General features: G+C 46.8%; 1 protein-coding gene across 1 annotated transcript; it reads right to left on the reverse strand.

Annotated features, from left to right (window-relative positions):
- Positions 1 to 33029: 33029 nt before the first annotated feature.
- Positions 33030 to 57925, reverse strand: LOC124664917 (probable RNA-dependent RNA polymerase 3). The gene is made up of 19 exons (XM_047202334.1): positions 57610 to 57925; positions 56104 to 56959; positions 55716 to 55845; positions 55272 to 55355; positions 54648 to 54819; positions 53873 to 54089; positions 53411 to 53498; positions 53220 to 53336; positions 52894 to 52959; positions 52705 to 52776; positions 52161 to 52267; positions 51241 to 51389; positions 50850 to 51072; positions 49704 to 49929; positions 48881 to 49026; positions 40338 to 40497; positions 39736 to 39874; positions 33435 to 33601; positions 33030 to 33352 (listed from the first exon to the last, which is right to left on the reverse strand). Exons 1-19 carry the CDS (start codon positions 57923 to 57925, stop codon positions 33101 to 33103), a joined length of 3687 nt encoding a protein of 1228 aa, XP_047058290.1. The 3' UTR covers positions 33030 to 33100.
- Between the last annotated feature and the right edge of the window lie 4770 nt (positions 57926 to 62695).

Raw genomic sequence — 62695 nt, forward strand, 5'->3', positions numbered from 1 at the left:
TTAAAGTTTCAAAAAAGAAATTGAAAATAAATCTTGATGTAGACAATCTTGTGTTCTACCTGCAAATTTGCAACTCGAAATACCTTATATTCAAGGCTATGAAACAATGACAAATTCTGAAATATATAATAGTGAACTGTAACATCTCAACCTTGTTAACATGAATAAAGGAGTGATCATGTGCATCTCATGCATGTAGTTTGCATTTGAGTAAAATTTTGCATCAAAGTTAAATCGTTTTTCAATTATGCAAATTCTTCTCTATTTCTTTCTCATTTAAATCTTGCAAGTTTTTCAAACTAAGCAACATGGCTTTGTTGTCATTCAATAACTCCATGTGTGTTTATTATTTCTCTGGCAAAATTGAGTTTCAAACAAAATTCAAACAGATTTGAAATTTGATTTTGAAAAGAGAAACAAAAACCAGAAAAAGAAAAGGAAAAAATTAGAGAGAGAGCCCCTCTCCTCTCTCTCCCTGGGCTCAGCCCACTTCCCTTCCCTCTCTCATCTCCCTGGCCGAAGCCCAGCATGGCCCAGTTGGCCCAGCCGCACCCCACCACAGCCTAGCAACTCCGGGGGGGGGGTTGCAAAAAATCCTTCTTCCCCGCGTAGCCAAGCTGCTCGGTGGTAGCCGACGGCCACCAAATGGTGTCGGCGGCCACGATGAGCCCCGCCGCCCCCCCGACGGCTATAAAAGCTCGCCGTCGCCGCCCCGAGGAACCCTAGCCCCGCATTCTCCCCTACCCGTGCTCTCCCGCACCCCCAGAGCAAACCCTAACCCTAGCATCTGCGGGACGGTCGCCATCGACTTGCCGCCGACGAGGCTCCCCGGCCGCCGTCGACCCCTCCGTCGTGCTCAGGGTGAGCACCCGAACCTCCATGTGCCCTCGCCTAGCCCCCTAACCCCCTCTAGCGCCGCCGCACAGTGGCACCTGTCCCGGCCGCCGCGTGAGCTTGCCGTCGGCCGAGCTCCGGCGACCAAACGCGGGCGGCGCCACCACCACCAATCGGTTCCCCGCGTTGAGGTGCCCCTTTTGCCCCTGCCAGCGCCCTATTGCATCCCGAATCGGGGGATTGAGCTCCACCCGAGCTCACTGTGGGCAATGGCCGCACTAACATCATGCTGACGTTAGTGTGACGTCATATTTCAGTTTCCTTATTTTTCTGTTTTATTTTCAGTAATTCATATTAATTCAGAAAAATACAAAATTATATATCAAAATGATCTGAAAAACAAATCCTATTTGTTTATACATGTTTCATACATGTTTGAACCAATTAAATATGGAGCCTTAGTAGAAACCCTAATCGACCCCTCTCATATGTCGGGATTCGATGCCGAACCCCCTCAATTTTCGTCGATCCACCTAGGGTTACCCAAACCCCTTTAATATGACATGTCATCATATTGTATGTGCATTGGATCGTACCATGTCTTGATCGTGCTATTCCTTTTCGGTGCTTGGTTCTTCACGATAGGGACCGAACGCGAGCCTGAGATCAACGCCACCGAAGAGCAGCACCCGAACAACGAGGGAAAAGGCAAGCCCTAACCTGGTTCATATATGGTTTCGAAATGCTTTACTTCTGGTTCTTACATATTGCATCCGCTTCAAATGTGTTTTATCGGTAGTTGTAGATATCCTATGTGTGCATATTCCATCCTTGTAGCCCAAAGTTCCTGATCCACCGCTCCCAGCAAAACTAGGTCTGAGCTTGTTCGCATCGCTAGAGCCGTATATGTGTTATGCTTAGCCATGCTTAGCTGTTGAAGTCTGATCCATCCGGTTGATGAATCAGAGCTACGACTGAACCTAGTTTGGCAGGATGACGTGGTAAGATCAGTGATGTTAATAAACATGTTTAAAGGCTTGGATGGACCGCCACATGGGGATGTGGTGATTTGACTCGTTCTCGCCGATACTAGGACCTGAGTTCTCGCCTTCGGAACCAAAACTGAGCGTATAGCCACACGGGGCCCATGGGAACCCCTTGGCCTGAACTTTCCTAGCTTACCCATGAGTCAATTTGTTTGTGAGTTCCATTTGCCATACGCATGGGGAAAGGTGGAAAAGGTTTTCAAAGTGCATCATACAGGCCGTGGCTAGGGTGAAGGATGTTGGAGGCATTGAACTGGATCCCCTGCACACAATGACCGGGACCGCCTCGAAGAATGGCTACCTACGATGACGAAGTTCCCCAGTTAGTTTGACTCATCGAATATGTGAAGTAAGGGAAAGGTTTTGGTCGACCACCCTCTGCCGGCACACCAAGGAAGTGTGTTAATCTAGTGGCACTAAGAGTCGGTCGGCGCGTGTGGGTAAAGTTGTACACCCCTGCAGGGTAAATCTTTTCGAAAAGCCGTGTCCACGGTTACGGACGACTTGGTGATGGATTCTGTGATCATAGACAACTTGAACCTAATTGTAAAACTTGATATCTATGTGTGAATAAGGATCCCTTCTCAAGGTGTCGAGGAGGTGATCCTAGGTAATAGGTTCAGGTGATGATGAAGATTCGGTGGATTCAACATGATGATATTAGAGCTAGAGTGGTTATCGCTCTCTTATCCCTTTTGAAAATGGTCTGAATAGACGATCTTCTGCTCCCTCCTGTTTACAAAGGAAAACTTGCTTTCCGCAAAATAAGCTCCACATAAAGCCTCGCATACCCGCTTTGCTAACAGGTTGTACTAAGTCTTGCTGAGTCCCTGTACTCAGCCTTGCATGCTTTGTTTCAGATGAAGTCCTTCCATCTGATGGTGGTTTCCACCTCAACGTCGACGAGTAGTTCGGAGTTCCCCAGGCGACAGCCTGAGACTTATGGGCTGGGACGTCGCCTTATGTTATGGCCTCTTAGGCCCTTTGCAGTCTTGTTATCTAGGATAACATAATTTGCTTTCCGTTGCTTGTTGAATTGTGGTCAGTGACCTCTGCGTGTAATAAATTTGGATCTTAACTCTGCTAAGAGTTGTAATATATTTGTTTTCAGTCGTAGAGTCACTTTTGTGTTACCAATTCTTACCCTGTAGGCAATAGAGATCTAGGTTAGGCTTATGCCAGATGTGATATCTGGGTTTGTCTAGCCCTGACCTCCGGGGTTCCCCACGGGTTTTGGTATCAGAGCAGGACTGCCTATAGGAAACACTTTCTGCTGGTCGATGTTGACTCTAACAGTTGTGAAAACTATTTGAAAGTTAAAAGTATTTGCAAAAACCTCTGAATATGATTCTTTTTACTCCTTACCTAGTGTCACTCTAATGCTGAGTCATCTTACCTTGTTTTGATTGAAAAAGGTTTTACCTCTACCCTGATGTTATTTCCAAACATCTAGGATCTACGTGTTTGGGTTGTTTTCTCTATAAGTACTCCGTACTTGGTTGCTTAACTCAGTCTTCCTAGGGTTACATTAGTTGACCCGAATTTTGTTCCTTCCATTCAGTGAATGTTATCATTCCATTGAATTCTTTCCAAGGAATCCGTTTCTCATGATCTCTGTCTTTCTCTTCAGGATGGCTGGTCGTGGTCGTGGTCGTGGTCGTAACCGACGTGGACAAAACAATGCTGAACAGGAACTGCCGCCACCTCCGACAATGGCGCATGTTCTTAACTACATTGAGACCAAACGCCTGAGGAATGAACAACTCCTGGATCATGTAGCTCAAAACACAGAACGTCGTCCTAACAACTGTGTCACACTTGGGGACTTCATCCGTGCACTGCCTCCTGTCTTCACCCACCCCAAGAAGCCTCTTGACGCTGATGATTGGCTTGGCACCATCGAACACAAGTTCAACGCTCTTCATGTTCCACCAGGTGAACGCGTGAACTTCGCCACCTACCAGTTAGAAGGTGCCGCTGGTTCTTGGTGGGAAGGTTTTCTGGCTCTTCAAGCGCCAAGACGTGATGTTACCTAGGAGGAGTTCGTCACAGCTTTCCGTGCAGCCTATATCCCCAATACTGTCATGGACATCAAAAGGAGGGAATTCCTAGACTTCACTCAGGGGAAGCTGGATGTGGAGACATATGGACGTGAGTTCACTCAGCTGTCTCGCTATGCACCCCGTGATGTGGTTGATGATGCTGACAAGCAAGATATCTTCCGCAAGGGACTTAACCCTGAGCTTCGCTATGAGATGTTGCCTTTCACCTTCCAGTCATTCCAAGACCTGCATAACCGTGCTCTTCTGATGGATAATGAAAGGAAGGATATGGAAAAATCCAAGAAGTGTGAAGAAGGTGATTCTCGTGCGTCTTCCTCTAACAACAAGAAGCGTCGTGTCTGGATCCCTTACAGTGTTGTACCTCGTGCCCTCTATGCACCAATGTCTTCTGGCAATAACTCTAAGCCACCATCTGGTGGTTCAAGCTATCGTCCTCCCATGGGTATTGTGCCTAGTGGTGCCTGCTACTCTTGTGGTCAGCCTGGCCATTGCTCAAAGGAGTGCCCCCAGAAGTCTGCTGATCGTGGATATTCTCAGCCCAAGAAGGATGACAAATATCCCTCTGGTCGTGCTCGTCTGACCCATGGCTCTGCTGATGAGGCTGAAGAGGATCCAAGCGTCCTAATGGGTAAGCTCTATATAAACTCAATCCTAGCTACACTTATGTTTGATTCCGGAGCATCGCATACATTCATATCTCAAGAGTTTGCAAGAAAGCATGATATACCCTTCGAGACAATGCCCGCCCCTCTAGAGATCACAACTCCTGGTTCTCATTGGCAAACTATCTGGATTACCCCTAAGGTTATAATCAGTATAGGGCATCTGTTGTTCCCCACCTCCCTCATTGCCCTCAAGTCAACTGACATTATATTGATGTCATCTTGGGCATGGATTGGCTAGTAAAGCATAAGGCTGTCATTGATTGTGCAGCCAGGTCCATTGTACTGACCGATCTTTACGGCAAAAGCAATCTGTACTGGGCTCCATCCGCAATACCTCCGTCGGTAAGGTTTACCCCTGAAGGCGAGTTGTATGCCATTGAAACCCTACCTAAACCAGAAATATCCGATATCTGGGTGGTCCGTGACTTCCCAGATGTCTTTCCTGAAGAGTTACCTGGCATGCCACCTGATCGAAGTGTGGACTTTGTCATTGAGTTGGTTCCCGAAACCGCCCATGTTTCCCGGAGACCATATCGTATGCCTACGGAAGAGTTGCTTGAACTGAAGAAGCAGTTAGAGGAGTTAGAAGAGAAGAACTTCATCCAACATAGTACTTCTTCCTGGGGTTGCCCTGCCCTCTTTGTCAAGAAGAGAGATACCAACATTTCGCGGCTGGTTGTTGATTATCGTCCGCTCAACGCAGTGACCATCAAGAACAAATACCCTCTTCCTATAATCAATGATTTTTTTGATCAGTTGTCCGGTGCCACAGTCTTCTCAAAGATGGATTTGAGATCAGGGTACCATCAAATCAAATCCGAAAGGAGGACATTCCAAAGACAGCGTTCACAACTCGTTATGGTCTTTACGAGTACATTGTCATGTCCTTTGGCCTCACAAATGCTCCAGCCACTTTTATGCGGCTCATGAACTCTGTTTTCATGGAGTATCTTGACAAGTTCGTCGTGGTCTACATCGACGATATTCTGATCTACTCCAAAACCGAAGATAAACATGTTGAACATCTTCGTCTGGTGCTAACCAAACTTCGTGAGCACCGTCTCTACGCCAAGTTCTCCAAATGTGAGTTCTGGTTAAAAGATCTCATATTCCTGGATCATGTTATTTCTGAAAAAGGTGTTGCAGTCATTCCAGATTAAGTTCAAGCCATTCTTGACTGGAAGACACCTAAGTCAGCTAAGGAGATTCGAAGTTTTCTCGGTCTGGCAGGTTATTACCACCGATTTATTGAAAATTTCTCCAAGATTGCCAAGCCAATGACCAATCTTCTCAAGAAAGATAAGAGGTTCGAATGGTCAGAAAAGGCTGAAGAAAGTTTCCAGGTTTTGAAAACCAAGCTGACTACTGCTCCTGTGCTCGTCCTTCCGGACACAAGCAAAGACTTCGTTGTATATTGTGATGCCTCTCTCCAAGGGCTCGGATGTGTGTTGATGCAAGATGGCCATGTGGTGGCCTATGCCTCTCGACAGTTGAAACCACATGAGGTCAATTATACTACTCATGATCTCGAGCTTGCAGCTGTGATCCATGCTCTTAAGCAATGGCGACCTTACCTTTATGGTAGTCGTTGCGAGTTGTACTCGGATCATCAAAGTCTGAAGTATCTTTTCACCCAGCCGGATCTGAATATCAGACAAAGAAGATGGCTGGAAGTCATCAAAGATTATGACTTGGGTCTCAACTATAAACCCGGCAAAGCCAATGTCGTTGCTGATGCGCCAAGTCGGAAGTCCTATTGCAACAATCTGATGGTTAAGAAAGCGCAACCTTCTCTCTATGAGGAACTTGCAAAACTCAGTCTTGAGATTTTTCCTAGTGGATTCCTTGCTAATCTAGAGGTGAAGCCCTCTCTTGAAGACTAGATCAATAAGGCTCAGAAGCAAGATTCTGGCATTACCAAGATCAAGAAGAACATTGCTAGCGGAGTTGCTAAATGTTTCTCCATTCATGATCAAGGTACAGTTTATTTTGGTAAACGCCTAGTCGTGCCACATAAATCGGATCTCAAGGAGCTGATCCTCAAAGAAGCTCATGAATCACCCCTCTCCATCCATCCTGGTAGTACCAAGATGTATCGGGATCTCCGCCAAAGATTCTGCTGGTCTGGGATGAAGCAAGAGATCGCTAAGTTTGTTGCTGAATGCGATGTTTGTCGTCGTGTGAAGGCTGAACATCAAAGACCTGCTGGCACTCTCCAACCTCTATCAATTCCATAGTGGAAATGGGATGAAATTGGCATGTATTTCATTACCGGTCTCCCCAAGACAAAAAAATGGAAGAGATGCTATATGGGTAGTCGTTGACCGTCTATCCAAGGTTGATCACTTCCTTCCTATCCGAGAAGACATTAAAGCTAGTCAACTAGCAGATCTGTATATCTCATGGATAGTCACTCTTCATGGTATTCCTAAGAAGATCGTCTCTGATCGTGGGAGTCTTTTTACCTCAAAGTTCTGGGTAGTTTTCAACAATCTATGGGAACTCGTCTTTCCTTCAGCACAACCTATCATCCTCCAACCGGTGGTCAAACCGAAAGAGTGAATCAAATTCTTGAAGACATGCTCAGGGCATGTGTTATATCCTTCGGTAAAGATTGGGAAAAGTGCCTTCCATTTGCCGAGTTCACCTATAACAACAGCTTCCAAGCTAGCCTGGGCATGGCACCTTTTGAAGCTTTGTATGGCAGAAGGTGTAGAACTCCTTTGAACTGCTCCAAAGCCGGAGAAAGAAAGTTCTTTAGACCAGATATAATCAATGAAGCATAAGATCAAGTTCACATCATTTGCGAGCGTCTAAAAACTGCTTAGTCCCATCAAAAGAGCTACTATGATCGCCAGCATCAAGAAGTGAAGTATGAAATTGGTGATCAAACTTATCTTCGGGTCACTCCACTCAAGGGTGTCCGTCGGTTCCGTATCAAAGGCAAACTAGCACCTCGCCATGTTGGTACTTTCCGCGTCCTTGCCAAGTGTGGCAATGTTTCTTACAAGTTGGAGTTACCTTCCAACTTTCCTGAAGTTCATGATGTCTTTCATGAGTCCCAACTCAAGCGTTGCTTCAAAGATCCTATCCGTGGTGTTGATCACGAGACTCTTGACCTTCAAGAGGATCTAACTTATCGAGAACATCTTGTTCGTATCCTTGATGAAACCGAGCGTAAAACTCGACGTCAGAGCATCAAGTTTCTGAAAGTTCAGTGGTCTAATTATTCTGAGCAAGAACCAACCTGGGAACAAGAAGATCGTTTACGATCTGAGTACCCTTCCTTCTTTTCCAAAATCTAGGAATCTCAAGGACGATATTCTTGTAAGGGGGGTAGAGTTGTAACATCCCAACCTTGTTAACATGAATAAAGGAGTGATCATGTGCATCTCATCCATGTAGTTTGCATTTGAGTAAAATTTTGCATCAAAGTTGAATTGTTTTTCAATTATGCAAATTCTTCTCAATTTCTTTCTCATTCAAATCTTGCAAGTTTTTCAAACTAAGCAACATGGCTTTGTTGTCATTCAATAAGTCCATGTGTGTTTATTATTTCTCTGGCAAAATTGTGTTTCAAACAAAATTCAAACAGATTTGAAATTTGATTTTGAACAGAGAAACAAAAACCAGAAAAAGAAAAGGAAAAAATAGAGAGAGAGCCCCTCTCCTCTCTCTCCCTGGGCTCAGCCCACTTCCCTTCCCTCTCTCCTCTCCCTGGCCGAAGCCTAGCACGGCCCAGGTGGCCCAGCTACACCCCACCACAGCCCAGCAACTCCCGTGGGGGGGGGGGGTTCGCAAAAAACCCTTCTTCCCGCAGAGCCAAGCTGCTCGGTGGCAGCCGCCTGGCTACCCGATGGTGCCGGGGGCCACGATGAGCCCCGCCGCCCCTCGGCGGCTATAAAAGCTCGCCGCCACCGCCCCGAGGAACCCTTGCACCGCATTCTCCCCTTCCCGCGCTCTCCCGTGCCCCCCAGAGCAAACCCTAGCCCTAGCATATGCGGGCCGGTCACCATCGATTTGCCGCCGGCGAGGCTCCCCGGCCGCCGTCGACCCCTCCGTCGTGCTCAGGGTGAGCACCCGAACCTCCCTGTGCCCTCGCCTCGCCCCTAACCCCCTCTAGCGCCGCCAAACCGTGGCACCTGTCCCGACCGCCGCGTGAGCTCGCCGTCGTCCGAGCTCCGGCGACCAAACGCGGGCGGCGCCACCACCACCAATCGGTTCCCCGCGTCGAGGTGCCCCTTTTGCCCCTGCCAGCGCCCTATTGCATCCCGAATCGGGGGATTGAGCTCCACCCGAGCTCACTGTGGGCAATGGCCGCACTAACGTCATGCTGACGTTAGTGTGACATCATATTTCAGTTTCCTTATTTTTCTGTTTTATTTTCAGTAATTCATATTAATTCAGAAAGATATAAAATTATATATCAAAATGATATGAAAAACAAATCCTATTTGTTTATACATGTTTCATACATGTTTGAACCAATTAAATATGGAGCCTGAGTAGAAACCCTAATCGACCCCTCTCATATGTCGGGATTCGATGCCGAACCCCCTCAATTTTCGTCGATCCACCTAGGGTTACCCAAACCCCTTTAATATGACATGTCACCATATTGTATGTGCATTGGATTGTACCATGTCTTGATCGTGCTATTCCTTTTCGGTGCTTGGTTCTTCACGATAGGGACCGAACGCGAGCCTGAGATCAACGCCACCAAAGAGCAGCACCCGAACAACGAGGGACAAGGCAAGCCCTAACCTAGTTCATATATGGTTTCGAAATGCTTTACTTCTGGTTCTTACATATTGCATCCGCTTCAAATGTGTTTTATCGGTAGTTGTAGATATCCTATGTGTGCATATTCCATCCTTGTAGCCCAAAGTTCCTGATCCACCGCTCCCAGCAAAACTAGGTCTGAGCTTGTTCGCATCGCTAGAGCCGTATATGTGTTATGCTTAGCCATGCTTAGTTGTTGAAGTCTGATCCATCCGGTTGATGAATCGAGCTACGGCTCGAACCTAGTTTGGCAGGATAATGTGGTAAGATCGGTGATGTTAATAAACATGTTTAAAGGCTTGGATGGACCGCCACATGGGGATGTGGTGATTTGACTCGTTCTCGCCGATACTAGGACCCGAGTTCTCGCCTTCGGAACCAAAACTGAGCGTATAGCCACACGGGGCCCATGGGAATCCCTTGGCCTGAACTTGCCTAGCTTACCCATGAGTCAATTAGTTTGTGAGTTCCATTTGCCATATGCATGGGGAAAAGGTGGAAAAGGTTTTCAAAGTGCATCATACAGGGCGTGGCTAGGGTGAAGGATGTTGGAGGCATTGAACTGGATCCCCTGCACACAATGACCGGGACCGCCTCGAAGAGTGGCTACCTACGATGACGGAGTTCCCCAGTTAGTTTGACTCATGGAATAGGCGGGGTAAGGGAAAGGTTTTGGTCGACCACCCTCTGCCGGCACACCAATGAAGTGTGTTAATCTAGTGGCACTAAGAGTCGGTCGACGCGTGTGTGTAAAGTTGTACACCCCTGCAGGGTAAATCTTTTCGAAAAGTCGTGTCCACGGTTACGGACAACTTGGTGACGGATTCTATGATCATAGACAACTTGAACCTAATCGTAAAACTTGATATCTATGTGTGAATAAGGATCCCTTCTCAAGGTGTCGAGGGGGTGATCCTAGGTAATAGGTTCAGGTGATGATGAAAATTCGGTGGATTCAACATGATGATATTAGAGCTAGAGTGGTTATCGCTCTCTTATCCCTTTTGAAAATGGTCTGAATAGACGATCTTCTGCTCCCTCCTGTTTACAAAGGAAGACTGACTTTCCGAAAAATAAGCTCCACATAAAGCCTCGCATACCCGCTTTGCTAAAAGGTTGTACTAAGTCTTGCTGAGTCCCTGTACTCAGCCTTGCATGCTTTGTTTCAGACGAAGTCCTTCCATCTGATGGTGGTTTCTACCTCGACGGCGACGAGTAGTTCGGAGTTCCCCAGGGGGCAGCCTGGGACTTATGGGATGTGACGTCGCCTTATGTTATGGCCTCTTAGGCCCTTTGCAGTCTTATTATCTAGGATAACATAATTTGCTTTCTGTTGCTTGTTGAATTGTGGTCAGTGATCTCTGCGTGTAATAAATTTGGATCTTAACTCTGCTAAGAGTTGTAATATATTTGTTTTTAGTCGTAGAGTCACTGTTGTGTTACCGATTCTCACTCTGTAGGCCCTAAAGATCTAGGTTACACTACTAGGGAAAAGCCTATAGGTGGAGGCAAGTGGTGCCGGCGCACCACCATAGGCATGCGCCGGTGGAACTTGTTGCCGGCGCACCAGAAAATCGCCGCGCCGGCGATGCCTTCCCACTGCCGGCGCACCAGCTGGCACGACGCGCCGGCGCTATTTCCTGGCAACACCTCCCCCTAACTCGGCCAGGCCCACGAAGCATTGCCGGCGCACCAGCCCAGGAGTGCGCCGGCGGTAATTCTCTATTGCCGGCGCGCTCTTGGGCTGGTGTGCCGGCAATGCTTCGTGGGCACAGTCCGGAGCGGATATAGCCGGATGGGCTATACACTGCCGGCGCACCCAGGTCCTGGTGCGCCGGAAGTAACCTGAGACTTATTACAGCCACCAACCAGCACTACCAAGCCACTACACTCACTCCTCATCCACACAACCCGACCCTTCTCCCAACCCACCTATTTTTTGCCCATTTCTACCCCAACTTTAGCCAATTTGACCAAACAAAATCATATTTTTTGAGCAAATCTTCCCTTCCTACATGCATCTCCCACATCCCTATGTAGATCTAGATCTATCTATCGTGCATTGACCGCTCAATCTAGATCTAGATCTAGAAAGTCGGCTTCCATACGTCGTGGTAGCGGCGCGACGTCTCGATCTCGTTGACGAATATATCAAACAAATAGGTGATTAAAGAACAAATTGAGGAATGAAATCGACTTATGTTGGACATTTGAAGCAAAGCTCTCGTGTGTGGCATATATATATGTTGTGCTTGTGCTTGTGTGTGTTGGCGTTGAAAATGAGTTGCCAACGTTGCGCCGAAATGTTGATTCTTTAAGTTTCCATTTCGGCACATTTTACGGCGCTCCTATGTCCTACCGTGTAGGAAGGTCATGCCGAAATTTTCCGTGAAAACTACCGACGGATGCATGGTTCTAATGAATTATGTAATCTTACCATGCGGGCGATAATGGTTATCGAGATGAGTGAAAGCATCGTGATGAGATATCTGAAACACGCGATCATCGACATGTATGAAAATAACCGCACGGAGGTATTGTGTCCGTGCCGGAGATGCAAACGAGGGAAATGGTTTGACCCGTATTCGGGCAAATTGCGGGGGCACCTGCTCACTAATGGTTTCATGCATGGACACACTCAATGGATGAGTGATGATGGCGCGGAGGTCAATGGGGGCGACGGCGGCAGGTGGTAAAAATGGCCGGCAAGAAGGAGGGCATCATGATATTGATGACGATGAAGAGTTTGTCGCACATGACGATAACCTTGACGACGACAATAACCTTGACGACGACAATAACCTTGACGACGACAATAACCTTGACGACGACGAAGAGGTGCCGCTAGCTTCAGTCGTGCGGGACCCTCATCTTCAAGATCTCGCTTCTCGAAAAGACGAAAGGCGCCAAGCGGAAATCAAAGCTTGAGCAACTCGAGATAGACTCGAATACTCCGTTGTACGACTCAGGTCGCGGGTTGGGGGAGTCTCGCTTGAGAGTAGCTCTCTATGTGCTGCAGATGAAGGCGAAACACGGATGGACGGACACAAGCGTCGACGACATCCTGAAATACGTGAAAGATGTCCTTCCTGCCGGGAACACGTGTCCTGGTAGTCTAGCCGAGGCCAAGAGAATCACGTGCCCTCTCGACTTACCCCACGAAAAGTATCACGCCTGCATCAACGACTGTATCATGTATCGCAAGGAGCACATGGACAAGACCAAATGTCCTGTGTGTGAAGCTGAACGGTACATGAAAGGGAAGAAGAAAGCTCCTCGGAAAGTTGTGTGGTACTTCCTCTCGCCCCCGGCTTCAACGGTTCTACGCGGACCGCAAGGAAGCAAAGCTCATGCGCCGGCACGCGAAAGAAAGGACGCGGTGTTGAATGATAAAGAGCGGATTGAGCACCCGGTCTTCGACGCACCCTTCGGATGCAAGCCGGTGGAAAGCATTAGACAATGAATTCGGAAGTTTTGGGGCAGATCCCGAAACATCGGGTTGGGTGCGAGCACGGACGGATTCAATCCGTTCGGAAACCGAGAGCAGCACACATAGCACATGGCCCGTGTTTGTATGGATCTACAACCTCCCGCCCGGCTGTGCATGAAGAGGAAGTACATACAGATGAGTATGCTAATTCAAGGGCCAACACAGCCAGGAAACGATATCAACATGTATCTCGAACTATTAAAGGAGGAGCTTGAAACGTTGTGGGCGGAGGAAGGGGTAGATACATGGGACGCCGTCGCGGAAGAATATTTCCCTTTGAGAGCCGCGTTGATCACGACGGTGCGAGGACTACCTCGGATACGGTTACATTTCGTGCCGGGTGTGCCATGGACACAAGGCATGTGTCGGGTGCATGGAAGAGACGATGTTTTTGCAGCTTGGTAAGGATCCCGGCTGTTCGAAAACAGTTTACATGGGGCATCGAAGGTGGCTACGAAGACCGACCCGTGGAGAAAGCGTGGAGATCTGTTCGATGGTACAAATGAACCCCGAGGACCTCCACGTAAGAAGAGCGGCGAAGAGATCGATACATTACCGAAAGGTTGGAAGGAGTGCCCTGCGCCGGGAAAGATTCGTCAAAAGCCCGGAGAGAAGAAGAAGAAAAAGGAAACGACGCCGCTCATTGGTGTATGGAAAAGGAGGTCCGTGTTTTGGGACTTGCCGTCATCGGAAAATTCTCGATACACCTCACCGCCTTGATGTCATGCATATTACAAAGAACGTGTGCGAGAGCTTGCTTGGCACTCTTCTCAACATGCCGGACCGGACCAAAGATGGGCCGAAAGCAAGACATGACCTGAAAGTTTTGGGCATCGGGGAAGAGCTTCGGATCCCGCCAGCCCAAGAGGGACAGTCGGAGGAGGAGGCGGACGGCGGTCAGAAGCGCAAAAGGATTAAGCAGCCATACTATTACTGTCCCCCCTGCTGCTTCACTTTTATTCCGGCCGAGGTCGATCAATTTTTCAATTGCCTTCTAGGAGTCAGAGTGCCCTTCGGTTACTGTCAACACCTGGATTTTTAAGTCCAGATGCCTATTATGCCATTCCTCGCAATCCCAGGAATATTGTTTTTGCGAGACATAATAGATTGATATCACAACACATCATTCATTACAACACATAGTCGTCTTACAAATAAAGGATCACATGATCCAGTCTCATTACAATAATAGAAGTTCTATTTATTCATTACATAACACGTAGCGGAAACGAAATAGCGTAGTCGTAGTCCATCTATTCCACAGGCAACTGTTGACGTCAGGAGTGATCCTAGTTGTCGTAGACGTCCTGCTGTCCTTCTTCCGGGTTCTGGTACTCCTCTTCATAGTCTGGCCATTTGAATAGCCAGGGACAAAGCCATGAGTACTTTTAAAGTACTCGCAAACTAATACTAGGGTAATTACTTATCAACTTTAGTAAGGGGGTACTAAGCTCTAGGTTTATTTGCATAAAGCCAAGTTTATTTCATAAACATTTAGAAAAGACTCTTCATTTGCTAAACTAACTCAAGTGGGAACATTAGTGTCATTCCCACAACTCTGTTGTGATTCAATTCAAAGTCACCATTCACCTTTCAAATTCAAGTCACAAGTCATATGTCACATTTTTGAAAATGATCTAATGACGGAACAGTATGGCCTTTCCAATCGTCCGTAACCGTGGACACGGCTATTCGAATAGTTCTACACTCTGCAGAGGTCGTACACTTGTGCCACAACATTTGCAATAATCCGTCGGGTTAATCGGCCTCGATTTATCATACTCCGTATGCGGACTACCAACCATAACCTTTCACTTACATACTCTAGTATAGTCACCTCTCCCCATGAGCTTGGCCTCCCAGTGAAGACCAACTGTCAGCCTGGGAACTGCACAGGGCTTGGGCCGGACATTCACCTCATACCACGTCATTTCTCATCAGTTCTTGTGTTGTAGAGGCAGCCTCCAGCCTAACCCCGATGACGCTTGTTCAGAGGGAACCCATACTAAAGCACATAAATTTCTAGTTAAGCCCTTACCCATGTTGGGTATTGTGGGGGTACTTTCAAATTGGAATGGTATCGCATCCGAACCCAACCATCAGTTTTCGTAAAATTCACCAAGTCATTCATAAGTCATATTCACCTTCAAACTCTTTCAATAGGATGAATCATCATTCCAAGGTTTTCAAAGTCATTGGTTTTCACAAGTTCCCATCTATAGTAGTCAATTTTAGTTTAGCACTAGCAACTAGGCATAAGGGGTGCTAACTAGCTTGTCTTGCTCTAGGCTAACTTGGATGCTCTTGTGCTACTCTATATCTAAACTAAGTGAATCATAAAGTAACTTTGATAAATAAAATTCAAGTAAAACTTGTAAAGTAAAAACTTGGGATAGGAGCATTAAGCATAAAATAAAAGTAATGGTGCCTTGCTCTTGTAGAGCTTTGCACATGGGAACCTTGCAAGAGTGTTAGCTTGCCTTGGTTGAGGTGGTGGTCAAAGTTCTCTTCTCCTTCCTCTTGGTAGAAGACCTCCTCCTCCTGATGGTCTCCGGTACTAGCGTCTAAAAACGAATACGAGGATACAATCACCAAACAACACTTAGGTAGTCTTAATTAGCCTTAATGGCTCACACAATTGATCTAGCATCACTACTTAATATTTATCCAGAAATTATTCTAGGGTTTCCTTATTTAATATTAGAAAAATAATTTCCTCTCATTGAAATTGGAATTAGGGTTTCTATTTAGTTCTTTGGAGAAATAATTTCCTCTCATTGAATCTTCTTAAGATTTAATCTCTCTTATGAATAATATATGACCTAGGTTGACCAAAGTCAACCTCTTCATACTCATCATTTGAGAAAATGATTTAAATGAGGTTTCATACCTCATGCAATTTACTACTAACAAGGTAGTGATTTAATGTCACCAAATAACTCAATATGAGATTATATAGACCCTGGTCACTACCTCATGTTGAATTACTTGAGAACAAGATTTGAATGAGAGGGATACCTCTCATATGATTTAACACATAGTTGTAACTAATTTAAAAACTACTATTGAGGTGATTTAATATTCTCAAATAACCAGGGATGATCCCATGTTGACCAAGGTCAACACTTCATACTTAGTATTTGAGAAAAGTGATTTATATGAGATTCATCATCTCATGTGATTTAAATAACTAGTGCAATTTAAATATTATGTTGATTTAAATTCTACAAGTGAGCAAGTATGAGCCTAAGCATTTAAAGGTCAACACATTACTTCATATCACTTGTGATAATGATTTAAATAAGGTGCTACACCTCATAGATTTAAATTCTAAATTTTTGGACATAGTTTAAATGGGCTAGTATTGACTACATAGCCAATATTTTGATTCTAGCCCATGATCATGTACAGAACCCATATCATAGTTTTACATAGTAAATTAGGGTTTGTTAAATGTGAATTAGTGCAATTGGATTCACTTCAAAATTCACATTGGTTGATTTTTGAGATTTATTTCAATCCAGAAAAGTATCTGTTTTGTTATTTTTGCTATTCAAAAACTACACAACATTTGGGGTTGAATCCAGTGGGGTTAGTTAGAGAATTTCGTGGGCTTTCCAAAACATTTTGAATCATAAATTTTGGATGGGTAGATTTGAAACTACTCAAATTATAGCAAAGGTTCAGTATTGAATTTCAACAGAATCGAATTGATTTGACAAAGGCTAGATGGGCTTAGGCGGGAAAAGAATTGGGCCCAATTGGTTTGAAACAGAGAAACCACAGCCCAGTAACGGTTCGGGCCAGCTGACAAGCGGTCCCACGCGTCAGCGACTTAAAATAGCCGAAGCGGTATCAACTAACCTGAGCCGCGCGATTAGAAGTGGATCCGACGGTCGAGGGTCGTCGTCACCGTCGGGGGAGGAGGCTTGCTGCGCCGGCGAGGTAGGGGGTCGGCGGCGTGACGGAGGTTCCCGCGGGGCTCCGCTGGGTGCGCGGCGAGATTGTCGAGGACGAGGAGTCGAATGGTGGTCGCGGCGTCGCTTGGGGTGGCCTAATTCGAAGGGGGGTTCTGCGGCGGACTACGGCGATCGACGCCTCAATTGGAGCGGTGTAGGGCTTAATCAGCGTGGAGCAGAGGTCGGGGAGGTCGAGAAGAAGGAGGGGAACAGATTTGGTGTGAAGAGTGAAGGCGGAGAGGGCCTCTATTTATAGATGCGCTGGGTGGCCGTGGGGGTGCGGCGAGGTCGACGGTGGCACCGGCGATTCAGGACGCGAAGGGGCAAGGCGATGGGGGCGTCGTGTAGGCGTCGGCTAGGAGGTGCTAGAGCGCTTGATGGTTTAGCTAGGGGAGGACAGGAGCGTGCTGGCGACGATCAAGTGCTCGCAGTACCGTGGCGGCAGAGTTGCGATCATGGCGACGGCGACGTAGCTTCCGCGGGCTAGCGAGGTTGTCTAGCGGGTAGCGGGCGCAGAGGGCCGTGCGCGTGCGAGAGGAGAGAGCTAGGGAAGGACGGGGCTAAACGGGCGACGAGGTGTTCTGGCGGGTCCAGAGCGGCGTCTGGGCGCGCTCACCGCGTGCGCTGACACGTTCTGGGCGTGTTTGGGCACGCGTGTTCCGGCCAATGCCGTTGCTCGGCGAGCTCAGGCCGTGCTACGTGATGATCAGCAGGTACCAGGCGTACTCCAGGACATGATCAGCATGAGAGAGGAGTGCCAGAGAGGAGGGTCGCGTGTGTGTGTGCATGCTCACGGCATGAGCAAAGTTTTGGCATTTATCCACTTTAAACACCCGATGCAAGTACTGGGCTTGGTGTAGGGGTGATAGGGGAGCAATGATCATCCAGAAATAAAAGTAGTTTAGGCTAAAATCCGGAGGATATTAGGGTGTAGGGCATTTCCAGATTTGTGTCTGCAAGGTGTTCGACACAATGGCCGCATGAAATTTTTATTGGAATTTTGCAATTCTTTTTGGTGGAGCTCTCTTATATAATTAAAGAGAAAGAAAGGTGGTGGTGGTGGTCATTTTGGTGGAGATGTGCAAGATTTCAAATTTGGTATGATCTTCCCATAATTTCAAAGTCTCCACTTGTCAAATCTCTACTCGTCAACCTGGTCAACATTAGCATGTGTGGTCAACATGAAAGTTGTTCACCTTGACATGGTCTTGGATGACATGGCAATAGTTGACCAAGTTTGGTTGCAGAAACAAAAGATAGGTGGGTGCAAAGTGGGGAAGAAAATATAAATGTGACATATGACCATTATCACATGTATGTAAGTTTTGAATTTTGCTTTGATTTGATTTTGATTTCTTTGATGCAATTGTGTGTGTTTATCATATATAAGAGTTTTACAAACAAGAGATCAAGCAAAGGTGGCCTTTGGTGAAGATTTGCAAAATTGGTGTTATGTGTATGTGAGGGAAATTGGGAATTCCTCACCATTTGATTTCTCTCCAATTTATTTGATATTTCTTGACTCTAATGTGGGTCTTATTAGTTTAGAAACATTTTAAGACCATTGAAACCAATTCAAATGGTCTTGTTCAAAGATTTGCAAATTTGGCCTTAATACATAAGAGATGAGGTGTCAAATTTTACTAAACTTGTAAATGGTTGACTTTGCTTTACTTGGACATGGGTTGGGGTCAATTTAGTGTTATTTTAGGTTGAGGGATGGTTTTACATCAATTGGTCAAGGTTTAAAGTCTTAGATCAAATTTTGATGGAATGGCTATGTGTCACATATGCCTCTATGCATATGTTGCATTTGATTTTGAATTTGACTTGGCTTGACCCAAATGGTGTGGTTGAGTGATGACATGGTATATAGAAGTGATCCAACCATTCATCCTAGGTCTTAGGGTCAAGGTTCCCAAATTGGCTATTTTACTCACATATGCCTCTATGGCATTTTTAGATTCTTTTTATTTTCTTTAGAAACAACTTGAATTAGGTTTGACAAGTACTAGGTAAGGTGTGTGAAGGTTTTCCAAACCTCTAAACAAAGTGGAAAGGTCTAGGGTAAAGATTTATAAAAATAGCCATAGGCACATAAGCCTTTTTCTTATTTAATTTCCTTTTATTTTATTTTAACTTGGGTGATGAAAGGAGGGGTGAGGTTTAGGGTTTAAGATCACTTCAAAAGCTAATCACAAGCAATCATAGAAATAGCACAAGAATTAAGCAAGATCACTATGTATCACACTTAATTTAATAAAAGTTTTTGTTAGTTCCAAATTTTGGAACTAGGGAAATTCATTTGTTTTGTTTTGAAATTTTTGGGATGTTACAGTTACTCCGGGCTAATAAGCAGATACATGGACCCCAAGAAACGAAACTTCAGCGGCATGAAGTCTCATGACTGTCATGTGATGATGACGCAGATTCTTCCGGTTGCAATCCGAGGTATAATGGATGACCATGTCCGTGCAACGCTGACTGGGCTCTGTAACTTCTTCGACGTCATAACTCGGAAGTCGATAAGCGTGAAGAAACTCGCAAGGCTCCAGGAAGAGATCGTGGTGATCCTATGTGAGATTGAGATGTACTTCCTGCCTGCATTCTTTGACGTGATGGTCCATCTGTTGGTCCATATCATGGATGATATCGTCAGTCTAGGGCCGGCATTCTTACACAACATGATGCCGTTTGAAAGAATGAATGGGGTCATTAAAGGATACGTTCGTAACAGGTCACATCCGGATGGAAGCATCGTACGGGGCTGGCTCACCGAAGAGTGCATCTCTTTACGCACGAATTATCTAGACATCGAGGACCCTGTTGGTTTGCCTCAAAACAAGCACCTCCGCAGGTTCGAGGGAGTAGGCCACAAAAATGGAAGGAAGGAACTGCACGTGCACATGTCTGGTCGGACTTCCGACTTTGACAGGGCCAACTTAGTAGCGCTACAACACATTGACTTGATCGATCCTTGGTTGAAAGAGCACAAAACCATGATAGAGAACAGTGGCAAGCCGATGATGACGGAAGCGAAATATACAGAGAGCACAACTCCTCTTTCGCGCGCTGGTTCAAAGACCACATTGATGCTAATCCCCCACCAATGGATTTCGACAAGGATAAACTAGTATTGGCCTTGTCACATGGCCCCGCGCCCAACATCATGACTTACCAAGCGTACGATATCAACGGGTACACATTCTACACGGAAGAAAAAGACAAGAACAGTGTTTACCGGAACTCGGGGGTAACCATGGATTCCTGGACGGGTGACGTAAAGACTAGATACTACGGAAGAATCGAGGAAATCTGGGAGCTTAGCTACGGCTGGGGAGAAAGTGCCGATGTTCCGTATCGGATGGGCTAAGAGCGTCACAAAAGAAGACCGGTATTTCACCACCATGTTTCTACCCGAAGCCAACAAATCAAAGTCCACGAACGCCACCGCGCGAGAATGAGCCATGGGTACTGGCGGAACACGTGCACCAATGCTTCTTCATAACCAACCCATCCGAGGCCTAGCCGTGTTATCGTGAGGAGAGGCAAGAGGACCATCGTCGGAATGGATGGAGTCGCCAACGAGGAAGACTTCGAAGGACAAGTCGGAGACCCAATGATGGAAGAATCCGAGGACGAAGACACAACATACACCACAAGAAGAAGCAGGACCACGCTACCGAGGTCGGGTCGACCCTTCAAAAGAAGAAGTCACGACACGGGGCTAAATTATTCAACGACGAGCAAGAAAAGCAAGAAGAAAGCGAAACACTCTTCTCAATCGATGATGTAAAACTTTATTTGCAATCTATAACTCATATTTTGTGTAATTCATAACTACTCATATGGTCATGGCCAATATTTTATGTATGACTAATTAATATTTTGTTGGTCAATATTTTGTGTGTATGTAACTCACATATATATCTTTTTTTTTTGCATAATTAATAACACTCATGCATATTTGCTTTGTTTTCCTATAACTCAAATATAATAGTCATGTATGTATAACTCACATATGTGAATAAAGAAACATAAAATAAAGAAAACTAAAAGAAAAAGGAAATAAAAGAATAACCAGAGCCTAGCTATCTGTGGATTGGGTTAAGTCGTAGCTAAGGCGAACCAATACCCTGGTGCGCCGGCAATAAGACTAGTCATATGACTTAGTCGTTTCGGCCGAAACCCATCTCTTCCCCAAACCATCTCTCACAACCCTAGCTAACCGCACCGCCACCGTCGCGCCACCGCCGCACCCGAGCCGCCGAGAGGAGGAGAGCCACCGAGAGGAGGAGGAGCAGGTGTCGCCACACCGTCGCCTCGGAGAGGAGGATCGAGCAGGCGCCGGCCATCGTCGCCACCGTCGCGGCGGAGGAGGAGGAGGGCGTCGCACACGCGCCGGCCACCATCGCCACCGTCGGTAAGAATCGCCCCTCTCCCTTCCCCTCATCCTTCCCCGACGCCGCCAGGATCTCCTCCACCTTCCCCTCCCCTCCCCCTCTTCCTTCCCCTGTCCCTCCCCCAAATTCCCCTCTCTGCATCAGTTCTTGCAGTAGCCGAATTTTGCAGTAGCCGAATCCTTGCAGTAGTAATATGGAAATGGTGGGAATTGGATGCTCCTGTTACTGTCACATTCAAAAACCATGCCCGAATTTTGCACACACTGCCATGCATTCTCAACATGTTTGATGATTTAGGGTTCATTTAATACCCTAAATCTATCTCACTGATGTGGTTAACATTGCAAGAATGATAACCTGTATACATGTGTATTAAATGATTTTAGTTCATTATTGCTAGCTAGTTGATTTAGTTGCAGGTTGCAGTAGCTAAAATGTGATAAAACGAAGCTGCTACTGTAATGAAAATGAAAATGCAGTAGCAAGGTTAAATGAAATGATGAAATGATGTTAGCAATTCTCTGGTTCATTTAGCTAAAATGCAAAAAAAAATTACTTGCAGTAGCAAGGCTAAATTAGTTTTGTTGCAGTAGCAAGGCTAAATTAGTTTTCTTGCAGTAGCTAGGTTCATTTAGTTCATAAAAAGAACAAGTGTTCTCTGGTTTGAAAAAACAAAAGAAAATGAATTTTTTATCTGGTTTGAAATTTAGTTCATTTAGCTAGGCTCCTATTGTTTTATATATTGATCAAAATAAAAATGACCCCGGGCAGAGAGTTCTCTGGTTTAAGCAATGAGATAAAAGTGATGTTGCCTGATGATTTACTTGATTTACTTGATGGATTGCATTGCATTGCATATAGAAAGAATGTTCCCTGGTTGCATTGCATTCATATAGTTCTCTGGTTTAAAAATGCTACTCCATTTATTCTCTGGATTAAAAAAAGAAAGAATGGTACTACATTTATTCTCTGGTTTAATAATGCTTAATGAAAAAATGTACAAACCCACCAAGGCCCTTCTGCTTGATGCACCAGTTTTGGATTATGGTTATTTAGTTCATAAATGATTTGTTAGCAGTAGGATTTAAATGCTGATGGTTTTTATAACCTCTGTATGTTGTATGCTCTCTGCCATAGAGTAGCTCCTGATGTAAATGCTGATGGTTTTTACAAGCTGATTTAAATGCTGATGGTTTTTAAATGCTGATGGTTTTTACAAGCTCTTGATGCATTTATTCTCTGGTTAGCAGTAGGATTTAAATGATGATGGTTTTTACAAGCTCTTGATGCCAAAGAGTAGCTCTTGATGCTGATGTAGCCAGAGAGTAGCTCCTGATGTAGCCAGAGATGTTGCTGCTACTATTGTTGTTGGTTAAATGCTGCTGCTACTATTGTTGTTGGTTCATCTCATGTGGGCTGGCTGAAATAAATTTTAGCAAATTTTACTTGATGGATTCTTGTGAGCTTTAGATTATGGTTATTTAGTTCATAAATGATTTGTGCTGATGGTTTACATGAAAAATTCAGTAGCTACTGGTATAAAAAATGATGAAATGAACACTTTAGGGTTTAATTCATTCTCTGGTTCATTTAAAACAAAATGAAAATGATGTACATGGTTCTCTCGGAAATGAATTGGGGTTTTTTATTATAGTGGAAATGCTACTGGTGGTATTTAAATGCTGATGCTATGCATGCTGTCTGCTTGTGCATGTTGCTTGTTATGGTTATGGTTATGGTGATGGTTGAGCTAAAGGAACATGCTGATTATGGTGATGGTTGAGCTCCGGTGAAAATGAAGTTGTTATATATATGTTTGCATTTACGTTACGGGGATTGAGTTGCTATTGAGTGCCGGAATGTCGATTCATTTCCGTTCCAGCAATTCTAGCACTCGGCATGACCAATTTTTAGCAAAGGTCATGCCGAATTTTTCCGTGAATTCTAACTCTTTTTCATCTTCTATTAGTGCAAGCCACCATATGGCGTCTCAAGAAGAATTAGAGGAGCACTACAATAGGCACTTCTTTAGGACGGAGGAGGATGCCGAGGCCGCTGGTGTTGGCGGCGACGAGGACCATGAGATGGAGGATGACGCTGGGGGTAGTGCCGACGAGCCAAGCGGCAACGAGGCAAGCGACGCCGCCGGGGGTAGTACCTACGCGCCAAGCGGCGACGAGGCAACCGGCGCCGCCGGGGGTGGCGGCGAGACAAGCGGCGACGATCCTAGCGGCGCCGCCGGGAGTAGTGGCACCGGGACAAGTGGTTCCAAGAGGCCGCGGAAGGCAAGGCGCCAAAACACGGTCGGCACCGGCAGAGACACGAGTCAAAGAGGTGGACCCCGCTAGTGGTTTGCCGGTGGAGCCTAAGGATGTTGCCAAGGGGTACGGCAACCAGCCGGCATGTATCCTCCGAGAGGTCGTCAATCTCAACGAGACGGACCTCCGAGCTGAGAACAAAGCGCCTTTGCGAGCCCGGCTCATTGCGAGGTTGCACGCACGATACAAGTTCCTAGGCGACTACGCCTCCAGTCATCAAACCAACAACATTGTGAACTCACAAGCCCTCCTGAAGTTCACCAAACACCTCAGCAGCTATAAGTACAATGTGCGGAAGCTGATTGCTGAGGGCAAAGGTTTCAAAGAGGTCCACTCCGCCTTTCCGCATGTCTCCCAGGCGGACTTTGATGCTTTTGTGGCCAATGAAGAGCTACAAGCAACCAAGAATCGCAAGTTGTGGGGGAAGGAAATCCGGGAGCTTAACATCGGCAACCACAACCTTGGGAGCCGTGGGTACGAGGGAAAGGAGCCCTATTGGGCGAAGGAGGACGAGGCGTATGTAAATGCCGGCATTGAGAACCCACTGGCTCAAGTACAAGGACCCGCTTGAAAGAAGATTCATCAGGTCCCGGTACCATAAGAAGAAACTAACCGGGGAACTTGTCACCGACCCGAAGGTCGTAACCGACATAATTTGGTTCACGAACGACAAGAAGGTCCTGGCGTTGGAGAAAAAACTGGTAAGCAATTTACCGGTTTAATTAGATCAAGTATCGTTCATATAATAGTAGCAACATTTCTAAATGGTTCGCGTTTCTTCCGCGAGGAAGAAGAAAGACAAAGACTTTCTCAATGTGACGAAGGCTCCTCCTCCCAGGCGTCGACGGGCAGGGTAGCCTGGGACAAGCCTCTCGTACGGGCGCTAAACATCGTTAATGAGCATTCACCGACGAGAAGGCCGCATAGAGGTCGTGTGGCTGGCGCCGGTACAGGCTACAAGCATGGTCACTACGGCTTATCGTCTGCGGCCGATAAAAATGCGCGCAGTGAGAGGAAGCAGCGGGAGGCGGAGGAAATGAGGGAGTCAATCCTAGCCCAAGTCCAAGCTGGTTTGGTACCGCAACTCAAAGCTACGCTCGTACCTGAAGTCAAAGCTAAAGTCGCCGCTTCAGTCCAAGCAGATTTCGACGCTCTACACGTGTGGTATGAGGGTGGCAAACAAGCCCCCCGAAAATGCAAGTGGTTAGCTTCGACGGCAGCAACTCGATGGCGCCGCCGTCCGCCGGCAACGACAATGTTATAATGGAGACTCCTCCGGCCGCCGGCAATGTCGGCTGGTGCTAGGGATTCACCGTCCATGCCGGGTAGCAGCCCCTCCGTCACTTGCACGCCCGCCGCCGCATGTGCCGGCCCGTCGACATTAGCCGAGCTCAACACCCTCACGGTAATTAACTAATGTGTACATCAAGTTAATATATTAGTTTCGTCATCCTTGCCCTCTCTCTAACGCCATACACATGTTCTCGCAGGCGCTCTCAACGCCATGCACCTTCCTGATGAGAGTAAACGACGAACTCAAAGACGTCGCGAGGGGGTCCATCCTTCAGCCCCTGGATAAGAAGTGGCACACAAGAGATATGGCGGATGACGTTTACCGGGTTGAAGTGGATCGGGCGTTACCGGGCTATGAGGATTTGTTTCCTCCTAATCAACCGCATGGTGCCGATGACGATAGCCCGTTGAATCTGGCCTCACTGAAGGGTTGGGTACTGCTATGGCCGAAGACCCTAATTCGGATCAACACCTACCCGGGGTCGACGACAAGCAAAGACAAGCATCTTGCGGCGCCACATGTCAGCGTCCCTCCACGACAGCCAGCGGCGCCGGTGGTCATCGCCCCACCAGAACGGCCAGCTGCGCCGGAGGTCGGCGCCCCACCACAACGGCCAGGCGCCGCGGGAGGCCGAGGGAATACGAACGTGAGAACTTCCAATGGGATATTCCTACGTCTTCACAAGTTGTCCATGAGGATGCGCCGGCATCGAAATATGTGTGCTCCAAGAAGCTGTTCGATTCTCAAGAAACGGCTGAGGAGGAAAATCCTGAGGAGGTCGCCACCGCCGCCGTCAAAAAAATGCTGAGCCCAAACACACTCCGTGCTACGGCCACTACGGCGATGGATGGTCCAACACTACAACCCAAGAAGAGGAAGAGGGAAAATAAGAAGGACGCCAAAGACAAGGCGGTGACCAAATCCAAGGACAAGGTCCCACTCCTTGACAAGTTGCCAAACAATTGGCGACCTCTGCATCACTTGGGTGAACCGATGCTGCCGGAGCATGTCCTGAATAAACTCACCCCGGATATGAGGAGCTTGCATGAGACTGTCGAGGCATGTGGAGAACATTCTTCTCAAATCAAAAGATCCTTCTTACCCTCTCTTCGTGGCGAAGGTGCCAACTGGCATGAACTTCGTCGAGAAGTACCCCGCGGACTTGTGCTTCATCCGGTTCAACGACATCTTCAGCATCTATCGCATGCAAGCGCTCCACTTTAGTGTGGTTCGCCTAGTTGCTCTTAGCTTGTCTTCCCATATTGTTAAGGAGGGGACGCCGACCATCGCGATAATGGACCCCTTCTATATGCGGGAGAGCATCATCTGCAACTGTCTGGGGATCGCGCGATTGCCACCCAGCAGGTCGAGGATTTCATGTCGGCGAACATTAAAAAGGGCGCCATTCTCATCTCTTACTTCCCCGAGTAAGTAATCACTCGCTAGTCCCCCATCACCATTCTATCCTATATCTCCATTTGCATTTCCAAAGGTTAATCCGTGTGTTTTCCGCAGAGACAAGTTCTGCACCCTCATCGTCGTGCACCCGCAACACTCGCATGCAGTCTACCTCGACTCGGGTAGGGACCGCAAGATAGACTACACCCACATCAGGGACCTTCTCAATGATTCTCTCACCGGCTTCGCCAACAAGGCATGCCCCCTCAAAGTAGAGAGGAAATCCCGAGGAGGCTTGGTCTTAACCCACACAACCAACTTCTCCTGCCTCAAGCAGTCGACGCAAGACAATGGGATGGACGCGTGGTACGCCATCCTTCAGATGCAGGAGTACATAAAGTACGCAGATGACATGTTGCTGCCGAGAGAATCTCGAAACAGGTTTGCAAACATGGCGGATGTCCACGATAGAGAGATTAGAAAGAGCTGGGGCCGCATCCAGCGGTTCATTTGCACGGTAATCCTGCAGGGATGTCAACGCTAGGTCCGGCGAGTTCTTCTACGGCTACGGTCTACCACCTAATGACGAGATAGAACTCCGCTTGGAGATGTCGCGTGATGAGAGGCCGTTCAACTCGCTTGAGGGCTGCCGTCCATCCCCCCTAGGCGTACAACCTGATCCTACGACGGGAACACTTGCTAAAGCTTGAACGATATGTCCTTGAACTTCTGTATTGTAATAATTGCTATATATTCCAATAGAATCGACTTGTTGCTTTTAGTTAGTTGTATGAATGTGCATGTGAACATGTATCTATAGTTTCATTTACTTTGCTATATATTTCAAGATTATGGTATAGATAGCTTAATAATTATTTGCATTACTTGCCTCGTATTTGGAGTTCGCCGATGATTAGAATGTTCGGTCACTCGTACACTCGGGGGTGGAGCCAGTGAGCCTTGGTGCGACGGCCACAAGTATCAATCTCTTGTGCATCCTACCTAGCCTCACTGACTCCATCCCTGGATGTTAATATTTGTTTCGACCGACAAAGTATTAGGCACGCTATTTAATTCGTACTACTTGTCTTTTATTTGAGTTCGCACTTCTTAATTGCATTGGCCGATGATTAAAATGTTCGGTCACTTGTACACTCCGGGGTGGGGCCAGTGAGGCTTGGTGTGATGACCACAAATATCAATCTATTGTGCATCCTACCTAGCCTCGCTGACACCATCCCTGTATGTTATTATTTATTTCGACCAACAAAGTATAAGGCACATGCTATTTAGTTCGTACTACTTGTCTCTTATTTGAGTTGGCACTTGTTCATTGCATTGGTACTAACGTTTTTACTTGTCTTGTGAATGGAGATGCCGACGACATATGTCGTGTACAAGGGGAGCGACGACTGGGAGGACTGTCGGACACAGGTGCACCGTTTCAGCGGCAACAGCTACAAGGGATACCCACTAGGGTGGAGGCGGAAGGAAGATACGCCCGTTATGTAGCGGGAGAGATGAGGGACATGAGGAGGAACCGGATGAAGACCATGACCTTCGTGATGATGGTCATCATGACCATGTTGGTCATGTTCTATGTGATTGTAGTTTAGGTTAGGACCTACATTGTGAGGTATATGACGATACTTGTGACGACTATGTACCGAGACTTCTAACTTTGTGAAACTTCGTCGTTCGGTGTTGCATATGCACATGTGTTGTATGAATCAACGAGACTTGCGTATTTGTGTATTGATATCGAAATGAAACTTGGCTCTCTATGTGCTTCTCATATTGCATGTACTGTTGTCTAAATGTGAACTGTTATATACTGCTATATAAATATGCAAATATGAATTGTAATATGCTGGAAAAAGCGCGAAAATTGAATTTTTGAATATTACTACCGGCGCACCTCAATGCCCTTCTGCCGGCGCACATCGCACGCGCCAGTGCTGGCAGCCCTACTGCCGGCGCAGTGGCACGTGCGCCGGTGGAACAAGCCCGTTGCCGGCGAAGTAATGCTGGTGCGCCGGCAGTAGATGAACTTCCGCCGGCGCACAGGGTGGTGCGCCGGCAGTAGCCACTTATCACCGGCCCGTTCGCACCGGCGGGCTAGGGTGCGCCGGCGGTAGACCAAATAGGTGCGCTGGCAATAGGCCTTTTCCTTGTAGTGTTAGGCTTATACCAGATGTGATATCTGGGTTTGTCTAGCTCCGACCTCCGGGATTCCCCACATGAATAGTACAAACTCTCGCAATCTCAAAATCTGTCAGATTTTGTCATTTTTCTGCCGCCTCGAATATATGGTATTTAGGGTTCAAATTTTATACAATGATAGAACTCAACATTGCCTATATCTAGATTTATTAAAATTTGTCGTGATGGTTGGTGATGGTCCATCAAACCAGACCTCATCCGAACGTACTCAAATAAAAAAAATAACCGACTCGATCGGCAGTTCTGGTCATGTTCCGGTTTAATAAGAACGGAAAGAAACAGTTTCGTTTGATCGATCAGCTGCTGGCGGAACAAGTTCCCTTCATGCTGTTTTCTATATGCGCATATGAGGCAGAGTGATTAGCTAGGGTGGTAGCTAGCATTGTATATGTGCATCTAGCTGGAAGACATACATATTCGGGAAAACCACAAACGTAGCTCGAGCTACATGTAGCTCATTTTTTGAAAAATTTAAAAATAATATTTTAAAGTTTCAAAAAAATCTGAAAATAAATCTTGATGTAGACAACCTTGTGTTCTACCAGCATGCAAATTTGCAACTTGAAATACCTTATATTCAAGGCTACGAAAAAATGACAAATTCTGAAATCTATAATAGTGAATAGTATAAACTCTCACAATCTCAAAATCTGTCAGATTTTGTTATTTTTCTGCTGCCTCGAATATATGGTATTTGGGGTTCAAATTTTACACAATGATAGAACTCAACATTGCCTATATCCAGATTTTTTGTCATATTTTTTTGAAGCTTAGAATGCCATTTTTGAAATTTTCAAAAAAAGGAGCTATGTGTAGCCCGTCCTACAAAATCCACACTCTACATATTCGTTCGTTTCTTCATGTAGATAAGAAAAAAAATCACAAGTACCCCACATGAAGGGGAAGGAAATAAAGACGAGCGAAGTGAACAACGATTACTCCAACCAAACAATAAGTGTCGGAATTTAGTACTACAACTTTAGCACAAACTTGTACCAACCGAGCGACACTTATTACATATCCGATGGAGTAGAACAATCTGTGTCAAATACGACGGGCCACGCTCAGAGGTTAATTACTGATTTGTTGGGTTAACATTTTTATAAACTAGATTATAAGAAATATTTATAAATTGGATAAGTCTAATCATCTGTGTGATGTCGGAGGAGATTTAATACGGAGAACAGTTGCTATCGGTGCACGATCGGCTGGTGGAAGGGGGAGCAAGACGTAGTGGACACACAAAATGACATGCTTCAAACCATTGATGAATAAGCTTTTTTTTGTATTTTTCGTAGCAACACATATGTATTTAGCTAGTATCACGATCTTCCAAACATCCAGGCGAAGCTAACTCATCAATCAAGTCAAGTCTCCTGAGATCTACAGGAGGGGACATGGCACGTGGGTGCGAAGGCGAAACATGCATCCACCTTCGATACGTTTCCTTTCCTCCGCCGGCCGTATCCATGTGTGAATCTAGCTCTGTCTGACGTGACGGCGTGTTCTTGGTCGCCGCCGGCATCGATCTCAGGTGTATCTCCCAAATTGACCACACTGAGAGCATCTCTCAGTCGCGTCCCCCAAACTGTCCCTCAAATCGCGTCGGATTGAGCGTTTGGGAGATGTGTTTTGTTCGTGTCGTGTTTGGGGGACGTCGCTACCCAGCCGCGTCCCCTAAACGCCGCCCCAAACATTTAAATTACTTTTTTTAACACATAAACCATTTATCAAATGTAGCATATGAATAAAAATGTTTGCGAGGATTGTTTTCAAATTAAATTACAACAAACAATAAAATAAGTAATCAAATATAATAAATAGGGCTAGATGCTACATCAAGGTGCCACAGTATTTTCTTTGATCCTCCACAAATGCTCAACGAGATCAGCTTGAAGTTGATCATGAACATTGCTGTCACGGATCTCTGCGTGCATAGCGAGAAAATCAGCAAAATCTGCACGCAACTCATGATTAACCTCCGCAAGAGGGCCTTGACACTCATAGGGACCAACATGTGACCTAACATGATTCTTGCGGTCATCCTCGATGATCATGTTGTGCATGATCACACAAGCCTGCATCACCTCCCACATTTGGTCGTGAGACCAGCTTAGAGCAGGGTACCGGACAATGGCAAATTGTGCTTGAAGCACACCAAATGCCCGCTCGACATCCTTCCTGCAAGCCTCCTGTCATGTAGCAAAGTGGGAATTCTTCAGACCTGATGGATTCGAGATTGTTTTGACAAAAGTGGCCCATTTTGGATATATACCAACGGCTAGATAATAGCATTTGGTATATTGGTGGCCATTGATCTCATAGTTGCATGGTGGAGCATGCCCTTCCACTAGTCTGCTGAACACCGGAGACCGCTGCAACACGTTGATGTCATTGTGTGATCCCGCCATGCCAAAGAAAGAATGCCAAATCCACGAGGTCATAATCTGCCACAGCTTCAAGCACCACACTTGCAATATCCATGACGCCCTTTGTATATACCTTGCCAAGCAAACGGGCAGTTCTTTCATGCCCGGTGCATGCAATCGATGTTTCCAAGCATTCCAGGAAATCCTCTCGGCAGCATTTTGTGCCATGATCCTTGCGAGTCTCTTCCTCGGTTGGCCCTCTCAAGTAGTATTTGCCAAACTTTCCCACCACAGCTCGGCAAAACTTGTACATGCACTCAATGGCAGTAGACTCACTCATGCGAAGGTAGTCGTCCTGTGTATCGGCAGGTGCTCCGTATGCAAGCATCCTCATGACGGCGGTGCACTTCTGAATGGACGAGAACCCGAGAACGCCTACAACGTCGAGCTTGAGCTTGAAGTAGGGGTCGAACTCTCGAACGCCGTGGAGGATATTCATGAACAGCCCCTTGCTCATCCTGTACCGGCGCCGAAAATTGTCGGCATGTGTTGCCTCGTCGGCGAAGTAGTCGTTGTGCAGCATGGCATGCCCCTCCATCCTCTGCCGGGGCTTCGACTTCCTTCTTCCCGGCCTTGATCCTCCGCGGCGCGGCCTCTTCCTCTTCTCCACCTCAGCGTCAAGCATGTCCTGGAGGAACGCGATGATCAGCAAATGCTCCCGCAGGTCGTCGTCGAAGGCTTGCTCGTCCTCCAGCAGCAGGGCAACCATCTCATCGTCGCTGTCCATGGCTAAAGCAAAATCAATGGTTAAAATTGCGCCGAGGCAGACGACGGAACTAACAGCGGCCAATCGCGCCTACCTGGCAAGTCGTCGAGCACCTTCTGTGCGCGGAGGTGGGGCGGATTTGACGGCGCGTTCTGGGACGCGCTGGCGACGCGGCGGCGGGAGCCCCAGCCGCGACAACGGTGCCGACTCTCAGCAGAGATCAGACGCCCAAACGGCCGGGAAATCCAGCGGCGGCGGTGGAGTGGGAGGCGCGGGAAGGAAGGAGCGACGAGAAAAGAGGCGCGAACCAACGGTTTATGCAAATAGTCGCCGACATGTGGGAGCCCGCCTCGCTTTTCGTTGTGTCCGGCGTCCCCGGTGCGTCCCCTGTGGGACGGGGACGGGCTCGGGGCGCCGGACAAAAATGGGCTTTGAGGGACGCGATTGAATCGCTTTTTTTTTTTCCAGCGCGCCCTAAATCCCTTTGGAGGATGCTTTGGGGGACGCGATTGGAGATGCTCTAACCAAGTTGAATTGAGGCTATAGAACATATATTCATATGTCACATGTGTGTAACATGCATGTGTCTGAAATCTGAAGATGGCAATGGCGACCGGTTCCATCGACTGATTTGCTCCGTTCGTTCGCTCCCGGGAGATCAATGGATGCCGTGAGGGTGAGGATCCCGGGAGATCTGGAGCAGATCATACAGGCTCCTTATTTATGTGATTTTAGCTAGTTATGTTTTCTTCATACTAAGATTGCTCCCCTTATACTTTATTTTTAGCTCCGTTTCTGGATCTATCGTGTACTTCTCCAAGAGTAGATCTATCGGTCGCCATCACCGGTGATCGCCTGATCGGTGCGTTGTCAAAAGATGGTGTCTGCGCGCAAGTCGGGAAACCTGGAGCAACGCTGCACTGTTAAGGTTGATCTGTAACATAGAAATATAACCATGGTATTGGTAACTGGCAAGGCTTGTCTCACGCCGATACAAAAAAAAATTGGTTAGTTCTGAAGACTTGACTATTTCTGTTCATTTTATACTCTGGTCCAGTGTGGTTGGCAGTGAAACTGACCAAACAAAAAAAAGTAATCTTTTGCGATGTAAGGGTTCAGTGCATAGAGAGGTGGCGCCCCTGAAAAGTGACGAGATTGTTAAACCAAACATCAACTAAAAGAGCAACCAGAACTCACACTGTATCTGGATACACTGGACTGCATTAAAGTTACGTTTCTGAACAACGAACAGGGATATGAGATGCCATCTCTTATTACACATGCGATTCACGGTAGCATTACATTACTATTACGTAAATGTGCCTAGACACATCATCATGCACCTCGAGAGCACAACTCGTAGATGCTTGAAGCACGTATAAAATACAGCCTACAGGTTAACGCATCAGCTTGAAATATCCACCCTGATATACTGCTACAGTAGATACCTACTTTGTACAGCATCTAGTTATATTCGCAGCACCTTGCTGCTACTTCTTGCGACCCTTCACCAGAAAACCCTTAGCGATCGACAGCGGGACAAGCACCTTGTCGTCCTCAGTCTCGAGGGCGTAGAAATGGCATAGCGCGCGGCCCGCGACTTTCCACACGAAGCTGCATCTCCCGGGTTTTTTAGCAGCCACTGCGCTCTCGTAGGCGATTTGATAAATCGCGCATGCCTCATCAAACACATCTTTCAGGTCCCTTGGGGTTTGTTCAAATTCAGCAGCATGGTAGAGAATCTGCAGAACAATTATGCCATCTCAGAATGTTGGTAGGAGCCTGGGATATACTTTTGTATTCAGTAGAAGATTGGGAACTTACATGCTTGTACTTGTGGTAGAGTTCATTAAACTTTAAGTTCACTTCTTCCTTATCCTGTATTTCACTGAGTGGCCCACTCTCTCTCAAGTAATCCTTGTAATGACGTGTCCAGAAGGGCTTGCATTCTGAAGTTCCCCTTTCATTAAAACGCGGGTCCAACGATATTTCTGATTATAATAACAAAAGGCAGAAACAGAGAAGCAGTTTTATTAGGCACCACTATGTCACATTTTGAATGGAAAATATGCTCATGTTACACCCCCAAAGACCAACCATTCCAAATGGGATTGTTATGACCTTAACTCTAGGAATACTCCAGCCTATTGTGAGGCTACATGTTGTTTACTATTGGGAATGAGCAACTATCATTCACAAGGGGTTAAAGGTCAATACATGTACATGTGTGTCAAAGTGCAAGAAACCCCTTAAAAGAGTGTCCCTAAAAGAGGACATCTCTAACACACACCCGACACCCGACACCCCCCCCCCCACCCCCACCCCCACCTCAAACTCATGGTGGATGAACAATACTGAATTTGGAGAGGCCTTCGTGAAGAAATCTGCCAACTTCAACTTGGAAGACACATACCGAAGAGCAATAACCTGATCTTGCACAGCGGCAAGCACAAATGAGGCATCCACACTTACGCGCTTGATGAGCTCATGCTTCACCAGATCACACGCAATGCTGATAGCGTCGGTAGTATAAGAGGAGTAGGGGCAGCAAAGGAAACACCAAAATCCTCCAATAACCAGTAGATTCATCGCTCGCAGCTCGACCATTGCACTCGAATGGGAAACAGCATCATGTTTCTTTTGTCTTCCAAGCAACGAGGGAACCACCACGAAACACGCAGTAGGCAGAAAGGGATCGGCGATCCGATGGATCACTAGCCCGAAAAAGAGAATTATAAAAATTGGTTCAAATAACCATTAATTAGCATACCAAAGAAAGGTAGCATCTGAGTAGGCCTTGAATTGAGGAGCTGGAACGAGGAAAGAATAGACGACGGGAGATTGTGCCACGAAGATATCGTAGGACACGGAGGAGGTGACTGTAGTGGATAGTGGTGGGAGTAGACATGAACTGAATCAAAATATGGATAGGATAGGAGATATCTGGACGAGTGACATTGAGGTAGACAAAGCTCCCAACTTAGTGACGATAACGCGTCGGATCAGATAGGGGAGCACCATCAGTGGCACGAAGGTGAACATTGAGTACCATAGGAGTCTCGACAGTGCGCTCATCTCCAAGAGCGGCACAAGTAAGAAGGTCCTGGATATACTTCTCGGAGATATAGAGGCCATCAGAGGTAGAAGAAACAACAATCCCAAGTAGCGAAGAGGGCCAAGTTTAGTCATGAGAAAATCCTCACGAAGACGGACCTTGTCAAAGGCAATGTACTCAAAGTTGTCACCAGTGATGATCATGTCATCGACATAGAGGAGACGTAGTGTCCCACAATGAGAAAAGTGTGGACAAATAGCGCGAGATCATGTGCACTAGGGGAGAAGCCAGCGGCAGTCACCACAATGGCAAAGTGCTCAAACCAGGCGTGCGGGGCTTGCTTAAGGCTATAGAGGGAGCGCCGAAGACAACATACCATGCCACCGGAATAGTGTGCCCGAGAGATGGCTGCATATAAACCTCTTCACGTGGCTCGCTATTAAGAAACAAATTCTGAACATCAAGCTGAGAGACAGACTACTCACGAACAGAGGCAACAACAAAAAGAGTACAAACAGTGGCCATGTGATCCACTTGAGCAAAGGTCTCATCATAGTCACAGCCCTGCTCCAGCTGAAAGCCGCGAGCCACAAGAAGAGCCTTGTAGCGCTCAAGACAACAATCAAAGCAAGTCTTGATCTTGTTGACCCACTTGCACGTGATGGGACGAACAGAGGGAGGAGGGGTTACAACATCCCAGGTGCCAGTGCGCTCCAGGGTGGCAATCTCCTCAGCCATCGCTAGCTGCCATTCGGGACGAGCAACAATATCCCGATAAGAAGTCGGTTCAAGGAGACCAGAAAGACCATAGCGAGTGGGAGAATAACGATCAGGCGGGCGACAAGGCCGAGCATGAAGGTTATGAGGAGGCTCAGGTGGAGAAGACGACACACCAGAAGTGCAAGGCATGTCAGGAGGAGCATCATCATCATCAATGGGACGGTGGGAGTAGTGAAACGGGAAGGGAGGAATCACCGTAGGCGAGGAAGGAGACATCGAAGAGGAAGCTGAAGAGTGTGGTGAGGAGAGAGAAGAGGAGCTGGTGGGTGAAGAAGGTGCAGGATCGGCAGTGGGGGGACTCGGAGGAGTGGTAACCCGAGGCACATAAGGAGGTGAATCGGGAAACATTAGAAAAGAGATGTTCTCCACAGAGAAGGTCGAGGTGTAAGGACGCACATAGAAAGGTCGGGACTCATCGAAGGTCACATCCCAAGAAATGCGCATCCGACGACCAACGGGATCCCAACACCGCTAATCGTTATACTCATCATTGTATGCAAGAAAAACACACTCAACAGACTGAGCAATCAGCTTGGTGCGTTCACGTGGCGCTAGAAGAACATAGCAAATGCAACCAAAAAGGCGAAACGTCGAGTAATCAGGAGAACAGCCGGAAAGACGCTCGAGAGAATGCCACGATCGACGTCCCAAAAGTGAGGAGGAAGAGAGGCAACGATCATCGTCGCACGAGCCGCCTCAAGAAGGTGGTCATGCTTGCGCTCAGCCACGCCATTCTGAGGACAAGAGAACTGGGCAAGAGTACCCTGCTCAGCAAGAAAACCACGCAACACCAGGGAGATATACTCACCAGCAGAGTCAGCTCGAAACACACGAATAGGTTTGAAATACTGAGTATGGACCATGGAAGCAAAACGCTTATATATATAGAGAACCTTGTTGCGAGATGCCAACTGTAGCGAAAAAAAATCATCAATAAAAATAACATAGTAGCGGTAGGCCCTCTTCGGAGCAAAGGGAACCAGACCCCATACATCAGAATGGACCAATACAAAAGGACGCACAGATACTGACTCGCTAGTGGGATAAGGTAACTGAGTCTACTTACCAAGTCTACAACCCTGACAACGGTAACGAGACATCTCCTGAGACAGGCCCAAGAAGACCTCGTCGATCTAAGGACAATAAATGAGAACCACACAAAGACCAAGCCGATGATGCCAGTGATAAAAGGAGGAGGTAGCGGAAGCAGCGAGATCGTGTCGATTGGCGGATGTGGTGGCAGTAGAAGGAACACGAAGCTAGTCGGGCTCCGAAAGACCCCAGGAGTCACGGCACCAAGGGTCAGCCCCAACCAGAGCCCCGATGCGACTATTCTGAACAGAACAATGACACGCCTACCAAAATCAGCAAGCTGAGCAACAAAAAATAAATTAATGGTAAGATGGGGAACAAGAGAAATATCACAAACGGAGAAGGAAGGAGTAGAAAGGTTGTCACGACCAGCAACAGAAAGAGAAGTGCCATCAGCAGTGAGAGCATTCACATGAAAAAAAAGAGATCGAAGAGAAGAGAGAGATGAAGAATAAGAAGACATGTGAGAAAAGCTCGAACCCACGAAGATGTACCTGGCTGTGTAGACGGTGGACGCTCTAGCAATAGTCACAGAACCAGCGGTACTCATCGAAGAGGACGCAAGCAGGGGCTTAAGCCTCAGAATATCCTGCTTGGTGAAGTCATCAGGCGAGGAAGAGGCACGAGTCGTAGTAGCAGAGGTGAGCGCACCATGGCGCAAGTCCAACAGCTTCTTGAAACAAGCAGACTCTAGGTGCCCCGGCTTCTGACATTAGCCGCAGAACAGACGAGAACAAGGGCGGCCGCCACCTCGATAAGAACGACCTCCACGACCAGCTGGTGTGGGCAAGTGTGGTAGAGCACTATAAGGAGGGAGAACTTGTGCAGCGGGAGGTCAATCAGCGAGCACAATGGGTACGTCAAGCAAACCAACACCATGTAGACGAGTCTCCTCAGAACGGAGCTCAGACAACACCTCTAAGATAGGAACATGGCCCCAAGCAAACAACTCAGCACGCCTAGGCTCAAACTCTAACGCAGCCAACAGACACGAACTCATAGATCCGCTGAAACTTCAAATCAGACCGCACAGTCCGGCAACATGGACAAGTATCACAAACAACACTGCGAAGGGAGTCAAGTTGACGCCCTATGGCAAACCTCCGTGTGTAGAACTCATGAACAGTAAAGTCACCCTGCTGAAGAGCATGCTTCTAACGTACCACCGATAAATAGAAAGAATCACTAGAGGGTTGATAGCGCTGACGAAGGTGAGGCCATATCTGAGAGACTATCAGGCCCATAAACTCAAAAGCAAACTGAGGCTGAACACTCAAGAGAGAACCGCAGCATCCTTGGCATCCTCATCACGCCACTAAGTGTAAGAGCATCTCCAACAAGCGCGCCATATAGGACGCGTGCTATATAAACCGCCGATATGCAACACCGGAGCCCGAAATCGTTCCTCCAGCAGGCGTTGTATGCGGCGCGGCGCTGCAATTTTTTTTGGGCGCGGGCCGTTTTGCCCTATCTCCGCGCGGCCGCCGGCGCAATTCAGTCGATGGACGCGCCCTCCGGCACCCCACCGACCCCTCCCTACTCCATTCCACCTGCCGCCGCCTCCGTCGTGCCACCGTCCCATGCGCCAAACCCGAGTGGTGGCGCCGACGCCAGCAACACCGCGTCCCGAGCTCTCTTCGTCTCGCCGCGGCACACAAGCGCCGCCACCGCGCAGCTGGCCGCCTCGTAGGCCCCCAGCAAGGCGCGGGCGCCACCGAGGAGGAAGGTGCCGGCGTCAAACGCCCGTCAGCCGCCGCGGGTGCCGGTATGGGAGGCTTTGGAGGCATGGCCGACATGGGAGGACCAAGCTATGGAGGAGTCTTCGGAGGGACTATGGGAGCATCGGTGAGTGGTGTGTATGGAGCCATGGGAGCACCACCGGGAGGATTCGTGGCCTCTATGGATCCTACTCTTCCTCCTTCAAGCTAAGGTGTCAGATGAAGAAGAAGCAAAAGATGGCGATGACTTGGAAAATGCCGAAGTGTGAGATTCTATCTTGCATTTGTGATATCCAAATTGTGTGTTGCACCTTGTGTCCATTTGAACCATATGTTGTGTGTGGTTGTTGAACTACGTCATGTTGTGTGTGGTTCTTGAACTATGTGATGTGTGTGTTGCACTTTGTATCCATTTGAACTATGGTAGATCATTTGTTTGATGATTTATGTGAGTATTTGATCTTGTTGAATGCATAGTAGTGTATCAAAGTTGTTTTCCGCCGGTGCGCCCGCTGTATTTTGGAGCGCCCGACGGAGGATCATTTTTTGCGCCACGCTCGCGCTGTATTTTAGCGCGTCCGGTGGAGGAAATCTTGTCGCAGCGTGCGGTATACTTTTACAACGCAAGCGCAGCCACTTATAGAACACCGAAATATGGCGCGCCTGTTGGAGATGCTCTAAGCAGCTAGATCATCACGATAGGCACCAAGAGCAGTATAATAGTCATGTACCTATTGATCATAGCATCATCTGCAGCATCCTCGTCAGCCTTGGCTGCCTCCTTAGCAGCGACCTCGCGACTGTCGTGCATATAGATGCGCATGAAGGCAACAAACTCACCATAATTGGTGCCATCGAAAATCTCCGGGCAACGAAGAATACTGACATAGCCTGATGAAAAGGATGCCATTGCAGTTTATTTTTTTGGTCAACATGCTCAGATCGGATCGAGTTGTTCACTTGTCCGGACGCAGTCTCGCGCGCTGGCTCACAGCAGCGGAGCCGGGCAGCAGCTGGACGCGACGGGCGGTGGCCGGCGTCGCGATTTCGGCCCGATTCAAGCCAGGAGCAACCAGATCGAGCACAGATGAAATCATTCCCACTAGTGGCGGCCCGATTTGTGGCAGGGGCGGCCGGATCAAGCTTGTGAGCGGCTGATTTTTGGAGAGGAAGGAAAGAGGGGTAGCAGCAGCCAGAAAGACCGTCGGAGCTCTGAAACCATGTTGGGAATGAGCAACTATCATTTACAGGGGCCAAAGGCCAATACATGTACACGTGTATCAAAGTGTAGGAAACCCATTATAGAATGGGGATATAGAAGAAAGGAGACTATACATCTCTAACATTTATCATCGACCCAGAGGTCCATATGAACATTCAGTACAATACGAAATATCCAAAAACAATACCCATACTAACTACTGAAGCTAAACTGAATAAAAAAGTTGACGACGAGAAAGGGATAATCCAAGTAACTTACCGATTGGTCCAACATTCTCAGATTGCAGTTTCACTGCTTCATCATAGATTCTGCCTAGTATGGAGTTGGAATGGTAGCATTGCTTCCGATCCATGAAGTGTGGATAACTTTTTGGTATCAGCTCAGAAGGGACATTGATCTGTTCAGAGGGAAGAAAGATGGTCAGAAGAAGCTTAAACTGTTCAAGTACAATAGGTGTTTACTCTGGCTATGCAAAGTTCAAACTGATTCCATGTTACCTTATTAATTACATGAAAATTTACACTAGGAAAGGCAAAAATGAACTATCAGTGGGACTTAGATGGGATCCCACTTGATACCTTATTAATTACATAGCATATGCTTCCAACAAATAACCAAGTTGAAACTGCACATCTCTTCTATTCACTTTCTGTTTTGGAACAATACACCTAATCACAAAAGGGAATAATCATTTAGTTTCCCTATTTTAGACTTCTAACCAAATACCAGATGATACCTGGAACTTTAGTGGTTCAAAATCAAAATATTAAAATAAATAATAACATGAAGAATGGGTACACATGATTCTACATAAAAGCAGTTGAAACTACAAACTGGGTATAGTGAAAAGCAGAATTAACCTTCATCCCAGTCTTTGCAGCATCCAGGGCCAAATAATAAAGATCTACTAATGTTTCCATCTTTTTCTCTAATACTTCCCTTTCACCTTCATCAAGATCATCTGTTATGAGTCGATCCATGTATACTAACCAACAATCCGCTGCAGTGCTAAGTACAGAACTGAAAGTATACAAAATCAGAACAATTCTTAGATCATACAGCAGTAAAAAGTTGTTATACTGATAGAGATTGCTACCAACATCAGACATTCGGAACATAATGATTACATCACACAGAATCCAAACCTTTATTTTTCTAGATGGAATACTAACAAGGTGGGAAACAAATGAAGCAATGCAAATACCTCAACAGGCTTTAATAAAAGGGGCATTCAACACTTTTGAGAAACATTCCCATTTAAACAAAATACAAATTCTTCATATCATCTAGTGCCAAAACCAGTCATTTTTTACATTATGAGTATGCTATTGGAAATAGCACTTAAGAATTTACACCAATCAAATGTATAGAAGGAAACTAACGTCATAATGTGTACCCAGGGGCAAGGGATACATCCAATGCATTTCCGTCACATAATAACAACATACGAAACAACACTGATGACATGGATTTGAAAATTTTCCCAAGTTAAATGTAGAAAGATATGTAAGAACTAATTCACTTGAAAGATGGCTAAATAACATTTTTCACCTATCAAAATGCACAAGCAGCGGGTGCAAGTGAAAAAATTATGGCGTCATATGCACTTGGCTTCCTCCTCATCTACTCCCTCCGTTCCTCTTTAATTGACGCAGAGTGGTGCAATTTTGAGAAGCAAACAGGTAGGTACGGGCGTCAATTAAAACGGTACAGAGGTAGTATTTGGTAAGACATTTCCTGCAAATCAAGTCTCATTGAAACTACAAATGAGGTTGCAGTGCGGCTGAAGACCAAGACTCTAGAAGCCTGTTGATGTGTTTGGTGATGCTTATGTGAAATATATGTTTTGTTATCTAACTTATTATGTTGAGCACGATGTATTCCCAAATTTCAATTTTTCATATTTCCATATACAAACTCGATTGCTTTGGTATTTTCTCCTTCCATCCAAGGGGTCATTATTTGCCCACAAGAGTAGAGCTTACTTGTCGAGCTTAGCATATTAGAGGAAAAGGCTAGGAGGCTAGTTGCACTTAGTGATGAATATCCAAACCATGAATTACTCGGGCTCGGGTTGTGTTCAGGTTCAGTTAGTCCAGCATAGTGCAGAATCCTACATAGTAACTGTAAGACAATAAGTGAAGTCAAAGTCAAGGAAAGTAAAGAAGTTCAATTACGGATCCAGATAAGAGGAGCATAATGTGGGAGAGCATAGTAACTGTAATCTTTGATATTCTTGTTTAGAGCATCTCCACCGGCGCCCTGATAGCGGCCCCGATAGCGATTTGGGGGCCGGGAGCGAAAATGGGCTTTCACCGGCGCCCCCCAAAAGACGCCAGCCAATTTTCGAGACCAATAGCTGCTCTGGTCCGTCCGTTGGTGACGGTTTGGTTTAGTCTTTGGCGACTGTGTAGGCGACCGTGGTTAGGCTCAGACACCCTGACACATCCCGCCTCTCACGCCTGGTTTCCCGGCTCCGGCACGCCCGCAGCTCGATTGGCTCCGCCCCTGACCAGCGCGTGCCGCCACACCTCCCAGGCTCCCACTCCTCGACCCCCACCTCACAGCCTTTCCTGTGTGCTAGGGCACCGGATCGTACACCACCAAATCCTAGATCGATGGCGCCTCTCGCGGCGCCCGCGGCGGAGGAGGCGGCATGGAGAGGGTGGAGGACATGCTGAAGGGCCTGTGCCCGTCGAAGGCGGAGAAGAAGGGGCTTCGCATCGGGCGCCCGGGGGAGAAGGCGGCGGGATCTGGTGAGGCGCATGCACTGGGCAAAGTGCTGTCTGAGAAGCTGGCTTACGCGGAGGGGATTACAGCTTCGTTGGGCAAAGTCCGGTGCCCACTCAAAGGTACTCTCTGCAAAAAAATGAGGGAAAATGTGTTTATGTTCACGTTCCTACAACCGTCGGGGAGAAGAAATGCAGTGGAGGATGGCCCTTGGAAGGTGGGAAATTCGTTGCTGGTGGTGGAGGATTTCATCCCAGAGAAATCCCTTGACGAGTATGCTTATGCAAGCTTCCCGATTTGGATTCGTGTTTTCAAGTTGCCGCTGGGGAGAATGAGCCAGGAGACAGCGGAAGCTATCGGCAATGAAGTGGGAGAATTTGTGGAGGCGGAGGTGGGAGAAGACGACACAGCGGTGGGCAAGTTCTTGCACATCAAAGTGAGACTCCAGGTGGCAGAACCGTTGAGAAGGGGGATCCTCGTGCAAGTTGATGGAGGCAAGAAGGTGAGATGGTGCAATTTTGAATATGAATTTCTTCCTGAATTCTGCTTCACATGTGGTATCGTTGGTCATGAGGACAAATGCTGAAATATAGTGCTGGGGAAGGGAGAGAAACAACAGTATGGCAAATGGAAGATCGCGGATCTGCAAAAACGAAGGAATGAACATGATGGACAAAGGTGGGGAGATAGTAGAGGCGGCTTTGGCAGAAGTTCAAATCAAGGTAGTGGGGGTTCCTAGTCAAGGAGCGATAAGGGCTCATGGAAAAAAGACCTGTGTGAGATTGTCAAAGGGGGGACCTCAACTGAGGGTGGCAAGAAGAACAAAGAGGTGGAGGATGATGCTTCCAGTCCGCTGAAAAAGCCTGCAACTCAGCTCCCTGTTGGGACCCCATGTATGCTGGATTTTGATATGGTGGTGATTGGCCCTAGTAGCGTTGGTGGAAGCCAGGGGTTAGGGGGCATGGAACCTGAGCTGGCCGTGCCTGAGGAAATTGGAGGGGGGCGTGCTGCCCCAGCCGGTGTGCCAGCACCTGCCGCTAGCCAAAGGAGGTGTGAACGTTGAGCCTATGCCAATCAAGAAGCCTCTAGTGTCCAAGGAAGGAATAAAAAAAAAACAGTCTGAGGATGGTGCAGCTACGCCACGGTATGAAAAAACTTTCAAGAGGTTGCACAAAGACAAAGCTGTGACTGGCTGGTTAATCCAGTGACTGGAGGAAAGAGGGGACCTGTGGACACAGGGAAGCTAGAGGAAAGAGAGCTAAAGAGAGGTAAGAATGCCTATGAGACGGAAGGAGTTGATGGTGCGTCTGACAAACAATTTGAGGCAGGGCTGCCGATACAGCTCCGCAATGCCTAATGAAGATCAGCGCTTATAACTGCCTGGGATTGGGGAATAGGCCGGCAGTTAGAGGTCTTCTGGCTCACCAGAAGAAGGAGGCCCCGGATATTCTCTTCTTGTCTGAGACCAAAATGGATGAGAAGGGAATGGAGAAGTTTCGTTGGTTGTTGGGTATGCCTCACATGCTTGTGGTCAAGTGTGAGGGAAGGAGTGGGGGTTTGGCTTTGTTTTGGAGGCGGGGTGTTGATGTGAGCTTAAGGTGGAAGGGTCGTATGCATATTGATGTGGATGTGGTTGGTGAGGATCGTTTCAAGTGGAGGCTGACCGGCATCTACGGCCAGCCTCGCCAGGAGATGAGAAAGGAGACATGGCGACTGATGCGTACCCTCCACCACCAATCCAATCTCCCCTGGATGTGTGTGGGGGATTTCAACGAGATCCTGTAAAGCTTTGAGTCAAGATTCAGGTGGTCCGGTTCGGCCCGCTGGACCGCACCTCTCTTTTGGCACCAATAGGGAAACGGTGCGGCCCGTAATTTTTTAGGTTCACCCAGGGTAATACCCGTTGGACCCCAGGGTCGAACCGCACCTCCTCGTAAAGAATACGCTGCCACAGGAACCGAGCAAGCCGGCGGCCGCCGCCGCCCGCCGGGAAGCGCTTGCAGCCGTGAGCGCCTAAAGCTCGTCGGAGTAGAGCCTCGCCTCCCAGTTGTCCTCTTTCCCAGCATCTCCTCTTCCACCGGCGGCTTCTCCACCCTCTGCTCCTGCTTTCCCCGCTCGTTTCCATGTCGTCCCTGCCGCTAGAACAGGGTAAGACGCCGGCCACCGGAACGCCGCGACGCGCGGGAGGCGCTTGCAGCTGGAAGCGCACAAAGCTAGTCGGTGATTGTACTGTTTTGTATTCTTTATTTGACCTCTGCGATCCTCACCCTCTCTTCTCTCTTTTTGATTTAGATTCGCCTATGCAATGACATTCATGATCCCCGCTTCAGTTTGCACTGTAATTGTAGTTTCCAATCGAATCTTAAATCTTCCCCTGGGCTTCTTTATCTCTCCTGTCAACATCACGTACTGGTAGCATTTCATTTTTCTCTGTAGTGACCGGCGGCCTCTTCAGCTGCTCTTAAAATCTGCAAAATTATCTAGCAGACACATAATACAGCGGGAGGGTCGAACCTAGGATTACCCGCTATCCTGCAAGAGGAGGTGCGGGCAGAACCTTGACCCGCGAAATTTCCAAAAGGTCCAGCGGTCCAGTAACAGGGCCAACTCGAACCGGACCACTTGCATCTATAGCTTTGAGAAACAAGGTGGTGTTGTTAAACCCCAATCCCACATGGATAATTTCCGTGACACTCTGGAGTTCTGTGATCTGCAAGATCTAGGTTTCGAAGGGGATATGTTCACCTGGCGCAATAACAAGGGCCGTGCTGAAGACTATATTCGCGAGCGCCTGGACCGGGCAGTCGCCTCGCCTGCCTGGCGTCTTCACTTCACGGACTTTAAGGTTAAAAATGGCGACCCGGAGCACTCTGACCATAGGCTTGTGGTGGTGTGTGGTGCGCTCAAACAAACCAGTCTGGACTGGGAACGGTGGCGTGAATAAGAGGTTTGAGGCGAGATGCTTGATGGAAGAGGAGTGTGAGACGATGGTGATGAATGCTTGGGGTCTAGCTGCCGCGAGAGGAGAGGTGAATATCATGGGTAAGCTGAAGACCGTCTCAAAAGAGCTACATTCTTGGAGCAGGGATGTTCTGGGCGACCTCCAGAATCGTATAAAAAACCTTAAGGTGGAACTCGAGGAGTGCAGAAGGGGTGATATCACTGCCAAGAATGCTTCCAAAGAGCAGAGGGTACGTTTCAAGCTGGAAAGACTCGAGCACTAGTGGGAGATGTCGTGGAAGCAGAGGGCCCATGCTAACTGGCTCGAGAAAGGGGATCACAACACCTCCTACTTCCACTCTTTTGCAACTGAAAGGAAAAACCAAAATACAATAAAGAGGCTGAAGGGTGGCGATGGGGAGGTGGTTACCGGGGAGGAGGGCTTGCAGACCCTCGTTACTAATTATTTCTTTAACTTCTTTACCCCCGTGGCAGGTATCAATGCAAACCAGATGTTGGAAAATATTCAGGCCAGGGTCTCTCCTCAAATGAATGAGGCCCTGGCAGCTGAGTTCTCAAAGGAGGAGGTGAAGGAGACGTTGGATAGTATTGGCGATCTCAAGGCTCCAGGTGCTGATGGTATGCCTGCTATTTTTTACAAACGGTTTTGGGGCACGGTTGGTGAGACTGGTGGAAGAGGTTCTGAATGTGTTGCGAGGCGGCGAGATACCAGAGGGGTGGAATGAAACTGTTGTTGTGCTCATCCCGAAGGTGAAGAATCCAGAAAGTTTAAAAGACTTACGCCCAATTAGCCTATGCAATGTCGTTTACAAGCTCGTCTCCAAAGTCCTGGCCAACCGGCTGAAGCTCATCCTGGATGATATTATTTCTCCCAATCAAAGTGCGTTTGTGCCTGGCCGCCTCATCTCGGATAACACCATTTTGGCCTACGAGATGTCACACTTTATGAAGAGAAAGAGGTATGGTAAGCAGGGCTTCATGGCTATCAAACTCGACATGAGTAAAGCTTATGACCGCGTGGAGTGGTCCTTCCTGGAGCAGGTTATGGTGAAGTTGGGCTTATGTGAGCAATTTGTCCAGAACGTGATGAAGTGTGTCCGGTCGGTGTCATACAAGTTCAAGGTTAATGAGAACATTACTGACACCATCGACGCAGCGAAAGCGGCAGCGGTGGCCACATCGCCGCCATGAAGGCCACCAACGAAGCGACGCAGCTATCGTTGGCCAAGATGTCTCAAGAATCCAAGATCTTGATGGCCGACATGGAGAAGATGGACCCGTTGGCGCGGGCGTGGCACGAGATGTACCGCGAGCGCATCGGCCAAGAGGTGATGGCGGCGCGAGCTGCGTTGGCGTCTCCCCCGGCACCCTCCACGTTCATCTCTCCGCCGGCACCGTCCACGTTCATGCCTCCCCCGGCGACCGTGGATCCTGTTGCAGCGATGGAGCTGTCGCCGGGGCTCGCCGCCGATGTGGAAGTCGTCGAGGTTGAGCCGCCCGTGACCTCGTTCATCTGATCAGCTGGCTTGGAAGCCGTTTTTTTGCGCCGGAGACGGTGAATTGGTGGCCGTATGTTGGCCCAAACTTCATATTTGAAAACCTATTTGAATTTGGTGGCCGTGTGTTGGCTCAAACTTTAAATTCGTAAACTTATTCGAATTTCTATGCTTTTATTTGAATTTTCAAATTCAAATCATCTATTGGGGCCGTCGTATGGGGCGCGCAGGTGTGGGAGAAGCTCCCACAAATGGAGGATGATGCGCCGGCGTCCCCCATACGACGGTGCCAGCGCCCCTGCCGGCGACTATTTGGGGGGCGCCGGTGGAGATGCTGTTATCTCTTTCTCATCACTGTTAGTCTGTTACTGTGACGGCCCTGTAACCCTGCGGTAGGAAGCTGGCCAGGTCCATGTCTTCCTGTGCCTTGTCAAACCTCAGGATGAGCTCAAGAGCGCCTACTTGGGGCTGGCATCACTTGATTGCACCATTGCCTGCCAGTGCGCGTGGATCGCCTGCCTCCATGATGACGACACCAATACGGCCTTTGACCGGTGGTGCACCTACCGCATGCAGAAGGAAAGGATCCACGACATCAGTGTCGAGGGGCAAACGCTTACCAACCACGCGGACATTGCCGAGGCTTGCTCGGCACGGACATCGGCCACGACTGTTCGCTGGACTTTACCCAGCTGATCGAGCCTGCCGATGGCTTGGATGCTCTAGAGGCTCCCTTCTCTGCCGATGAAATCTGGAACGCCGTGACGAATGCTCGCCCTCAAGGTGTCGGGCCCTGATGGGTTCAGCGCCGAGTTCCTTCTCGAGTGTTGAAACACCGTCAAGCAAAACTTCGTGGACGTCTTCCAGCACCTGTATGATCTCCACGGCCGGGGCTTTCACCGCCTCAACCAAGCCTTGATGACACTACTCCCCAAGCGAGCCGACGCGAGTGCTCTAGGTGACTATAGGCTCATCAGTTTCATCCACCTGGTGGCGAAGCTTTTCGCGAAGATGTTGTCGCCATGGTTTTAAAGGCATTAAGGCGTCTTAGAGCGGTTAGGGGGCACTCTGACTCCTAAGCGACGCCTAGACGGGCACTTTGGATGCCTATGCGCCTAAAGCGGTCGATTTTCCAAGGCGGAGGGCGGGCGCCTTGACGGCTAAGGCGTTGCCTGCGGCGCCTGGCGCCGCGCCTTGATGAACTTGCGAGTGCCAACCAAAACTCGTTCATCAGCGGCACGACAACTTCATCCTGGTCAAGCAGTCCACCCGCCTGCTACATCAACTAGGAGTTCCACGTGTCCTACTCAAGCTTGATCTAACGCTAGTGTTCGATTCCATCTCGTGGCCCTTCCTTTTTGAAGCGCTACGTCAATATGGGTTCGGAGATCGCTTCCTGGAGCGGTTGGCGATTCTGCTGTCATCGGCTAGTACGCGGGTTCTGATCAACAGAGCCAGGCCCCCAATTTGGCACCGGCGCGGACTTAGGCAGGGTGACCCATTGTCACCCAGCTCTACGTCCTTGGTGTCGATGCCCTGGGGCGCCTCGTCCAGTGCCCATGGCGCACCGTCCTGGAGTTCTTGCTTTACGCCGACAATGTGGTCATGTTCTGCTTACCCACAATGGATGACATCGTGGCCGTGAGCGAGATCCTGCAGCTGTTCGGCCACGCATCAGGGCTGCAGGTCAACTTCGTGAAGAGCTCCGCCACGGCTCATTCATTGTGACCTGGACTCCATCACTCTGTTGACGCCATGGCTAATCTAGAAGCACACCAACTCTTGCATCTTCGACAGAGCCTGGCCCTCGGTTCGTGATCTGGTGACAGCCATCTTCGATGAAGCAGCGCTCTAGGCAAGAGCTGGAGCGAAGGGCCTGAGGGTTGTGCTGCCGACGACATGGGAGGTACACTGATGTAATTCAAAAACATGTACCTTGCCTCCTAGGAGGATTGTAACAAACTCTATCTTTCCAATGAAATAAAACGCAAAAGACAAGCTGGTCAGATACATGCTATCGATTATGGTCACTCACTCAGTATAATAAGGCCCTAAAACTAAATTTGTTGTCTAATATATGAGATTCATGCTGTAAAATTCATTTTCAGTATAATGTTTCCTAGTGACGGATAATAAGCTTAACTGTTTGGAAAACAGAGGTTCATGATCATTATTAGCATAAATCAGAAAAAAAAAATACAACTTCATATGAATACCTGCGGGCAAATCTTGCTTTCAAGAAATCATGAAATAGATTCCTCTCGAGTAGCGACTCATTAAAAACCTGAGGACACATTTGGCAGGCTTTCTTTGGTTTAATTTTTTGAATCCATGGGTTAGAAGGCTTGAACTGCTGTAATAACTGAAAATACCACATTTGTAGCGAGTGACTATTCTTTGAGAGGTTAAAAGACAACATAAAGTGATATTGCTATGACATCGAAACCACTATATATTTATGCTGCATTGCTACATAAAGATGCACTTGACATGATGAAGCTATAATGGCCACTCTCAGTTTAATGTAGGGCATATTTTGACTGTTCAAACTCGTGCATTGACCAACAATAATCAAATAGTATGTTTTGTTCAAAACAGAATATGTGCATTGCGTTACACAAAATACATACTATTGGATATATTTAGAAAAAACTTTCTCATGATTGTGACTTTTAAAGCATTAACATAACATTTTACAAAAAAAAAAATCCAAGTTCAAAATTGGACAGTCAAAATACGCCCTATATAGTGTACTGCAGAAATTGTCAGGCATGACTAGAACAAGCAATGGACAGTTTTAGTGCTAGAACATGAATGAGTAAATTTCTTCAAAACTGAAGAAGATAACAGTGTAAAATTATCAATGAAACAGAAATATCTTCAGAAGTTTCTACAGGTTCACTTTAAGTTCCTAAAGATCTTTTTTCTCGCAAAAAGGGCCACTTGTCACACTTTGGTTCTTGAGGCTTCAAATGGGCTATCCATAGCAATATTTCTCATAGAGAAGTCAAGTATAGCGTCGACCAGCAAACAACTGACCTGTGCATTTATCGAGACCCAATACATGTCCCCATCATAGTCACTATTGGCCATCTCATCGGCCAAAGATCGTGGCCCAGATGTAGGGAAAAGTATAGCATATCTTGAATGCCCCACTGCCTCGTCTATATCCTTAATATATCTTGATGTCAATACATGTATATCCCCAAAGTGCAACCCAGGATGTTTATAGACAAGCACTTTTCCAGAATATTGTCCTCTGTCACTGTTTAAAGCAGATAAAGTATTTAATAAACAGCAGGCCTGTAATGACTCTTCTACCTATCCAATGAAACAAAACGCAAAGACTTTTTGCGTTTTCTCAGAAGAAAAAAAAACTTATTTCAAGCATCAACAATGATCCAGTATTTAATGACTGCAGCATAGTGGATGTTTTATAGGAGGTTATGGCCTACTTATAATTGTAAGTTTGAAAATTCTCCTGCAAGATCGAAAACCCTTTGGAATCCATAATATCCCTTGCAAAAATTTCTATTTACAAATAGTCACACAAATCAAATCTCTCAAACCTCCCTTATATAGTGATATGATGTCAGGTTAGTCCAAATCTGACCAACTGAAAAGAATAATGCAGTTACAGTACCCCCTCCAGACTACAGCATAAAGCCCCAAATACACATATACTTATGATCTGATTACCATTCTTCTCATACAACGAAGTCGCCGAAGGCATATTATCAGTTAGCAACTCTTAGCACATTCAGGTCACTGAGAGAAAATAATAGCCCACAGTTCTAGGATTGCGATTAAAAATACTTCATCAGCATGTGTTAGCACACGCTTCAACGTGAATACACTATACATGCTGGAAAAAATGTGGAGCGAGATCCTCACATAGTGGAGACGCATGCTTGCCATCGAGCGCACATGTGTGTTAACATATGATGTCAACCAACAAGAGCTTTGAATTGTATGAACGAAAAAGCTGGTACTGCATAAAATTTGAGGGCATGCAAGACTATTCCAGGACTGCCTAACTGAGATTCTTATTAAACCTTAATTACAAATAAAGCAGAAGTATCTTCAGAAGTTCCTAAAAGTGACCAATAAATTAGGGATCATTGAAACATTGACAAAACAGAATTCAAAGGGATGCAGACGTGAAGAGTATTTTCTGCCACTTACAGTATCACACAAACTTCATTGGGTCTGAGTTTTCCTGTAGGATCTGTTGTACCCATCAAATAAAAGCAATCATTAATCGGTAGTTTGCCTTCCTTGATTCCTTTCCTTTCCAGCTGAGACATGGTAGCCAGTCTAGATTGCAAATATGCATCTTCTAGTGGGACCCCGGAAAGAAGCATTCGTGCCGACATGGAGTCTTCCATGTCAGCATAGATAAATGCAACTGTAAGAACCAGATGAACAAACGTATGTATCAAATGCAAACAGGTGAGAATAAATGGCAGACTGTCGGAACTTAAATAAGATAAGAACAGAAAGAAGCACAATATGGTGCCAATTTGTACAAAATTCAGTGCATTAAGAATATGCAACCACCGTATTTAAAGCTTACGTTTAAGTGCATCACCGTAACCATAACGAGCATTCTCAGCCCCTTCAATTGCATCGTGTAGAAGCTCTATAAAGTACTCTGCCTTCACCCCTCCATAGTAAAGTAGTGCAATCAAGTATTTTGATGTTAATGTCCTCTTGGGTTGATTGCTGATGAAAGAAACAAGGATATTACTAGTGAACCAAAAGAAAAAAAAAATTAAACAAGAAGGAATTCTTGGTAAAATATTAAATTAAATGCGGAACAAAACAAGAAGCATCTATTTTAGTCCCTCAGTCATAAATAGATGTCTTGGATTTGTCTAAATCTGGATGCACCTAAACACTACTTGGATTTGTCGACAAATCCAAGTAGTGTCTAGATACATCCAGATTTAGACAAATCCAAGTAGTGTCTAGATACATCTAGATTTAGACAATGCTAAGACATCTATTTATGGACATATGTAGTATAATATATTGTCCTCAAAATCCCAACATGTATCTATTCTCCTTTAAAAGGGATCAAATACAATTCAAAGACTTCGGGTTTTTTCCTGAGATGTGAAACTTAGGAGATCTCTGTGGGTTCTGATTTTTTTTCTTAAAACTGAAAGATTTTTCCTGGTACCGCAGCATACAATTTTAATGGTTGTTTTCGTACTGCTGGTATGAACGAGACACTAAACTTCAGTCCATGACAGACTTTTAGAGAAGATATGAAACAAGTGAAATAGCCATACAAAATCCCAGTGAGTTGTACCAAATAATTTCACTTGATTACCATGTGTAATTTGTAATGCCACCTCTGAGGCATAAAGAAATACATCGAGGAGCATTGCAACAATAGTCATGTATAGACATAAAATCCCAAATATTCGCATCTGTAAACAACTAAGTACTTAGCACCCCAACAACACAACTCAGAGTTTCTTGGTGTACCTTGTTGTAACTATTTCCAAAGAGTTGACGGTCTGTACACCACACAATTCTGGATCAGATTTTATCTTTATCATTGATGGACGTATAAGAATAGTTCCAGAAGGAAGCTGCAACAGAAAATAAGATATTCTTACAAAGAATGCTCAAAGGTTTGGGCAAGATAAGATAGTAAGACGCATGCCGATATCCACAATGTTAAGGATATCAACATGAACCAAACTAGTAGTCAACTGATCTTGGTAATATGATGAGATTGCAGAAGGGAAATAGCTTTCTAATCTGTCTATCCGAACTGAAAAACAAATAACTGCTCCATTGCTCTGCTTGGAAGTATACTCGAGTTCATATATAGATAAACTGTATTGTCATGCCCATAACTTTCTATCACTGTAGAAGGAAAATGCAGATGTATAGATGCTCAAAAGTTATGAAGCCACAACTGCCACTTGCGTAAAAAGAACTACCAAGAGACAACCAATAACAAGAATATGTTTTAAGAATTTTAAGTGGCATAATATCTTAAAGACTAACTCTCAATGCGTACCCTTCTGTCAACTAAGGCAGTTCCCTTAACAGCTGCTCCTTTATAAAACATACGGAACTGCGTAAGAAGAGGCTGGAAAAAACGAACAGATCAGAAAAATTAATCTTTTAGTTAATTGGTAACACATTCAGAATATAAATAAGAACACTGCGACACATAGTTAATACAATACAGATTCAGTGGCAATACCGCGATAGACCGACGCCTCTTCGCACGTGAAGACACCATAGGTGTTTCGTCACAGGATACAATATCCTGAACAAGACATAATGAAAGAATAAAAAGATTAAGCTAGAAGTGTTGGAATAAAATACTGACGTTAGCTATTCTTGCAGTAATCTGAAGAGCATGATATTCCAGGACAGGGAAATTATAGAGGAAATGTAATAGGGAGGTCGTATCATACATCAGGAGAACCCAGATTTGTCTAGTGAAGTATAAATATCTACAATAAGTTCGTAACTAAATTCCACTTAACTTTTTATCAGGGTGTAAGTACGGGTAAGTACACAAACCTTGCTCTCGGAGATACTTGTGGAGCATTTCATAGCTAAATCTTCCGAGATAAGGCCAGTTCCATCAGTATGAATTAAAGGCTCGTCATCTTGAACAACAATGTTCCCATATTCATCCTAAAGTATTGCATTAAGATCAATTCTAAATTCTAGAAGCAATAGCAGATAACGGAGTAGAGCGAGAGAATTACGCTGCAAGGTTTATCATCAAGCTGTATAACATGAACCACTGATAAATCAGCCTCCAATGTGATAGTTTTGGATAGTATTAACGCAAACCTGTCACATCGAATTAAAGAACACAAATTGAAAACACACACACACAGAGAGAGAGAGAAAAGAGAGACTACATCAGCAACCATGGAGAAGGAAATAGCATCAATAATCAGTTCCTTTTTCTGTTTAGAGGGTTTAATAGTTCAAAAGCCGCAACTGAAAGAATCAGGAAATAGAAAACCTAGGTAGTTAGACAAGCATATCTCAATAAAATTTGAGCCTTCTGAAATACACCTCTTTTTGCTTTTTTTTTTCTAAAGTACTCTCATTATGGTAGCAACAACCATACATTAGCATTAACATAGCCCAGAAACTAGAAAAGGCACCCATATCACATCAATTAACTGGTACTATGCGACAAATTTAGCAGAAAATACCTGGCCATATATTTCGCCAAGGTGGGAGCGGTATGCACATGCATGAAAAGTTTGCGGGCCTGACTGATTGTTTTGCCAGAGAGTATATAAGGTTCATCCATCTTCCATCCTGACTCGGTCCGAACAAAGTAGCACCTCACAGCTGAAGTGCATTTCTCATGACCCCCAAATCTTCTATCTTCTTTAATTTTCTCTTCTTTTCCTCCATCTTTGTAAACTAAAAAATAGACGCCCAGACATGAGTTAAAGACGATCGTCCAGCCTACCACAACCATGTTAACTGCGATGAAACATACGGAACCTTGACGCAACTTCTAATAACTACCCATTATTAATACTTACAGCTGAAATTTAAGTTGATTAGGCTCTCCTGGTAATGATTACTGATTTGTTGTTGAATTCAGTGGCAATATGAAAAAAATAAGTGATAATCATGTATCATTATGACTATCCATGGTTCAATAAATCAAGTCGGTAATATCCATTAAAAGTCAAAATGAATGTAATGATATACATAATATTCCATTGTAATCAACGAAACAAACACTATCGCTTATTTTCCTGGATCTGCTCATCCAATGCCATGCAAACAAATAAATCTTGATTCATCTCATACAACTCCAAGCAATCTATAAGTACATTACCATGAAATGCAGAAATGTAGAATGGACTAATACACTTATTAAATCTTGCCACGAAATGTAAAAATCATCTCCACAGTATGACACTAAGTATGCAGATATTTGCTGAGTACTATAAGATAATGAAAACTTACGGAAAAATTGGTATCGACGCAAACCCAGAAAAATACCATCTTCAGCGACCTTATGGTAAGGTGCAAAATCAGTCTTGTCTTTTGAAGATTCCCCTATGATCTTCACTACAAGGACGTTATCATCACCAATAACTTTTGCCAGATGAGTCCTTCTAGTCTCCACGTATGGTCCCTGCCTCCAGTAACATAAGGTTAACATGTAGGATGAACTTCTTCCAAGAGAATTTCATCACTGTACGGAACAGTCATCAATTTGGTCCTTTAACCAACTAATTAATGTTGCACTTTTCTAATATTTGTACTTCTACTAACATGTTGTGCATGATGTGCCATGTTATGCAATTGAGATCACATACTTCAACTAACATCTTGTGCATGATTTTCCCAATTACGCAATTGTAATCAAATGGTCATAAACATATACCTACACTTTGTTAGTGCTTTGACAGCATACATGGGTGGTATACACCTATATGTGAAAGTAGGTAGGCAAGCAGTCGAAAGCAATCACCAGGAATAATCATGACTGGAAGGTGTGCGTACATCAATTAGCAGGACACTGTGGAAAAAACGAAACAATACATGTAATAAAAATGACAGAAGAAAAATAAAAGCATCACAGACCTTGAAAACTTTGACCGCATAATCCCCTCTTATCTCAACATTACAATGGTAGACTCTTGCTGTACCTGAGTCTGAATCGAGGTTCTACGAGCATCAAGTTGAGAAAGGGAGGACAACTCCATCAGTCTCATGTTATCATTTATTATAGAGGGAAATACAAATATATGTCAGTACGATATTCTCACTGGGAGACATTAATACTGGTATCAGTACTCACTGAATCTAGATTAGCTATTTAAGGAGTGTGAGAAATACAAGTGGAGACATGGTTTCCATAGCGGACAAGGTTCAGAAAAACCCGTGATACACATCCACAAATTATATCTAGCTCTGTTTACAGTTAAACTGATATACCATGTGCTACTATGATAGGAGAGCATCATCTTTGACCATTCTTAAGAGACCTATCATAAAATTAAGGGAAACAAGAGTACTGATATGAACCTTTGTTCTGTCTGAAACATCCATATACTTGCAACCAAACTTGTTCCAGATTCGTGACTCGAAATGATCCATGGGAAGTCTCTGCAAGGATCTAATATAGTCGACAGATAGTTCATCTTCTATCCTCCTCCTGTAAATTAAATACAAGATGTATTAGAAAGAGCATCACGTAGACAATACAGTTTTTCCTGAAAGGTTAATTTTTACTGGGAACATCTGCCACATGTGTTTCAGAAAATAGGGATAGTCTGAAAAATGCATCCATAAATGTGTACAAATGAAAGTGAATTGAAAGTGTTTTGATTTTGTTTACTCCAAAAACCATGTACTTGCAAAGCGCTATTGTCTTTGTTCTTTACTCGAAAATGTAAACAGGGAATAAACTCACCCAGAAAGGTACGCAAAGATCATAAATATCTTCCTGAACTCCATTCCATCCAGTGCTTCCATTTGAGGACTTGCTTTCTCCCTCGATGCATTTGATGTAGAACAATAGAATGTAGGACTTGACATCCCTGCCCATGCTGGGCTGTGTGGGCTTCCAGAGGGAACACCAATTCCCTGAACTTGTCCTGAAATATCCCGCACATGGATTGGTGTGGACACACTTCTTGGAGGTGTATGAATATTGTTTGCTGTCGTGGTTGGGGTGCCTTCCTGTATCATAACACTAGGAGCCATTGATCGGGAAGGACTATTAATCTGCACAGGTATCTGGTTCCACACCAGAGGAGTCATCGCAGGGTAATGAGAATAGTCCTGTTTCAGGAGCCGGATCCAAGCTTCTGGGTCCTCACCTGCCATCCATGGCAGGGTTGGAACCGGCATCATAGCAGGTGTCTTTCCCAATTTGTTCTGACCTGCTGTACTGGGCAGAGTTGGAACCGGCATCATAGCAGGTGTCATTGCGGATGGGATATCACCTTCCATACAGGGCAGTGCTTGAACCGGCGACGTGATAGCAGTCAATGCAGCCATTGATCGGATAGGACTATTAATCTGAGTCTCATTCTGATTTCGTAACGACACCCAACCAGATGGGGTCTGAGCTGCCATTGCAGACAGGTTTGGAACCACATGAGCAATTTCTCTGCCAGAACCCTCATTAGCTTGCGAGCCGATAGGCCTTGGCTGGTTGGCAACCCCAGCATGGTTTGAGATACCCAAAGTTATTTCCTCTCTGTAAGGGCTTTGAACATCATATTGATCATCGCTATAGTAAAGTGGCCCAGACACAGATTCATCTGCAAAACCAAAGATTTCCATGATTAGTCCAAGGAACATTGGTCCAGCAAAAGGTAAGATAAGCAGGGTAAATCCAATGACTAGTAACACCTCAGAGCTCACAATTTGGAATATAGAGAAGATATTCCAAATCAACAGCATGCAGACCAAGTCAGTCTTGGCTGCGAAGGGAGGAATCATGGAAACACCACTCAAGAAATCTGAAGCGGGCCTCCACTAAATTCAGAAGAAAACGAATGGCAAGGAAAGAGCGTCGCCATTTGAACAATGTCTGCTGCCAGGCGCAGCAAGCATATCCATCCGGACAAAACAAGAAAGCACCACCTATCTGTGCATCAGTCCTGTCCGGTTAGCCTGGAACTTGGGAGGAATTCCAAAAGAGAACAGGAACCGATGATCCAACCGTGGCACTCGATCAAAATTTCCATTTGGTCACAAAATGGTGTCAGCATCCTTGAGTATGAACACGCGCAGCCACGAAAATGAACCATTTTGGAACCACACAAATGCAACGAACGACTAACTGCATCGTACACTCTAGGAGTAGTGCTTAATCAAGTCACACGCGCACAATCAATCAACCAAGTGAGCAACGGACCCAAGATCACCCCCAAAAGAAAAGAAAAGAAAAAGCAATGCCTTTTCTCACCTCCGTGTGAAGGGCCGGAGCTGCAGGCGGCGCTCTCGGCGGGAGGGATGCCCCTCGCATTGCGCTCCATGGCCTCCTTGTCCGCCAAGTGCCTGATGTAGCCGGAGAGCGTCTTGACGGGCGTGCGGGACTCGCCGATCGTCCGCAGCACCCGCGCCGCCGCCGTCTCGCCGAGCCCGGCGAGCCGCTGGCGCGCGTCCGGGTCGGCCCATTGCCCCAGCCGCCCCTCGAGCCGGGCGAGCTCCGCGCCCACGGCCGCCGCGAGGGACGGGGCCGCCGCCGCCGCGCGCGTCTGGGTCGGGCTTAGGTAGCTCATCGCTAGTGTGCTAGGGTTTAGGTGTTAGGGTCGCCGCGGTACCCGGCCGCGGCGGTGACGGGAGGAGTGGAGACGGTGGTCACTGGTCAGTGGTGGGAGTGGGAGTGGGAGGGGGACGGGGAGGGGGAGTTCCTTGTGGCTGTGGAGGAGAGAAACGCAGAAAGGAATCAAAGAAAGTTCTGGGAGGGGAGAGCTGCCGCGCATCTGATCACGGGCACTGGCCGACTGGTGCGATGCTGCGGCGGCGGCGGCGGATAGGGGAGCAGGCGGCGGCGGCGGTAGGGTGGGGTAGGCTGTGTTGTGGGACGAGGGAACCGCGACCGACCTGGCGTAGCTCGGAAGGAACTGCGCGTGGCGACGTTAATTGAAACTTTTGGGAACGTTTGTGGTGGGCCTCTGCGGCAGGGTGGGGCCGCTGCATGCACGTCATCTTCCGAGCCGTTCCGTCGTCGTCTGCAAACAAGATTCTGGGAATCAATTGTGTCCTTTTTTTTTCTGGCAGATTCCTACTGGCGGTCTGGCAGACTGGCACGTCCGCTCTTTCCCCATCAACCATCGGGTTGGTCGTTTGAAATTCGAATGTGTTGTTGCCTCAAACAGTTCCAGTTAAACTGACTGTACCTCGTAAAGATTAAACTGACTGTCCATGCAATCAGTGTATTGGGGCACCCACAATGTATAGCCAAATGTGGTTCTATATTAGCTTTTTGGCTTTTGGAACTAGTTCCCTACATTGTGAAGGTAGTTCCAAAAGAAGCAAAAGTGGGAACCGGAGCAAGTAGTTGCTCCGATGCCAAGTTTGTGGCCAAATTCTTGATGGGTTAAAATATGCATATCTAAGGAAGAAAGAGAAGATGGTTAAGGTGAGAGAGAGGATGGCTGTAAAGAAAAATAATTTTTTTACATTGTTTGTGTCAGTATCAGGCCCACTGTGTAGACATTTGGAACTAGGCAACATTGTGGAGGTGTAGCCATATGTAGTTCCGATGCCAAATATTGTGCTTTGTCAGATTTGGCTATTCATACATTGTGGATGCCCTTGTATACGAATACGCAGCAATAATCACCCAAATGAAGTCAAGTACACACGAGTAGTAAGTTCCACAGGGCCATCTCCAGCGACCCCCGCACTTCGGACCACCTAGATCAGAATGCACTGCCCTATGGGCGGCTCTAGGGGTATTCCCCTGTCTTCCTTGGAATACCCAAGACTTTGACGGAAAACTAATGTGGATATTTGGCCCAGCCCAACAAGGCATAAACCAAGCCATCGACTGCACGAACGCAATCCCCTTTCGCTCGCACCTCACAGCACACACGCTCCACGCCCCACGACCGCCGCCGGCGATGCAGCCCGGAGCAGCAGGCTTATCCGCTACGCAAGTCACGCCACCACGCACCTCCGATGACGGCACTGTGCTCGGCCTATAAAAGGTGAGCTCCACCTCCTCCAAAACTCGCACCCACCTCATTTCCCTCCCATGTAGCTCACCCAACCGAGCAGCACCACCAACGAGGCTTCACCTCTACGGAGTGATCTCGAGACCGCAGCGCGTCCTATTTTAAATTCAGCCCGCGTCAACCCACCTTTTCTTGATTCCTTGCACCCACAACCTCCCCACCTCACCCTCTTCCAAACGCCATCATGGCCAGAACCCGCAGAACTCTTTATCACCGTCGAAAACTTCCTATGCCGCCGCTGTCCTCGGAGAAGAAGGCCACAACACCATCCGTTCACCTCCGAGCTCGAGTCGTACCTCGTTCGGCACGCCGATCCTTTCGCCGTCGATCTATCCAGGTTCCAAGTCCCCTCCTCCTCTCTACCGCCGTCGAACCTCGCCAGAGTCCATCGACCTCCACACACTTGTCACGTCCCTTTTAAAAAAAAAACGCATACCGGTTCGGGTTATTAGCTACTGTTTCAGTTTTTCCAACCATTGTCACATCGATGGTAAATTGCTAGCAACCTTTTGCTCAAGCGACTGATGCAAAGCACTAGTACTAAACGACTAATCCAAGTTGCATCACCACAGAGGCACAGACCACAGCGCATACGATCACAACAATGACGCGCGCATTTCTTTAGCACGACAATGGCTATGTACCTGGTAAGGAAGCAACGCGATCAAACGGCCGCCAGGGACGTTGGGGACAACCAGGCACGGCGGCGGCGGACGCCAGCGACGTTTCGACGACAAGAACAAATTTTTGACGAAAAGAACCACCTGCACCAACGAATTGCCAAAAAAGACCACCTGCAAAAAAATTGCCAAAAAAGACCACCTTCCTGTGACGGCAGGGTGTGCCAAGCAACACGTGGCACCTGCCGCCGTTGATAATGGCGGCAAGGCCTGCCGCCACTGTCCCTGGCGGCACGTTAGGAAGCTGGCCAGGTCCGTTAGCAGACGTTGAGGCAGTGGGCCATGCCGCCATTGGCGTTGGCGGCAAGACTGCATGGTGTCATGGCCGGCTTGAGCGGTCGTGTTTTTAATCTATCAATCTCCTTGCATTTAAAGCGGACGGAACATCGCTTGGCACGCCCTGCCGCCACATGAAGGTGGTCTTTTTTGGCAATTGTTTTTGCAGGTGGTCTTTTTGGCAATTCGTTGGTGCAGGTGGTCCTTTTCGTCGCCAACCTCGCTGTCGCTGCCGCGGCCGCTCCGCCCCACCCTGCCCTGGCCCCGCCCTGCCCTGCCCAACACCGCCATGGCGAGCTCGACCCCGCCCCGCCTCGTCACGGATGCCTCCAGGGCCGCCCCGGCCGCACCCGGCGAACTCGTCCTTCCCCGAGCTCGCAACGCATGGCCCCGCCGAAATTTGGTTGACCTTCGGCCAAATTTTGTCGAATTTAGTCCTATTCCGCTAGTCCTCCGGTGGAAGTGTCCAGAGCTGAAGTTTTATCCCGCCAAAACACCACTAGGAGTACAGTTCAGCGTTAGTTCGACCTTCCGACCCCTACAAATAGAGGCCAGAGTTTGGTTTTCAGTCTCGGTCCGTAATTTTTTTTCGGTTTCGTCCCGCTTACAATAACTGATCTGCGCTGATTTTCGAACTGAACCCGTAAACTGACGGTTATTTTACAGTTTTAGCATGTTTACGTTACGGCAAACCTCAAACCCCAAACCCCAATTCCACATATTCAAGGCACCTAACGCGGGTTTACGTTCGAAAAGCACACACGCAGTTCAGATTCGGTATATGAAAATGTAAATTTAAAAAAGGGCTATCCTAAATTCAGCAGCATTGCAGCACTACATTACAACAAAAGTAAAATAATCCGCCATGGCATTACAGTGCAGTGACACGCGTACAGCACGCGACCGTTGGGAACCCCAAGTGGAAGGTGTGATGCGTACAGCAGTAAGTTTCCCTCAGTTAGAAACCAAGGTTTATCGAACCAGTAGGAGTCAAGAAGCACGTCGAAGGTTGATGGCGGCGAGATGTAGTGCGGCGCAACACCAGGGATTCCGGCGCCAACGTGGAACCTGCACAACACAACCAAAGTACTTTGCCCCAACGTAACAGTGAGGTTGTCAATCTCACCGGCTTGCTGTAACAAAGGATTAGATGTATAGTGTGGATGATGATTGTTTGCAGAAAACAGTAGAACAAGTATTGCAGTAGATTGTATTCGATGTAAAAGAATGGACCGGGGTCCACAGTTCACTAGTGGTGTCTCTCCCATAAGATAAATAGCATGTTGGGTGAACAAATTACAGTTGTGCAATTGACAAATAGAGAGGGCATGACCATGCACATACATGATATGATGAGTATTGTGAGATTTAATTGGGCATTACGACAAAGTACATAGACCGCTATCCAGCATGCATCTATGCCTAAAAAGTCCACCTTCAGAGTTATCATCCGAACCTCTTCCGGTATTAAGTTGCAAACAACGAGACAATTGCATTAAGTATGGTGCGTAATGTAATCAATAACTACATCCTCGGACATAGCATCAATGTTTTATCCCTAGTGGCAACAGCACATCCACAACCTTAGAACTTTCGTCACTGTCCCAGATTTAATGGAGGCATGAACCCACTATCGAGCATAAATACTCCCTCTTGGAGTTACTAGCGAAAACTTGGCCAGAGCCTCTACTAACAACGGAGAGCATGCAAGATCATAAACAACACATAGGTAATAGATTGATAATCAACATAACATAGTATTCTCTATCCATCGGATCCCAACAAACACAACATATAGCATTACAGATAGATGATCTTGATCATGTTAGGCAGCTCACAAGACCCGACAATGAAGCATAATTTGGAGAAGACAACCATCTAGCTACTGCTATGGACCCATAGTCCAGGGGTGAACTACTCACTCATCACTCCGGAGGCGACCATGGCGGTGAAGAGTCCTCCGGGAGATGATTCCCCTCTCCGGCAGGGTGCCGGAGGCGATCTCCTGAATCCCCCGAGATGGGATTGGCGGCGGCGGCGTCTCTGGAAGGTTTTCGGTATCGTGGCTCTCGGTACTGGGGGTTTCGCGACGAAGACTATATGTAGGCGGAAGGGCAGGTCAGGGGGGCTGATACGTCCAAAACGTATCTACTTTCCCGAACACTTTTGCTATTGTTTGGCCTCTATTTTGTGTATTTTGGATGCAACTAACACGGACTAACGCTGTTTTCAGCAGAACTGCTTTGGTGTCTCGTTTTTGTGCAAAAATCCAACTTTCGGGAAAATCCTCGGAATTTATGCAGAAGGCCCTATTTTCCAAGAATAATGACGGAGCCGGGAAGGTCAAGTAAGG

Source organism: Lolium rigidum, chromosome 6 (assembly GCF_022539505.1).
Source record: "Lolium rigidum isolate FL_2022 chromosome 6, APGP_CSIRO_Lrig_0.1, whole genome shotgun sequence".
Classification (NCBI taxonomy): domain Eukaryota; kingdom Viridiplantae; phylum Streptophyta; class Magnoliopsida; order Poales; family Poaceae; genus Lolium; species Lolium rigidum.

What these genes read in the sequence shown, in the direction of transcription:
- LOC124664917 (XM_047202334.1), bottom strand. Translation starts at nt 57,925, where the DNA reads ATGAGCTACCTAAGCCCGACCCAGACGCGCGCGGCGGCGGCGGCCCCG. An exon ending in AGAGGCGTCGGTCTATCGCG is followed by an intron (nt 52,777 to 52,893) that starts GTATTGCCACTG and finishes CGTTTTTTCCAG; the next exon opens with CCTCTTCTTACGCAGTTCCG. An exon ending in TTACGGTGATGCACTTAAAC is followed by an intron (nt 51,073 to 51,240) that starts GTAAGCTTTAAA and finishes TGGTTCTTACAG; the next exon opens with TTGCATTTATCTATGCTGAC.